At 37.2% G+C, this 72,089-nt stretch overlaps 2 protein-coding genes across 4 annotated transcripts; both read left to right on the forward strand.

Annotated features, from left to right (window-relative positions):
• The first annotated feature begins 5,121 nt into the window (after positions 1-5,121).
• WT1 (WT1 transcription factor) lies at positions 5,122-29,365 on the forward strand. Of its 3 annotated transcripts, none has more exons than XM_053449524.1 (9): positions 5,122-5,599; positions 11,168-11,290; positions 11,879-11,981; positions 21,668-21,745; positions 26,033-26,135; positions 27,573-27,723; positions 28,225-28,314; positions 28,549-28,641; positions 28,952-29,365. In XM_053449524.1, exons 1-9 carry the CDS (start codon positions 5,212-5,214, stop codon positions 29,071-29,073), a joined length of 1,251 nt encoding a protein of 416 aa, XP_053305499.1. In that variant the 5' UTR covers positions 5,122-5,211; the 3' UTR covers positions 29,074-29,365. The 3 variants fall into 3 exon arrangements, with proteins under 3 accessions (XP_053305499.1, XP_053305500.1, XP_053305502.1); XM_053449525.1 differs by having other exon boundaries at positions 28,549-28,632; XM_053449527.1 differs by lacking the exon at positions 21,668-21,745.
• Positions 29,366-35,170: 5,805 nt separating this feature from the next.
• LOC128467595 (acrosin-like) lies at positions 35,171-37,586 on the forward strand. The gene is made up of 4 exons (XM_053449268.1): positions 35,171-35,259; positions 36,511-36,776; positions 37,021-37,166; positions 37,332-37,586. Exons 1-4 carry the CDS (start codon positions 35,171-35,173, stop codon positions 37,584-37,586), a joined length of 756 nt encoding a protein of 251 aa, XP_053305243.1.
• The last annotated feature ends 34,503 nt before the right edge of the window (positions 37,587-72,089 follow it).

The following is a 72,089-nucleotide window of genomic DNA, read 5'->3' on the forward strand; positions in this document are numbered from 1 at the left end:
ATAAGAATTTCTACTTGAATAGGCAGACTTTCACCTTAGTTATTTAAGAAATTACCTCCTTCCAATGGATTTTCTGACATCCACAAGATGAAATAGAATAACATTTTGTACAACTTTGTAGTAGTGACTTTTTTTTGCTGTCCAACTTCCTTTTACATCTATGGGAAAGGATAGTCAGTAGACACTGTTTGTCATGTTTGTCATGTTTATATTCATGTTATATCTATAAAAAAGCAAAAATATAATTATATAGATTGATTATTTTGTGTATAATAAACATCATGTGTGATTTAGAGATGCCCCCTCAGATCTTGAGAAGAACCTCTTAGAACCTAATGGCTAGTGACGTGATGGCCAACATTGGTCTCTCGTGATCAGTTCTAGGATTTGCAGTGATTTGCTATGAATGTTCCTTCCAGAAGGCCAATAATGAAACTACACAATGTAGACTTCAAACCATATTGCTAATCAAACCCAATTATCAATGAGCTTGACTCCTGGAAGCATGTGTTCTGTGAGTTAAACCTGATTTTAACACTCATTAAAGTGAATAAACTCTTAAGATTTTCTATGCTTTCCAAAAGCATCTCAAAAATGTAATGTTGTGCTTCATTGCTTTTTTCAAAACACAATTATTTTATAAAATATACCCCAACAAGGTATTTAATTAAAAGAGCACCGTTTTTTAAAAACTTTGGCACTACCAAAGAATATTAATACTCATTGAATGGGGGCTTTCACACAAAATAGTGTAGATAGTTGTAGCGAATTAAAACCTACATCTCACAAATAAAGTAAGGCCTGAGAGGGGCCAAGCCCTGAAAGCTCATCCTGCTAGAAAGGTAAACATACCTGTCCAAATCTAAGGTTACATTTAGGAGATTATATTCGTCATCCCACTTTTTGTGATAACACAGTGGCATTGTGTATAAAGAGCTATTCTAATACATACTAGTGAGAGTGGGGCTGAAATATTCTATTCTTTATAACAAAATGTGGCAGAAAGTAATTTCTAGAGACAGCCTGATCATGTTCTTCCTATTAAAACAGTGTAATTTAAACAGAAAATGTAAAAAGGACATTATAGAACAGGGCATTAATACACCAAATTAATGCTTAAGATTCTGATCATACACCTGTTCAGAAAGTTACCAATATTCTTACTGAGAAACTGTCTGTACTTAGAGTGGGCTTAATATCCAGAGCTACGCTGTGGGACATCCAGACACCTAGGAGAGGAACCCTATTATGCAGATAAAGCAGAGAACGATTTTATTATTTAAATAAATAACCCAATATGGGGTATTAAGGATTATGGGGCTGTGCTTGGCAGGGAATTCTCATATGAAAACACAAATATAGCTACATTTAACCTAATTTACATCTGATCAATAGAGTTCAAAGAATGATATATGTGTTTCAATAAAGAGGCATTTACCTGCTAAATTGTGTGCCAGCAGTTATGGATAATTTCCAGATAAACATAAAGACCATCCAGGTGAGAAATATTACATTACATTTGGTTTGATCAAATATTTAACAGATACATAAAATATTTATATACCTTTACTTTTAAGGATATTTACCCAACTACTTTGTGTATATAAATGGTAATTACAAGCACAATGTGTCAAATTAAGTGGGACATTGTGTAAATGCAGAGCATTTATAATATTACCAATGTCCAGTAGATGTATTCTATAAACCTTCCTGTACTTCATAGGGTCAGATATATTACTCAGATCCCACAATCACCTCCAATCTATTGACTTGAAAGGAAACAGCCCCTGTGTTTTGACTTGCCAGTGTGAACAGATATTTCTTGCGCAGGGGTTATATGTGTGCTTAAGATTTATTTGTGGAATTTATCTTAAAAGTGTGCCACCAATTTTGAGAGGAAACAGAGTATCTAATGTGCTTCTTAACTGTAGTTAATATATTTATCAATTGTCTTAATTGAAAATTACTTATTTAAAAAATTCACATGTGGCTGACAAGGAGTTAATGGAATGGCTGAAATTCTGTACAGTATATTTTCTTAGTGGATCAGCAAGATTAGCAATTTATTTCAAGAATGATCCTGGTTAAAAATCTGACAAAATGAAGTTAAAACATTCTCACCTTATTTATAGAAAGAAAATATATAATTGACTAATTTTACATAATTTCCTTAGTAAATATGGAGCAATAGCTAATGACATTCAACATTGTGCATTCAGATTAACAGAAGGAGCCCCCCTAAACCTACAGATCTATTTTAAATGATCTCTTCCTTTTTAAGAAGGCCTGTTGGACTCTGACCTTGAATTGTGATTTTTTTGACGAAAAATAATACACACAATAAAAGTCATCTATTTTTGGTGCATGTAACCTTGTAGTGATGTTGAATGCTAGGAAATAGGTTTGAAGGTGTTTGCCAATTAACAAAGCCTTGCTAGATCCCCCTGATGGATATTAAATCAGTGGATGTTCTTGATAGTGGCAAGACATGGTTAATTGACCGGTAAATGGACTCCAACTGGAAGAATTTCACGCTGGATTCATTGATTACTAACCACAAGCCATTTATATATTACTGGGGGGTCTTTCCTTCTGGGATACACCGCAACATTGTGACAAAATGCCAATAAGCCTGTATAAGCACAAAAGGTACACAACCACACACACCTCTCCATTTCTCTTTCTCCTTTAAATATATTTTATTTGATTATTGCATCTATTTAAAATATGGATTTACACCCCAAAAAATGACTAAATATGGTAATATATATATATATTAATTGTATATTATAAATTTCGTTGTATATATCTCTGTATATATATATATATATATATATATATATATATAAATATGATAAATATAATGTATACTTTTATAACAATCTGCCTGAATTTATTCGTATAAACCATTCAAAGCATTCACGAATAATTAACTTTTTGGGTAATCAGGGTGTTTTTTAATCATGGATTTTCTGCTCTACAAAAAAATTGCAGGGATTCCAGGTGCTAAATCGTTAAAATTAATATTTGCGCAAAAAAGTCTCAATGAAACATAACTTGTTAATAATTCAGAGAGAAAAAATAATTTTTAATGATTTTTAAATTCGCATGAACGTGTTTTAAACGAGTGTATCCTAGATATAAAAAGCGTATTTTTAGCGCACGATTTAATCCATTTTAGAACCGTAAAAATACCCAACAAGCCGCTTATTCGCTATAAGGTTTAATTAACGGCACCTGCCATGGCGTGTAATATATTTTATTGTTAGGAAAAAATACTTTAATTTCACGTGTATATTTAACTGATCTGTCTCCATCTTACATTTTTTGGTTAGTGAACGAAAAAGTATAATAAAGAAAAAGTATAATAAATAAATATCCTTGTACGACGCAGATTCGCTTTCGTTCTAATCGAAACTATATTTTCTATAGCAAGAAAATTCTCTTCTTGGAAACTTTGAAACAAATCGTTACACTGTTTGTACGATTGGTTTTATTCGTTATATTTTCTTTGCATTTTAAAGAGGAAGAGATCAGTTTCTGTAATGATTTGTGTTTTTTTTTTCTTTTTTAATATTTCGATGTTTTATTTAATTTGGGAGAACAATGTGAGTTACAATTTGTATAAAATGTATGTATATCTTATATCTGGATTCTTGTTCGACTTAAATTATGTAGATTTTTCTATTAACTATCCAAAGCCATTCAGAATAATAAAATAAATTCAATTTAAGCATCAAGTTCCTTTTCATAAATGTCTATTTTTGAAAAAAATCCACTCTGCAAAATCGAATAAACCTACAAGACATGTAATTTTATTTATTTATTTTCACTTTTTATCCATAAGTTTCATTCAGGGCTCCATACAGAACATGAAAAAATAAGAGCTGATGAGAACAGGTATGGTAAAAGATCCTGAAAAAATGTGAGCTCATGAGCTTTTATCTAAAATAAATTTGATTTATTTACCCAATTCCCAATACTCCTCCTAATGATGATGGGGTCCGCACAGTATTTATTATCCGTGTTGTAATACGGAATGTGATTATATATCTGATTTCTGTGTTTAGATAATAAATGTATTTGTTATTCAAGGAAGAGGGTAAAAAAAGTGGGTTTTTGTGGTGTGGTGAGAGTGAAAGTGTTAAATCATTTGGATTTTTGCTGGGAATGCAAATAAAACCGAAAAAAAAAATCACTCATTTGTCTTCAAATTGTACTTACATTACGATTTTAATAAATTTTCAACACCGTGTGAAAATCTTTTAAAGGAAAAACAAGTCATATTAAGTGATAGGTAAGAGGTGAAAGTTCATTAGCGATTAATGTGGATTTAAGGGGTTGCCACTCTGGGTAATAAATGGCTTTCTGGTAACATGTGACAGATCGTTATCTGCTAAGGGGATCTGACAATCAATGTTTGTATAGGTTGATTTTAATTTGCATAAGAGGGTGCACTTTATCTAAGCCATTTATACCTGAACATGAACATTACATTATATATATATATATATATATATATAATTGTTTTACATATTTACATACAGTATTCTGAGCAAATATAATCGTACTTCTAATAATTTTTAATATATATATATATATATATATATATATATATATATATATATACACACACATGTATATATGAATATTTGAATATATATATATATATATATATATATATAAATAAATTAGGACAGCTGATATATTCAGTGACATATACAATGATTTTTCTGACAATACTTACTCATATTTAAGGAGTCCATATAATTTCTGGAGTGTCCTTGAGCCCAGTATGCAGATGAGTGGATATTATTTTTGCGTCACTGCTGGATTGGGGTCTGACTCAGTCCATAGAGCAGTGAGCTGTGTGTTTGGGGATAGGGACTGTGTATGAATGGAGCATCTGGGACTCCTCCCCACACACACAGCTCTATTAGAGCATTAGTAACCTGGGATGCAGAGGACACAAGGATTGGCAGCTCCCACACTCCAGAGCTCTGCCCCAGGACAAACTTGGACCTACTGAGCTGACATTCCTTATCGAAAAGTCTGATTTAGGGATCAGAGCAGATACTCCTGCTAAGGTTCCTGTAGGAGTTTGGATAGAGTTTGGTCCTTTTGGATCCTACTTGATCAGAGCAGCTTCATCTCCTCCCATTATAGGAATCCTGTAGGTTGGATCCCACCAGCAGCCTGTACTTTGATCCGATGGGGTCTGATGTTCGGGATATGAATACTTTGCTTCCTCCTGTCTCCTCCTTGTCCGGGAACAGTAGCTGTAACATGCCGGTGAGCAGTACAGGTCAGTGGGCTCCGGTACTGGACTTCCCTCCTGGGGCAACCTATAGCTCACTGGCCCCTCACTCCTTTATCAAGCAGGAGCCCAGCTGGAATCCGGATCCACACGAGGAGCAGTGTCTGAGCGCCTTTACGGTCCACTTCTCTGGTCAGTTCACAGGAACCGCCGGGGCTTGTAGGTATGGCCCCTTTGGGGCACCTCCACCAAGCCAGGCACCCACCAGCCAGGCAAGGATGTTCACCAATGCACCTTACCTGTCCAACTGCCTGGAGAACCAGCAAGGTATCAGAAACCAAGGTAGGTCATCAACCAGCAGCCTTTCCCACCACATGCCACAAACCCTCCGCAGAACTCATAAAGATACACATCCACCCACCTGATAACATTTACTTTTAACAGAACCTCCACCTCATTATCCAAAAGCCACAGATACTGTCTCACCCTGAGCACCTTAGTTGAGGCCACCTACCTAAACTCTGCCCCAAATACACATCCAGGGAACACTTACCTTCAATAGCTACAAAATATCACAGTATCCAATAAAGTTTCTAATTGGAACAAAAACTCTCAATAACACTCATTTTGTACCCACATTCATGCTACAGAAGTGTACCTGATCTCATGAAGTTTGCAAAGACAAGTTAGTGATCTGCATCTTCATAGTAAATATGTTAAAGATTGCAACCATGGATGGTTTAAGGAGACCACCAGAGTGACCAGCCATTAACATGTATTACTGTCACTTAGACTAGATATCTAGACTAGTTCCTAGACTAGATCACCCTATTTAATATTATATAAAACACACATTGCTCACATAATGCACTTTTTAACTAAAACAGACGCAGTTTAGTTCTTATGGCATTGTTAGAGAAAATATCTGTATGTAATGTGTAAAATGTAATCTTAGCTTTGTCACTTACTTGTTGTCCTACCTTGTGCCAGTTCCCATTTGCACCCATCAGATGTTCCCTGTCTTACTGTTAGTCTTTTTCTGGAGATGTTAGGGATACTGAGTGCATTCACAGTTCAAGTTCAGTATCAATGCCAGATCCCTAATTAACAGATTTGTGCAGAGCGCACTGAACAGGCCATAGGACACAATGGCAGATATTCATGGGTATAAACTGTATATTCTTATGGTATATTCAAAAGATCCTCTCCTCTGAGAACTCACTGCCTATCATCTGTCCCTTTATACTAAAATCTCCATTACGCACACAAACTCCCACATTCTGGGAGCCCAGTTTATTAATGTGATGGTCAGTAAAGCGATTTTTTATATTTGGAATCAAAAGGATTATGGTCCCAGAATTTTATTTAATACCTGAGCAAGACTTACAGTGTTAACTTATTATATATGTTGTAAAACGGAATATTACAGTATCTCTGTCTGTCTATCTAAATGTTAATACATGTTAATGTATTTTTCCGTATGTATGTACTATATATATATATATATATATATATATATATTTATATATATTTATATATTTACAGTATATATATCAATTATATATATATTAACATTAATATGTTTCGTTAAAAAGAACATGTATATTATATATCTTCATGTATTTTCTTGTGTATGTACAACACAAATAAATAATTAGATAGAGTTATACATGAATATTTTTCGTTATAAAGTGGAAAACTCGAAAAATATTTTAAGTGTTATATTATTATAATTATAATGAAATATTGTAATAAAATATTTTCAGGGTTTACTAAATCATTTCGTGCAATTAAAGCTCTAGATGAATTAAGGTAGATATATTCGTCATCTCTCTAGTTATGTGTGGGGAGGATTGATTCTATTTAAGAAAAAAAACGATTACTTCGTGGAGGGTGTAAAAAAAAAGTCAAATTTGTAACGGTTTTCGGATGGACCTGCTATATATGCTCTGATTTCAAATATAAAATATGTTTTTTTGTTTTTTTTAATAAATATATAACTAAATAGCTAAATAATCCACTATTCCAATTACATATGCTTTAATAATTTGAAAAATTAGATGTAATGAGTCAAAAACCATAATTAAATCATTTTTTCCCCCTTAATTAGGAGAAATCAAACATGATAAAAAAAAATAATTACAAACAAAAACGAAGACCTTTCCTGTGAGATGACTAAAAATAATGTGTTATATAAATATTAATTGTTATTGTTATATATTGTTATGACGAAGAAAATATCTGGAATCCCCATCTTCTTTAATTTTCCCAAATATTTTGCACTCCAGTAAACAAGGCATTTGCTAGGTTGAGAACATAATTACATTTTAATAATAATACATTGTTTTTTGCTGGAAGTCAAGGTTAAATGTAACTTTTTATTATTTTTTTTTATCGTGGGAAACATGTCACCTTGATCAAGCAATTTCTCTTTATTATGCCAAGTGCTGGAATTCATTATTTTATAAAATGTTTATACTTTTTCCAGGTCTCTCTACCCTATGTCCTGTCATCAAGACAATCCAGGGAATTCTTTTAGTGCCCAACAGATGTAGAACATTCACATTTTCAGCACTTTTTAATCTGCCCTGTTTGTGATAAGGTCCTAATTAAAGAGAACTTGGTATCAAAAGATTGGTTCACAGCAAAAGGCTCTTATCAAATTCCTGACGTTTTGGGTCAGGCAAGACCAGGAAATGTGGCCAAAACTTCACTGAGCTATTGAGCAGAATTTGTGAAGGTCACAAAAGACCCAGACAAACCTTACAAAAAAATATAATAAAAAAATATACAAAAAGGAAAATAAAAAAAGAAATTGCACCATGTTAAGCCAAACCGCAGATCCTTAAAATAAAGAAAATAACGGGAATTATTTAAAAGGATTATAATATTATATTTAAAATATAAACACTTTTTTTCATTTAAAATATAATATATACATTTGTATTTAATTTGCATTGAACAAATATATCATTTAAATATTTATTTATTTGGCCAGGACCAATATTACATGTTTAAAATGTGTTTTTGCAGTTTATTTTGCAAAAGCCAATAATATCCATAATAGTTTTTATCAGATAATAATAATTTGGGGTAGATGGATACTGTAAACAATATAAAATAATTACAATATTGTACAATATTACAATTACACCATTGTATGTAACAAGAGTAAGTGGTTGATCATAGAAATCCATGCAATATATATATGTGTGTGTGTGTATACACGGCACTGTGGAAACAGTAACAAAGTTTGGGATTAACATTATTATTATTTTTTTGGCTCAGTTTATATAGTAGATTAAAAATAGTGGTAAGTGGTGGCTATAGGGCTGGACAATCAGTATGGAGATGGGTTGGTTATTATTTGAAGACAGATTCAGAACAAAATTCAAGCTGTCTAATAAATAGAAGGGGGCAGAGTGAGAAACTGGGATTACACAGGATCTTTTACTGCAATATTCAAACACTTAATTCAAACACTTATTGGAGCTGTTGAACATATTCTGTTTGATACCTAGTCCAAGTACTTTGCAGTTAAGATATTATAAGACACACTGGGGTCAATGATAGTTTTTTTATGGCCCCTATGCAAAATATAAGGAGCTCCATACAAGTGATGGAAGAAATTGTTATTCATACAGTAATAGACACAATACTTATGATAATTTTAGGCATTGTTTACATAACTTTAGGAAGAATCAGCATAGTGTGAGGGGTCCTTTAGACCAATGGGGCAAAAATCTTGCCCACACTCCTATATATATACCAAATACCTATTCAGTACCCCGACTTATCTATGGGGCCCATCAGTAAATGCAGATGGGAGACCAATGAAAATGGGATTTATCATGTTATATTATGACAATGTCTGTAAAACAAACATATGTTTAAACATGTTTTAATGTTTATTTTAAATGTTTTTAAACAGATGATCTAAATTTTAAGTATCATGTTCCCTAATAGGTTAAATAAAAAAATGTTTTAGAACTTTCCCTTTTAAACAGATTTTACTAAAACTAACTGCAATTTTGGCTTCATAGTGTAGTGTAAAGAATTAACCCCTAGGCTAGCTGATGGGAATATTTTAGTGACTGTCAATTATTTACCTAAGAAAATTATTAATATTTGAAATATTTGAGATAAAATTGTATACTGCTATTTTTACATGTCTCATACAGTTCATGCCCGTTAAAGACTAATTTCTGTAAAAACAATAAAATCCTATTATTACATTCAATATTAACCTTTAATTATACACTAATAGTACATTGTATTATACATCAAATAACAATAGCATGACAAAGGGTACATTTGTACAAGCTGATAACACACAGGGCAGTTCTGCTCCTGCAGATGTATCATTTGTCTTACTCAGAAATTCACATAACTGAGAAATGCTGAGGCCATGAGCATAGGGGTAAAGAAAATACCACCTTATAATTACTTTTACTTTTAGCTGGGTTTGTTGAACTGGCTCCCATTAATTAGAGAAAGTGGGTGTCCCAGTGTTTGATTAATGAGATGGTGTCAATCCTGGGTCAGAACAACTGGCTGACTCAATTTGTTTGGCAAAAATATTGGAAGTTTATTTATTTTTTAGAAGTGACTTTCCATTCACTGGGTGTTACTATCTAAACCATTTTATATGAACATGACATGAGTGTGTGTGTGTGCGTGTGTGTCATATACATGTAAGTGTGTAAATTAGACATTATGTATAATGTCCAAGGAATCTTAGACACAATATAGAATCAAAAGAGAATCAGATATGGACGTGTTAATTAAATAGAAAAATGCATAAGTAAAAAAATAGTGTAAAAATTTGATTTTTTTTTTCCTTATTTATTTTTTATTTTTAAATATGTTTTATTAGCAAAAGGGAACTACTGTGGTGTTAAAATATTTGGAATTAAAAAAACATCTACAAAAATATTTTTGTCTTGTAACTTAAATTATTTTAAAAAATGTATACATTCCTTGAATTACATGTAATTTTCAGGGATTGCCTATAATGCAGGATTTTACACTGCCTGATAACTGATATAGTAATAACCTTTATAGAGCATGACAACTGTGGAAACTGAATAAGAGGATGTAATGGTAATACATGGAAGTAGATTTTTTGGCCAGTAAAGACATTAAAAAAACATGGAGATGCACATCAGTCAGTATTTATTATTTAACCCACATATATGCACATATATTTTTTTTATATATTATAACAGTAGACACATTGAATTTATCCAAGTAGGTTTCTTAAATAAAATAGGATTTTTGTTAATAGAAATCAGTTAATTTTTATACATTCACTCTTCCTGTAAATAATTTGTCATTCATAAGATCTTTTAAATATAACAGTAAAAAACAAATGTGAGAACTTTGGAAATAGAAGCCGTCTCTTTCTTGTCTCCCACTGTTCAATCTCAAAAAATCAACACAGGAAGTTGTCAGATGCTTTTCCCAGTCTCTATGGCAACAACCTATCAGTGCCTACTTGTGTCACATGACAAGTGTTCCCGGTACAAATTATGAATGATGCTAAATTTTACATGATTTTTAATGCTGCATTTAGTTAAATTCTGTAGAATAGGTGGAACATCAGCTTTATCTGAAAGAAAAATGACATTGTGAAAAAAATAGCATTTGGTAATATCACTAGCATTGCTCTGCATTGTGGAACATGTCATCAAGTTTGGAAATTATAAGTAATAATAATCATCATGGTGATTGATCAATTTATAATGTAAGGAATGAAAATTCACAATGGTTAATTAATGCAATTAATGAACATCATGAAATGATGTTATTTAGGGGTTAATAAATAAATAGTAATAGGTTGTTTCGAGATTGTTGTTGGAAAACATTAAAGCATTTGATGTAACACTGTAATATTTCTTCACTTTTAAGGTTATAGTGCTGTTGCTTTTGATGGGACCCCAAGTTATGGTCACACTCCTTCTCACCATACAGCCCAGTTTACAAACCACTCCTTCAAGCACGAGGACTCTATCAGCCAGCAGACATCTCTAGGTACCTCTTTATAAAATGTTTTGAACATAAAGCCTGTTTTATAACATAAAACATATAAAGGATGATGGTAAAGGATGATTTGGTACCACCAAGGGTGGACATGTCATGTGAAATAAGCTAAACATACAATATGCAATAAAATATATAAAGCTATTTATCAAACTGGTTAGCATAAACTTGCTAACTGATGCAATCTTGAAGACCGTCTGGGGTCCCTGAGAATACTGACATAGGCGGTGGGCACATTGCTTGCCACGAACCTGGGACCCCGTCCAAAATGAGTCCTGCACTTTTTTTCTGCCAAAAACCACCCTGACCTGAAGCCTGGGCACTGTGCATTAATGGTACTCAATTCTAAGTCAAAAAGCCTCTTAATTAATGCTGAACCATGGGTTAAAATCTAAACTCTCCCAACCTGAGCCAGTGACTCTGTATCTTAATGAATTCCAAGTAAACCTGTAAATGGTGGCTCCTAGGCTGTTAAACACACTACCCAGTAACCTCTAACTACCCTGAAACATTAGACTTACCCAGAAATGTAAGTGTAATGATTATACGGTTGGGTAACGGGATGCGATTTCTCCGCAGGAGATCAGCAGTATTCAGTACCTCCACCAGTGTATGGCTGTCACACCCCGACAGATAGCTGCACAGGGAGCCAGGCCCTTCTGCTAAGGAGTCCCTACAACAGGTAAGAAGTATTTGAAAGGCTGCCGTAGACTGTTTGGGCAATGATCCTTTTTGATCATAAAAATGGCTAATAATCACTATATTTTATACATGTTTGCCTTTTATCTCAACAGTCATGTGTTCAACTTGTCTATTAAAACATGAAATAATTAATGACCCTTCAAAGGGCATCTACAGGAAGGGACCACCCCCTGGAAATTTTAGTCAACGCCAACCTATTTGGTCTAGTCAGTGGACAGGGTTAATATTTTGCCCCCCATTAGAAACTTTTGTGGATTCCTATGCCCTCCTTCCCAAGCCTTCTAGCTTTCTGATAACTTCTCAAGATTGTCAGTGCTTCCTTCAAAAGGACTGAGTACTTTAGATGAGGAGGAATAATCATGTGGCTCCTGTGACAAGTGGTTAAGATGGCTGCTTACTTTCTTTTTAGTTTATATCAATATACTATAACTTGTTAATTAAACTTGTAACCATCAGTATGTTCCTTTGAATATCTATAATTATCAGTTTTCATCAATTTAGAGGGTTAGATGTAGCTACCCCTGGCTTGATTTGCTGTTATTCAACTAAAATGTACATTTTCTTTGATTAGAAGAAAAGTTGTAATATCTGAACACTGCGGGCTATTAAAAATGTTTAAGAAGCAGTTATATCATTTTGTTTATATGGCTGTTTCTGTATCCTAAATGTTGGGGCCCCTCCAAGCTCTTCATCTGTGTGAAACACTCTGCAGAGCAACTGGGCCCTACTTGATGGACAACGCATTAGCTTGTTCAACAGGTTAGCACACTGTTGGCATGGATGGATTCTGGCAGGGATCAAGACTACACCGCTAGGAAACAAGGCATTCAGAGTAAAATGTGCATTAGAAACAGGCAGGCCCGGACTGGCCATCCGGCACAGTGGGCAAATGCCTAGTGGGCTGCCACTCAACGTCACTCCATAATAATCTGAGCTGGAGCAGATCGAGAGCTGCAATATGGGGCAACCCCGACATCCTCAGTTTGGCTCTCAAAACAGAAGGCTGGTGGTAGCTGCTCGTAAAGTTGGGGCAACCTTTAAAAAATTGTCTTCTTTAATAGATATTATAGTATAAGATTAACTTTGATTACATGGCTTAATTACTCTACTTGATTGTGTACGGCCTTTTGCACAAGTATAGATGTGTTTTTGTGTAACACAAATTAAGCCGCAATTATACAGAAGGTGCTTTTTTGAAATTCCAGTATTTAGCAACAGCCAGGAAAAGAGTAGATTTAGCGCTAAGATGAGAACGTAGTCTCGTATTCCCTTTCATAATATTTTCAGCTGAAAAGAGGGAAATCATTTTCCAACTCTATGTGAACTTGGATACAATCCTATATCTGTCTGATAAGAGCTGTCTGGAGGCTGGTACAGGCTGCACCATACGCTGAAAAGGAAATCGTAAGTCATATTTCCAAAGAATGACATTATTCGAAAAAAATACCAATAAATTTTACCTTGGAATGAGGTCATTTCATAAACTTTTTCTGTTTAGTATGAATCTTGCTGGTCTCATAAAAAAACAGGAAAGAAGGACCTGGGGGCTGGAGAACAGAGATCTCTCTACTCCCCACCAGACACAGGTGTTGAAAAGGGTATAAAATGGATATGGGTCCAGGGACTATAAATCTACATATTTACCCCACAACCAGCCCAAAACTGGTCATCTGGCAAATGTTGGGTTGACCCGTGCCAGATGGACCTGGTCACTGACCTTTATTGGAACTCACGTGGCCGATTTGGGGTATCAGTTTGCTGCTGGCCGGATGCTCGGGGAGACGCGTTGCAAGTGTAAGAGCATTATGGGCACGCGCAACTCATTTATCGGCCGCTGGCCTTAAAGTGCCAGGCCCAATTTAAATTCCCAGTCCGGCCATGGCAACCCTGTTATCTACATATCATTACTTATATCCCATGTGTAATTGCCAGATGTGAAGCACTCCATTCAGCTGTTGCCTGGGCTCTGTGTTACTCTGTGAGAGTGCACAGGTTATCCTTGCAATATGAGTCACACTTCCAGAGTTTGCAGCAGGGTCTGCGGAGCGGGGGAGCTGCCTTGTAGATTAAAGGTCTATCCACTGTAGGGGTCAAGAACTAGTCATCCTTACTCCCCAGGCCAAAACAAACTCACAATGATCTACTACTACGTTCCTTTAAAGTTCCCTTTTCTTTTTCCTTTTATTTGACTCCAAAAGACATTAATCCCAAAAGAGAGAAATTTAGTTGTAATATTTTTTTTTTGTTACGACTGAATAGAAATTATTAACATACTAACTGAAAACTGAGAAAAGCAAAATAAAAAAACCAGGATTAAAAAAAGAACGTTTAATTTTATTCTAAATGTTCTTTAATATGACCATCCCTTCCTGACATACCTTTTTGACATTCAACATACTTAGTTAACGGTTATTGACCTTTCAAACATCCACTATATATATATATATATATATATATAGTCAATACAATCCACAAAATCCCCCGGTGTCCCAATGACCAAGTAGATGATTTTCAAGAAAGCTAGAGAACTCAAGGGACTTTTATAAAAATAATTATTTTATTCCAATGATTAAAAATGCCAAATATTAACTGTCTAATGATGGACATTTTTAATCATTGGAATAAAAAATGTATTTTATTTCTTAAAAATTGTATTTCTCGTAAAATTATACATATATATATATATCTAATTGGTATAAATAATATACACTATATATATATATATATATATATATATATATATATATATATGATGGGTTTAAAAATGTTGGTAAATCTATGAATTGGGTGGAAATCTACAAATTGGGTGGAATCCATTAATAGTACGTTTAATAACCTAATAACAAGCTGCTCAGGATAGAAAATCGAAATGTATTCGTCTGCTGGCTATTTTGGTATCTCTTAGTCAAAACATGTTTGTGAAATAATCGTCTCGAGCTGCCAGCTGCCCTCACTGTTTGTATTTGGAGATGACTTTTGTCAGATTGTAACTTCATCAGCTGTGAAACATGTTTGAAGAAAGCAGATTAGCGGAATCAATGCGTGGGTTTAGCTCTACGTGATAACCCCTTCCTTGCTATAGTGGGTTGCGCATAAAGGGTAATTCTGGTGCAATGTGGCACAATTGTGGTGTAATTGTCATAGCAACCCACTGAGTGTTCCTACTTCTTGCTCCATTAATACCAAAACAGATTTTTATACATAAACCCCACTAATATGCTGCTTGCAGGTGGTCTCACATTTACATCAGGTTAGATTTCTGGAAATAATGAAAAACTGAGATGATGTAAGTTAAGTCTAAAAAAGCAAGTTGTCTTATGCAATGTTTAAGCAGAACTGACACATATGACACTTGCCTGATACCCTATTACCCTGTCCACCCGCTGTTGAGACTGTTCAAACGATTGATGTATTACTGCAGCATGTGGCCACAAATGTCTGGCTAGGTACTTCTAAATCCAATGAAGATGTCCTCACACCTGTGATTTATGGGCATTGGAGCTAAAAGTCCAAGCCTGGTCCTAGTCATGGCGTTAAAACTCTGACCACAGTCAGGCAGCTTGAGACTGTCTATGGATGAAGGAATTTGTACTCTAACAAAGGCAAACTATGGAGATGCTATGATATCCTCAACCCGAGCAACCGCTTATTATGGCTCCTTGATCTTTGATCTATGCCGGGCAGGGGTGGATTGTGTCACCAGGTATCTGGTCATCTTCTGGAGGGTCTAGTGGACAGACCAGTCCATGTCACAGGGACATTAGATGATTCTCCATCTTGAAGATTAGCAGAGATGCAATCTAGTTCTGAGCTACCATGTGTTCTACTCTATGGACCTCTGAAATTCTCTGCACCATTAGGTTTCAGAGGACCATCTTGGGACACATTATGGTGATAGATTGGTAACAGACGATTACCTACCTATAACATATCCCTGCTTGACCCTATATTTGTTTACATGGCTGTATTACTTGAGGCATCCAGGTATATTTGTAGAATAAACAGGGTGTACTAGTAAATCAAAATGATACATGTATGTGAGAAGGCAAGGAGATTAAGATACGTTTGTTCGGATCAAGGGAACCCATTGATCAATAAACTAAAGAAGAAATCACTTCTGAGACCACTGGCTAGAACCAGCTAATGATTTCTGCAGATCGATCCTCTGTCAGCCTTTAAATTTGAACTTAACATTTTCCACACAGTCTTATTATTTTGCTGAAAACTGTTCCAAACCACCACAATCACACAAATTACTCCGTTTATTTCTTTCCCAATCTCATCCAAGATTGCCCCAGATATTTTCTAGCCTTAAAATAAGAATCCGAATCCTTAGCCTCTCACGTCCCTTAAAATCATATTATATATAGTAAAGCTGTCGTCACCTCTGTTATTCTGGATTATTTAACATTCCACAACATTAACTCTTCAATGTTCTATTTTATCCCAGAACACAAAATTCAGCATTTACCCAGTATCCTTTCTTAAAATCCCCATTTAATATGTATGAGGTTTTTTCTAGCTATCCAAGATTTGCACAAAAGGCACAAACATTGTGGATTTTGTCACACTATATGGCCACATACTGCTTAGCTCTCCGATACGTCAAAGTATCCCAAGTTTGGCGAGTCCTGTCTAAGTTTTCATGGCTATATTGCTTACCAATAAGCTGAATCAATGGGACTACACCGCATTTTAATATAACGGCACCTAGATATAGGAAAGGTGTTTGAAACATGAAGGTAGACTGACTCTACAAAACCATGACTGCTTTGAGTATTTAGATATTTCTTGAAGTCAGTGACCCAAGTAGACTGCAAACATTGTAGGATGTGGTTGTAATAATGGCTGTCCTTACTACTAATTGGGTGCAACCCTTGCACTCCCAATACACAAATTGCCTCTCTTCGCACCATCTTACCCCATCTGAACCCCATTCACAGAATTACTTTCTTCGTACTCTCTCCATCATAGTCCTCATTGTCCTCAGGCTGGCTGATGTGGGACCTTATGGAAAGGCTGGTCACAGGGCAGCTGCGTTTCTTGCCCTGCATTAAAGACAGTCTTGGGTGTCAATGTCGTATAGCTTATGTTGCTAAATTTTCACTGTAATTTAGCTTTTCAATTTACCCAATTTGCTGATTAGGCCAAATAAAAACAAAAAACCCCAAACTGAATGAGCAGGGTCATTTTCCAACTTAAAGGACAACAGTCCTTGGCTGAACTGGAATATTTTTGAGCACCTAATAGTTAACCACCAATTGTTTCAATGATATTGAAATATAATATTCAATCACAATAATTTCTGATTTTTTATATGATTCAAAAAAATAAATAAATAAATAAAATATATATATATACTGCCTTTGTGAATAAAAAAATAAAAACAAAACATTTTTGTTTTGCTTAGAAATTGTACAATTATATTATATCATTATTATTTATATACTTTTATTATATTTTTTTTATTATTTTCCACATATATGTATATATTTTTTTTCTTTTTTGTTAAGTGCAAAAATATTAATAAAAAACACAGTGTGAAGTGATATATTTAGATTAATGGTCTTTCTGGAAACAAAGATTAGTTGTTTAAAAAAAAAAAAAAAAGAGCCCAGGAAAGAAGAAAAAAAAAAACCCAGTTCAAGTTAAAAATGACGTGTCAACATGGCTCATGTTAAAAAGAAACTCCTGCTGTAAATTTTCAAAGTTGGTATTTCTAATACAAAAAATATACGGTCTTGAAGGTATTAATTACATCAACGTTACAGGAAGAATTTGTGGAATTGCTAAATGTAGTGGCACAGACCAGCACGGGATGATGGAGCTAGCTGCAGGAGAGCCTGCTCATTTTAAATTGATATGAACGATATTGTGTTAGAATCATGCCATTCCAGACATAGTAATGAATTCTACTGCCGTTATTTGGGGTGCCGTAGAAGGCAGATTTCATTAATGTTATTAAATTCCCTTAATTAGTCCTTATTCCGTGCCGGGCTAGCAGCTTTCAAAGACAGCAAGCTTTTAGCTTTGTTTAGGAAAGCCATTGACCATTAAGTAAATAATATAGTGAGTGTTGTGTGCATATGGGGGCTTCACAGAGACAACGATGAAAGAGGACCTGACGCCTTCATCTGTACATTATATACAGTATATCTATGTAATCATATTACCAGATTATAATAAGCGATATGCATTAAAGACATTATATGTTTAGCATGGGAGCAGTCTTGATAATTTCCTGTTTTGCATAATCTCCAATTACTTTTTCACCCCATTTTATTTATTTTTATTCTGCAGAAGGGACAGGGCTATCTCCATTATAAATGGACCCTGGAGGAGGCAGAGAACTCCATGATCAGCAATTGCTATGCGAGCTTTTTAACCTTTTTTTTTTTTTTTTTTAAAAGAAGAATTACCATATGTACTAACAATCTGGTTCCATTTTCTAACGTTACCCCATGCTCCATCATTTCTTTGGGAAACATAGTCTTCTATTTTGCTTGTCTTTATTGTTTATGACCCTGTATTGCCTGTACCCACCATTACTTTCATTCTTATGGCTTATGGATCTTATCTAAGCACCAGACATAGGTGACCATGGACCCCTGGACTGTATCTGGCTTTGTAATAGCCCCTCTATTCCTGGTACCGCACATATCACGCCCACTATTAGACGCCCTTACATTCCTCGTTATAGTGAGTTATGAGTCCACTGTGTAGTCCACTTGGAGAACACATTAGCAATTAGTTAGTATTTCCCACTGTTTAAAAGCAATAAATATTAGTTTTATTCCAGACCTAATCCATTTAAGCTTTATATGTCAACATATTTGTTTATTTAAGTTGATTTATAGAATATTTCATACTTTTTTTCCCGTCTATGTAGATGCTGAGATTTCCTGAAGTCATGAAAGTTTTCAACATAAAATATAAAATGTAATATATATATATATATATATATATATATATATATATATATATATATATATATATATATATATATATATATATATATATATATATATATATATAAAAGCAAATGGTCATATTTAAGAATTTGTGGAGATGTGGTATTTTATTATTATTATTATTATTATTATTTACAGCTCTTATAAACATTTGGAGGCAAATGTTGGTTCACGAGTCAGTTAAATATTTAATGATTAAAAACCATATCTAATGGAATGAATTAGCAAAGAAATGACTTGTAATCGAAAGTAAATGATCAACAGATGTTTATTCCATCTGGGCTACTGGGGTGGTTGCTTATGTTTTGACAATCACTTCCAGACTCGCAAGCTGTCAGTTTCACCCACAATTGATCTGTCTGGGGCAATAGTCTGTCATCATATTTATATCACTACAATTGGACGTGAAGCAAAGTTATCCGTCTTTCTGGCATTTGGCAGCTTGCTTATAATACTGAAAATAAATAGCTATCAGTCCATTTGGTTGCCATCCGTTTCAGCATTTGTCCAATCAGAAACTGGCCACACAACAACCACAATATGCTCCCATAAATGCTACATTTTACCGTAACCAAAAAAATCTATGCAATTGGGTTTACAGATAAACCATATGTACTAAAACCCATCATATGTGTATACTACATACCTCTCATCGTTTCCGGTAGCCAAAATGAGACATTTGGTGGGGATGAAGGTGGAGAAGGGTGAAGATGGAGTAGGAGAGGGGCAGGGTTGTAAGCCTACCTTACGTGAAGAGCTACATGGGATTGCCCATATCGATTTGATGGGCAATATGTAAAACTGTTATGTGTCCTGGAAAAACATGGCCAATGTGGTCACCCTAGTTTGGGCTGGTATGTGGAAGTCTGGAGATCTCCCCAACCAATCCATGATCCCAAGTTTGGCATGACTAAAAATCTTAAGTGTCCTTCGAAAAACAGGACAGTTGGCAGGCATGATACAATGAGGGCAGCCATCTTAACTTCCTGTTCACAGCATTTGCTCCATTATTCCTTTCTAATAAGTCATCTCTCCACTTTTCAAGGTGCTAATTGTTGATTGGTGAACAGCAGGACAGGAAACGCTTTAGATAATGCGGTGTATAATGCTGCCACATTGGGACTTGGGTCTCATCTTCCATGAGATGAACTAAATATCTCCAAAAAAAGTTACTCTGATTGACAGGCAAGAGGTAAAGGCTGTATGTGAAATGTAATCCCTTTGGTATTTAAAAAAGTCAAGCCCACAAAGATAAATGAGTAGAATAGTTTAGGAAGTAGTGAGTAAAAAAGTGAAGAAACAGAAGGGCAAAACCAAGTCAAAACCAATATGTATCAACATCCAATATTTAGACTATATTAACGGCATTGGATTTTCAGACTAAAATAACTACATAGAATCAGGAACTCAAAGGAAAGGAACTGGAAACTTAATTGATTTACTTTTTCTAGATCCTTTTGGCTTATAATTACATAGTTAATGGGATAAATCATTAGGTAATAAATATTAATCTCCCAATTTCCATACACAGTTTTTGTGTCAATATTTTGCCACTACCTGTTCATTGTTACATTTCCAGATCACTTCCCCCATTACACTTATCATGACAAGCCCCCAAAGATCTAACAGAAGACATCTGCAGTTGGCAATGAAGTATTTTTTGCAGAAGTACTATTCTAGAATCATTTTAACCATATTCTTGCAACTTAGTTTATGCAAACCCCAATAATGCTGATTTTGCTTAAGGTCAGATGCTTATGTGTTTGAGCACATCTGCTCTTCACTTTGTGTGTCTGCCAGGCCTTACATGGGTCCAGGTGGGTCCATGGGACCAAGGCCGCACTCTGACAGGGGAAGCAATTTGCCACCCCAAGGCATCCAGGCGGCTTCAGCAACTCGGAGCCCTCCCTTTTCGTAAAGCGGATAGGCTGTCCCACCAATATAGGTTGGGTGATCCCACTGATGTGGGTAGATGGTCATCCAGATGTTGCAGGTGTTCCTTCTGACATCAATGGGTGGTCCTGCTGCCATTGGAGGGGAAGTGGGCAGGGAGTGGGGCATGCCGCAAAGCTACTCCCGCAGCCCAGAGTTTTTCCGTGGCGAAAATTATTTTGTAATAGTGAGACCCCCCCTCAGAGGATTGCATCTTTTAAATAAAAAAAATATAATTGTATTATGATCTGCTGATCCTCATTGTCATGCAGAGTAAATCTACTATATATAGACCCACATAGAATGTTATTTTTTATAATCAAACAAATATTTTTAATGTAAACATTATTTACTTTTTTTTTATAAAAAATATCATTTTATATGGGTCTTTTATAGTGAGAAAACTGTTGATCTGTCATCTGTTTGATGTTATTGTTTTCTGTCAATGACAAACTTTTATTGAAAAAAACAATACAGGATTTTGCAGTTTGAAATTGAATATAATGGTATTCCATATAATCTTGAGGTGACGTTGCACGTTAATTCTCACTTCATGATAAGTTTTAATTATCATAATAATGATGTCATAATGGATGTGGGCGTGGTTTTGGTGTGGGAGGGGGCAGCATTTCATCCTTGGACCCAGGCAGCACAATGTCTTGGGCCGACCGTTCTTGGTAAGTGAATGAAGCCTTATATTGCTGCTACCGGTCTCTGTATACATTGTCCACTGCTAGTACTAACTGGGAATGTTTTATAACAGTGATAACCTCTACCAAATGACCTCCCAACTGGAATGTATGACATGGAATCAAATGAATTTGGGATCCTCACTTAAGAGGTAAAGTAATGCTTATTATATTGTGTTATATTATATTATATATATATCATACAAGCAGAGAAGACAGAAGTTGACGTTGAATAATAAGAAACAGAAATCAAGCATCGCATTAGTATAAAAACACACAGTCGGAAATCCCTGTTAACAGGTGGCAATGGTTATTTTGTGGATCTAACGGATCCATCATAATTAATGATAGTCACAAATCACACGTGTGTCCAAGTGGACCCCAACCCTGCCTGTTGGATGTTTCTCTGGAAGTGTTTTAGGAAGGGAGACATGGTCTTGTTATTGGTATTTGGTTGTTTTCTTAGTTAAGTATTATTTTCTTATCTAATGTAACATGTCTCACATGGGACTAAATCCCTAAATGTTACGTTGTTTTGAGCGGAACATACAGATAAATATTTTGGCTCAACCGGTATGAAAAGTGTGCAGTTTCGACGTCCTTTGACCAACAGATGACATCGCATTAAAAGATCAGCCTTTAGGTCATATTAAACTAGAAACCTCACTTAGCCGCTTCAGATAAATTCCTCTTTCTGATTTTTCATTATAAAAATCTCTCCAAAAGTTATTTCCTTAAATTAAATATAAAGGGTAAGATATCGAGAATACATCAGCCTTGATCAGGATCCAAATGCTGAATCTTAAGAATGAGCATATGAGGTTATCTGGAGGGAATAGGATGTAATAAAAGTATTAAAATGAAATAGATGCTATGTTATGTATCCAAAAGTTCTGTAAGCAACAAAGAGAATTTGACCTGAACACGGTTTCAGGAGAAAGAATGAATGTACACACAAAAAAAAAAGAAAAATTAAAAAAAAAAGAAGAAGAAGATGAAAGGTTTTGTGTGTATTTGCACAATCTGTGGAAAATCAACTCTAGACATAGCCTCATCTTTGAGACATAGAGCCAAAATATTTATCTGTCTTGCTTCATGAAGAGTTACAATGCACAGCTCAGTATTCCTGATAACAATAGTCAAAAAACATATGCTTCTCTTAAAAAAAAAATACTTCTGTAAAATATATGGACTGTTCCAAAACAAATTATATTTGAATATGGATGGATTTGGATTTTCAAGTGAACAGGAAAGAAATCTCATTTTTGTAAAGTAATTAATGCCTGTGTTATGCTCAGTTACAATGGAGTTCATTTGGGATAGAATTCAGGCTGGGGCAAAGTAACGCTAACCAAGTCAAGCCTCATATTTTTGGGCCTATGTAATAAAATATACCGGGCTATCTTCAGTGCTTTTGGGGAAAAAACTGTTTACATCCAAACTTTGCTCGGCCAGCTATGTCACATGTATCAACAATGTTTCAGAAGTAAATAGAGTCGTTGCGTGTCCTTTTCTGCACAGCATTCCCAAAATACAGAAAACGCAGTAATATGATAGAAAATATCATGTTTCGCTCAGCTCTAAAGCTTTATATGATAATAGAACTGTGGGAGCCAGCCAGTGGTGAGCTGGACTCTGGGCTTGGCTTGTCGAGCTGAACGTGCCTGCAACAGAAGTGGTGTCCAGACCAAAAACTAGAGGCAGCACCTCCACTTTTGTTGAGGTAGGCTAACCCGCCGATTGGGCTTTGCCTTGGCTCTAGCCAACGCTGGCTTGGTCAACTGCTCATAAAGGTTCCATCTCCTATAAGAAGACTGTGAAGTCTAATACAAATTCATACAAACTATCTTTTAGCTTATTAGGTCTGTAAAAACGAAATACAAAATTGTTGTGGATCTCACTCTGATGTTAAGTTAGTAGACGTTAAAGGCAGTAGAACTCAATGTAATGACATAATAGGCGGCGTTAGGATTAGGGGTCAGAAATTTAGTACATATCAAACAGGGTTGGGATTTGGTGGTGATGACTACCTTTTGGCTCGGTAGCTCGCTGTGGACTCTGCTTCACATGATGCTTGGACTGCCATCAGTGAGTTAGGTAAAAGCTGGAAATATTTGGGATGAGTTTGGCTTAAGAAGGATAAGGTTTTATCTGTCTTTTAAGTTTCGCAGTCACACACCATTATGTAACTCAAGGTAGACATTTATTTTGGAGATGCTCCAATAAATTTAGCCTCTGTTTTTCCGAGGCAGACTCAATGTCATTTTGTGATTTAGGAAATGTTACGAGGTGTGATTGCATGATACTTATTCACAAGATTTATCATGTATTTGTCTCCCTATATGCGATTAGAGGTCTTAACTCTAGAATATAGGGTAATCTGATACAGATTTTTCCAGTCTTTTCTTCCAAAATAAGGTTTTTCCAGAGATGCAACTTAATGAGTGGAAAAGGTCCAAGTAAGCTAGAAGGATGGTGATAGAAACAGATAACAGATGATAACCAAACGGTCCATCTACACTGCTAATCCCGTTTCTCAAAGTAGAATCATTATATTCTTATATAATGACTTATGTGTCTGTACACTGGATGCTATCATGTGGTTATTGCTCCTTTCTCTGCTGAACGATTGTTTCATCCACAACCCAAGATGAAGCAGTAGCCTTGGTCTGCACATACTAACAATGACTAAGTAGCCTGTGTAGAAATAATGGCCATCCAAAGGACACAGGGTGGATCCTGTCTGAATTGAAATATTATCTAGAGGAATAGCGTGTAAGGCAAGAAAGCTGCTTATTATGAGAGAGGCTCTTCAATCCCAGCAATCTAAAGAGCCACTAGCCTATATTTTCACACCTTCTTCTGTTACGAATATTGGGCAAGGCTGACCACTCCAGCGAAGTCTATATGCCATAATGGCTCTTGGCAGCTAAAAGATTGCCCATCAGTACAGTCTTATCTCCTGTGCTGCCCACTAACTCCCATTTTCCATAGTTATGTCAGTATTCACAAGATCTTTTAGTAATATGTGGCATAAACCACATCACAGCCAGCTATTTCTGTAGGTGTTATCATTCTTTGTACAGTCTTGGAACATCTGAGTCACAAGGTTCTTTTTGAAACACTTCTGTAGATAATGTGAATGATCTTCCCGTTGTTGGGAATCTAGTCATGGGTGTCCACAGAAATCCTTTGGTAAAACAGGGTGGCATTGTCAGGGGATTTAAGGGGGACCAAGTGCCCCTTCTGGCCCCCTATTGAGGGTACCAATGAATTTAGTATTAGCTTTGGTGAACCCTACTGATAACAGGAGATACCAGGGATATCGATCCACTTCTTCTTGATCATTATTTATCTGCCATATTAAGCAGCCTGATTCCCAGTTCAATGACAAGTGGGAAGATATTTCACATTATCATGTATTTACTGACAATAAAGGGATTGGCTGTTCTAATTCCCAAGATGTTCTGCAGCAGTGACAATGTCTTCACCAGCGTAGAATGTTGCAGACATATTATCATCTGTGTGTAAGTGAAATATTGAAATAACACCAGCTGTGAATCCTACTTATCCAAATTCTCAAGGCTTAAAATTCAAAATAGACGGCAAGATTTTGCTGGGAAATTTGAAAACACACATAGGATTTTATAACAAATTTAGTAAAGAATGTATTTTTTACAAATTATATTGAGAAATATGGGAAATTGGTGGAGAGACAGACAGACAGAGAGAGAGAGACAGACAGAGAGAGCGAGAGAGAGCAAGACAGAGAGAGCGAGAGAGAGCGAGACAGAGAGCGAGACAGAGAGAGAGAGAGAGAGACAGAGAGACAGACAGAGAGAGAGAGAGAGACAGTTATGACACTTTTAGGTTCTTTCTGTAGGTTTTTACCGGTGAATTATTAATGATAAACATTTTTTTCAATATTTTTGAATATTTTATTGTAGAGGATGTAATACCCTTACCTTAGAGGTGCATTTCAATGTCTGACCGTCTTTTGTGAATTTGTCGAAATTAAATGGAAAAAATATATGGAGAACTATAGACTCCAAGCACCTCTAAGAGCAAAGAGCACGCAAGTCCCATCAATCTCTCAGTGACAGCAGAGGCTATAAATGTATAAATGCATCTGATAGACATATGGCGCCTAAATCTTAAGACGAGACCAAGACGCATTTTACATGCGGCTAAATGGGCAGACTAGGTGGGCTGGATGAGTCTGATCTGCCATCATATTCTATGTTTCTATGTCATATCTGTATTTTCTTAAAACATAAAAAGCATATTATTCATAATGGAGTAACCTTGTTAACTCTTGTAGGGGTTAACAAATTTCTCGCTCACACCTTGCTCAAAAAATGTTGCTGTACACTTAAAACACTTAAAATTATGGTTTCCTCTTTGTAAAAACACTAATTGAGATATTTTTCTATTACCAGCCACGGAACAGCGTATGAAAGTGACAGTCACAGTACCCCAATGTTATACAGCTGTGGGGGCCAGTACAGAATACACACACACGGAGTGTTCAGAGGGATACAAGTAAGTTCGGCGTGATTGTTTCCTAGAGAATGCTCTTCTAAAATGTCTTACAGGTCTGATAAGTTGGCAGATACTTGATCTAGAAGTTGTATATTTTCAGAGTTTGGGGGTATGTTTTTTTTTTAATGAATTAGCCATTAGTCTTGTTAAAACTATCTTTCAATGGGAAATCTTGTAGGAATTTAACACCTAAGTTACCTTGAGTTCCAGTTGGAAAATTGATGATGCTCTTTATGGAGTTTCTATGAGTCTCAATACTTGATAAGTTATGTATTGTAATTCTTAGGAGTCATCACTAGATCAATACCATGAATTTGTGCTACATTATGGATGCTTTAAAAGATGTTCCATCACATTCACTAAACCCAAAGGGGGTAACGTAACTTAAACATGTAGGCAACTTGTGGGAAACTTCATCCTAAGAAACCTTAAATAAAATGGCGGGACTATTGAATTCCTTAACTAAATGTCCCAGGGACATATCAGTAGAATATTACTAAAATAAACTAATAGTGAGCTATAGTCCCTCACATCCCAGGGAAATGGTGAAAAAACGTAACAAAATACATTAATAGTTTTTTTTTTTTTTTTTTTTTTTAAATATACACAATTTTATACCTGTGTCCATCAGTGATTCTTGACATAACGGGTTTCTACAGATATACTTTTCAGCTTTTTTTGTTAGCCATTTACTAAGTAGGTTCCTTGCTCAATCTTTAAGCACGTAATCATTTTAAGCTAGCAGTTTAGGAAGTAGGAGTTTACAAATGAAAATTCTATGCCACTGTTCTCGAACTGAAATTTATATACTGAAACTGCAAAGCAAAAAAAGGTCAGTTATTCCACGGCGGGACGACTGCCGCCATCAATCACCTCTCGAGAAAACACGTGATTGTTCTTTTTGCACTAACTGGTGAACTATGGAGAAAATAAAAATCTGGCTGAGCAATGAATTAGGAGGTCAATGTCTGTTACATTGTAACTGTTTAGAATTTAGCAGCAAAACAAGGATATGAACTGAATAGAAACACAAATATTTTATTAGCTCTCTGCAGTGGAAAAAAATAGTAATTCAATTAATAATTTGAGATACCGCAGGCGTTACAGCTACTGGTTTCAAAGCTATCCCAGTTTCAAATGGATACATAAAACATATGGAGTTAAATGTTTTAAATGATACACGTTTAATCTGTATTGTGCAGGAGACGTGAGCTCACAATCACATATCTATCTACCTTTCTATCTACATATATATAATATAAAAATATTTTTTCATTATCTAAGGAAATCATTTATATCCTATTAGCATGAAGCCATCATTTTTTTACTTAGGTTATTACACTGTATTTTACCCATGTGGCAAAAACCTGTGTATATTCACCATACCATATAAAATATTAGACCGTTCAGGCAATGTTGATTTATTTTCTCTTTCAGGACGTGCGGCGAGTACCCGGGGTGACCCCAGCAATAGTCAGATCAGCAACAGAAACCAACGAAAAGAGACCTTTTATGTGCGCATACCCCGGATGCAACAAAAGATACTTTAAATTGTCTCATTTGCAGATGCACAGCCGGAAACACACAGGTAGTTATAGACATTTCTACACGGTAGATACCCGTCTTGTTCATTAACCATTGTTAAGATCAACATAAAAAGCTATTTGACCAACTGGAATACTGCATTGAGTTGGGGGGGGTTATAAACACCCTGTAAGTTACATACGTGATTTATGAAATTCAATTTTGAAAGAAACAAATATTTGAAGATCATTATTTGTCTCTGGAAAAAGGGCACTCGTCGTTAATCCAGAAGTTTCTTTAATGGGGTGATAAAGAATCTTTTATGAGAATGCCTGGATCAGAATGTTGATGACCCAGATTCTGTATATTGTCTCCAAACCTAACTTATTCTGAACAGTGCAGTTACCATAACCCTAAATGATCAAGTTGTTATAAACCGTATATATAAAATATCCCTTACTGTTAAATCTGAAATGAATTATCATTTGATGTAATAATTATCAATGTCCCATAAAGAAATAGTATTTATATGTAATAAAGCAATAATGGTCTCTTGAAACTTAAGGGGAAAAGCCTTACCAGTGTGATTTTAAAGACTGCGAAAGAAGATTCTCACGGTCCGATCAACTCAAGAGGCATCAACGGAGACACACAGGTTAGTTCAATTACAAAACTAATGTCTACGGTTGAAATGATTATGGACTTTATTTTTTTCATAACAAGTTAATTATGTTCTTTAAAAAGGTCTGATAAATTATATTATATTAATTATATTATTTTTGAAGACCAAATTCTTCCTAGTTGGTGATATATACATAAAACATAATGAAGGTTAAAAATAACAGAACAGTAACAGAACTTTAAAAATTGTGTTTTAATATTTTTTCAGGAGTGAAGCCGTTTCAGTGTAAAACCTGCCAGAGGAAATTTTCCCGATCTGATCACCTGAAGACCCACACCAGGACTCATACAGGTAAAACAAGTGCGTAAACCTTTCTTCACATTTATTTTTCCAACTATTGATATGTTAATCCTTTGAATGGGCAGGGCTGCATGGGGAACGGAATGCATAAAAACTCTATAATGCAGATTATTTGGGGGAATTATATTGTGTTTTTGTCAAGGATATTTGCAGATTTTAATATGAAACTGTTGCCAACACACTTAAACTTTTTTGACAAACTAGTATAAAACAGGTGGAATGGTTTAATCACTTTGTTCCTTGGCAAAGTTTGAACAAAAAAAGAAATACTCCGTTCTTCCATGATAACTCTATATTTTCCCGTTATCAGGTGAGAAGCCGTTCAGTTGCCGGTGGCCAAGTTGTCAGAAGAAATTTGCCAGGTCAGATGAGCTGGTTCGCCACCACAACATGCATCAGAGAAATATGTCGAAGCTCCAACTGGCTCTTTAAGTTCTCCCGAAAAGAAACTTAAAATCCTGCTGTACTATAATTTAAACCCCTTGCTCATTAACTGCAAGATGGGATTCTGTTCAGCTGTCATAATTTAGAAGTTCATGTCGTGAAATGCATCACCTTCGTCGGTAGAACAGATTTCGTATCAAGTGGCTGTTCAATGACTATTTATGTGATGTGCGTGTAAATTCTAGCAATTGGTGTTACACTGTCTGCAGCATGAAAAATACATTTTAATGAATGGTGGCAGCGGTCTAAATGTTGTTGTAACCGGTAATATGATTATCACAATTTCTTACATCACAAAACTATGTTTATGACCAAAACAGAAATGCCAATTTTTTTTTTTTAAATTCAGTTTTCATTGCTGGTTGTGTCAATCTACCGTGACTACCCATCCTTTTCGTTTTGCGGAAATAACGGACATGTATTAAATACTCTCCTAGAAACCTTGTTGCTTCAAGAAAGCAGTGTGTCTTAGGTTCCTGCATTGCGGGCTGTGTTGTGATCATTTCTGGAAATAAAATTCCCACCATTCTTTCAAGGCTAAATTATAATGTCAAAGTTGGCGTGATACAGGTTGCTGCTTTAACAATAGAACTTTCACATTCCATAAACATGCTCCGTCCATGGGAAAATCTTGTAGGCTTTCTTGTAGACCACACTTTTTTTTTGGCTAGAGCATTGCATCAGGGGATCCATTTTTAGGATTTTTTTTCATGAATTCCTGCTACAAGCATGAAAACGTCATAGAAAATATTGTATATCCATCCTTGGAACGGTTCATGGCATTATACAGGGAAGGCACTATCTTGGGCAGTTTTTAGATAGAAATAGACCACAAAAGTTATAGAGGCCTTCAAGGCAGAAGGACTGGAATCATTTTCTACAATGAATAATATAAAAGGTAATTTTTTTTTGTATTTTTGTAGATTTTAATTTATTATTCCGTTTCATTAGAGCACATCATTTTGCCAATAAACAAGCTTTTGGGACCCTACTTATTATCTGCTCTCTCCTGACTTCAAATGAGATTAGCAGGCATGGTAGGGAAGGTGGAATTCTGCCTTCTGGGCAGTTTTGGTCACAAAGGGGTGTCTGGGGTAACTTGCAACCTGGTCTCTAGACAGCATCTGTAACATAACTGGATCATTTCTGAGATCTTTCTGTGGGTTTTGAGTCACTTTGTAAATCTTGATGTCTTTTGAATTAATGCGGGAGGTATTTTGAATGGTAGATATTTCTTTTAGCTACTATACTGGGCTACATTGCTGGGCTAAGACAGAAAGTCCATGGCGGCTCATATAGTAGTTACCTAGAAGCTTCTACAACAGTGTCTTACTGGAAAGTGTCAACTTACTGTAAAGTATAGTATTTCATTTAAAAAATGCGTTCAAAACATGCGAAAGGTTTGAATGTTTTGAACAGTATCCTGGGCGCACTGGATTTGCGGCCTAAACTTGTAAATATGCTGCTTAAAAAGAAATAAAAGTGAATGAAAAAGTGCAGAACGGCTGGTCCATGATTCTCATTAGCATATTTCTCCTCATAAGGAAGTATATTGATGGGTATTTTTAATTAGCAATGCGTTTTTTTCCCCCCAGAGATGTAATTTGCTATTTTTCTTTCTTGTGTGTGTGTGTGTGTGGGGGTTGGGGGGGTTAAATGTATGTAAATGTATATATATGTCATTTTAAGTATTGCTGTTAGAAATCATTATGCCGTACTTAGTGTATGATATTAGACTGTTTTAATGTTTTATTTTAAAGCTAGACGGCATTAAAGACATCTCTAAATATAACCTGCATATTTCACCTGGCTTTTAATAAATTTGCTTTCTAAGAGAGACATGTGACATGTTTCTTGTGAAAAACAATGTGTAAGTTTGATTTTTTTTGTTGTGGCTGAAATGCAGGGCAGGAAAGATGGAGGACAGGGGTGTCTCTATCTTTGGTGCTACCTTAGGCCTAACCCAGGGCAGCACCACCAGCCACCCCTGTCCGCCCCATTGTCCTTACTGCTGTGCCCCAGGAGATAATGCCATATCCCTGCACTTGGCCTTTGAAGGACGCGGGGTGCCAGCTGGAAAGAAACCATGAGGGACTTAATAGTGTTAATGGGCCAGTTGGGGAGATCAATGAACTGAGTGATCTGAGTAGGATGAAGAGTAGAAATAAGTAGTAGTGCTACAAGGATCGCCCAACACGACAGAAGGGCTGCTTCCCTCCTAGACCTGCCGCTCTAGGTCTAGTCGGCCTGGGCCATAATACGTCATTGATGCAGGAACACAAATTAAGTAAAGTTCTCCCCGCTAGCTAAGCCCCTTTCTGAAAGGTTGGGAGGTATCTAAGTAGTAATGATGATAAAACATCGGGGAAACAATAGGTTAGAACCCAAGGATACAATGATCCAGCCTTTTTCTTTAGATCGCCATTGCCTGTCCGTATAATGCAGTCAGATTTTAATATCTTGTATTAAATGTTCTGTCAGCGCTATATTCTTCTTAGCTTAATAAAACTGGGAGGCAATTCACTAAAGTATCAGTAAGCCATTCATATTTTAACATGTTAACCAGTCCAATTAGTTCTACTAAAAACGTTATCATTACCGTTAGACCACTGGAATACGTTTTAAAAGTCTGCTGAAAGAGGCCAGTGTCTCTGGAGATGCTCAGGATAACCAAGACCAGAAAATATTTGTAGAATTTGTAGAATTCCCTTAAGAAGCTTCTTCTATTGCAAAGGTCAAGACTCACAGGGAATCGCACTGAATTTATTGCCTTATGTTGAATAAATAAAATAAAAGAAGGAGAGTTGGATTGTACATGCACTTTGATATAAATATGTGACTCCAATGACATCATTTCCGAACTTCAGGGATCAAAAGAGTTGAGACACCGCTTCCTGGTTATGTTACAACAAATTATCTCTAATATTCATTTAACATCCAGGGACATTATAACATAAAAACACATTTTTTTTGTACATACAACATTTACAAAAATAGCCTAGATATATATAATGTTCAGTACCTCAACAAAATATTTGAAAATACATGTGTTATTTCTCAAATGAATGGGGGAAGGGATTTTCATTCGCACTGGCTCGTCTGAGCATCTCTTCAGCAGGAGTCTGTTGAAAGAGACAACAGAAAGTAAAAAGGAATGAAATTATATATTTAATTCTAAATTAGGATCAGGCATAATGTTGGTATATTCTTCTAATTCACTAAAAACCTAGTTAATGCTATTACTATTTTCATTATTGTTGGAAAAACTTTTAACCCTGTTTACAATGCTAAAGCTAGCATTTGTATATACACTATAGGGCATATTAATACTAATTGCTCATGGGGAATATTTTGGTAATTTTCAGCTAATTTTATTGGAAATGAAGCTGGCTTCAACTCTAGAGGACTTATACAATGTATGCGAAAAGCTATCAATTTCAATCAGGGTGAGAATACAATAACATAGCTATAATGAGCACAAGGCAAGACCATATGAAGCCCAATTCTATTTTTCTAAGATTAAAATAATCAATGGTCTGCATTATATGAAATACCTTTTCTCGGGTCATATATATATGGTACATTGACCTTGATAGATCATAAACTTGAATGGCATGAATTCTATGCAAGTCGGAGAACTTAAACACACACATTTAAATAATTAGGGGACACGTTTCTCAAGGAACTGTCACGTCTTTCTTCTAGGCTATATATGTTAAGATCATTTAACCTGTCCTGGTAAGTTTTATCCTGTAATCCCTGGACCTTTTCAGTAGCCCTTCTCTGTACTTTCTCCAACACATCTATATCCTTCTGGAGATCCGGTCTCCAGTACTGTACACAATACTCCAATTCTGTAATTCCTTTTACCTTTCTGTCTTATTTCACATCATGTTCCATTGTATATATCTCTCTTTTAGCAGAAAACATTTGCCCACCATTGTTGGTATGTTAGTACCAGTGGTAACACTATTATATGACATTTTAGTAGAATAGGAGCATTCACAGTTAGACATCTTTTCACCCGACCTTAGTGTCCCCAGTGGTGTAGTGAGTCTCCTCAAAAGTGGAAGCATTTCCACGAATGTTAGATCAAACTAATGTATCTCTTAAAAAACTTGTGATTATAAATATTCAGTTCTTTATATGTATAATTTTTCTTTCATCATTTGTAGTAAAGATGCCCCTAAATCTTAAAGCCTTCACAAAAACTATATGTTTAGTATTAATATTTTTTTAGAATATATTTTATTATATTGGTAGTCTCAATGGAATATGACTACATTGTTATTTATTTCAATAAGTCCATCACAGAGGTTAGAGATAAGAAACTAGATTAATACAGTTTCAAGTTTCATAAGAAACCTCAGCCCAGAGATTCAGTGAAGCAAAATTCCAAACTGGGAGGATTTATTTTGGGTTTACTTACTCCCTTCATTTAATAACAGTGTGGTAAAAAAGGTCACAAACGAAGCAAGAAAGTTCTTTTTTCAGGCATTGCTTCTCTCTGCTCCTATCTTTGACTGAGTCCACAGACACCTGTTTTTGAAATACAAGGTTACACTCTTTCAGTTCATTTGGGAATTACTGAATGATACATTCATTAGGATCAAATGCATGTGCATATATGCATTTCATCACTTTATTATCATAGTATGCTTTGTGATAAACATTTAGGCAAGCATTTCCTTGGGCCCCGCTCCACGCTCGTTAACACACAATCACTCCCCCTGCTCCCATACCCCCCTTACCTTAGGGGAAGACTCAGAGTCTCACTCTCATTATTTATTTATTTCAATATTCTTTTCCTCACTATCTATCCCCTCTATCCCCTTCTCACTATCTACCCCTCCCCTTCTCACTATCTACCCCCTCCCCCTTCTCACTATCTACCTCCTCTCCCACGTTCTAACCATCTACCTCCTCTCCCACGTTCTAACCATCTACCCTATCTCCTCCCCTTCTCACTAGCTACCCGTCTCCCTCCTTCTCACTATTTACACTCTCTTCCTCTCCCCCTCTTTGTAGTTCACTTACCCTGCTGAAGTCCTGTGGCGGAAGCGCAAGGCCTCTGTCTCGCTGCGGCTTCACTGCTGAGCTCCAGTATATGACATCATATTCTGGAGCTCAGCATGAAGCGCCGGCACCGCGATCGAGATAGAGGTCTCACGCAGGAGACTGAGGGGCGCAAAGCGGTTGCTGAAAACTTATTCATGAGCGACCGCGTGATGCCCCTCTCTCTCCTCCACATCACTTTGTGCTCCCTCAAAAATACAGCTTTTCAATTGGGGGGTGCACATGGGGGCACAGCATGATGTGAGGGGAAGAATTATGGTGCACTGTTGTAAATATGGAGCAATTACCATGGAAACCAATAGATTTCATGTATTGATTTCACTGATAACTAAGTTTTTAGATACATTGTATAATATAAGCAGGGGTTTCATGGGTTTTTCTCATCTTGTACAGCTTTTAGCATAACTTAATGTATTTGTTAAAACTACATATAGCTTGAGCTTTAATGGGTTTGTATACATTTACTTTAAAAAGTAGCAAATATGTGATGTTAGGGCAGAAGGTGACAATGTATCTAATGAATTCCCTGTTCTAAAGTTCTCTCCCTTCTCCTCACCCTTATGAAGCTGCCTGAACTAATCAACAACAATCAGCAACTTAAGTATCAGGAGAGATAACTTTTAGATCTTGAGAAGATGTCATTAAGTTGGTGATTCTGTGTTATGCACATAACGGGGACTTCTGATAACATATATTATTTGATCTGCGTACACCATTAGGTTTATTTAGTATACCAAACTGTAAATTGTAATTGGATATGAGGAACCTGATGGGTCAGTTTTAATGTCAATACTAACTATTGTTTTTTAATATTTGTATCTTCTCTTTAGAAACCAGTAGGTAAAATACGACTTATATTAGGAATATCCTTTTATTTCTAAATCCAGTAAATCCAGTTTATTACATTGTAAAGTTATGTGTTACAATAGTTTTTTCTTCTTATACGATGGAACACGTTTCTTTTTGTTATTTTTTGTAAAGGATTGTTTTTGTTTGTTAAATGGGAATAATGATTTATAATTACAGTGTTAAGTCCGATTCTGGTGCAAAATTGAAAAACGTAGAGCTTTCTCCATTAACATTATATTGGTTTCCATGGTAATTGCACCACATTACAAAGTAGTTGCTCTTATTAAATATGGACAATTGAATTATGCATCTGCTTTTGATATTCACAATATTTGTGGACACATTCAGAAAAGTCGACAGTATATACATGCTACAGAAAAAAATATATATTTTAATTATAGTGGAACTCTTACCTTAACTAAAGAAAAGAGTTACACCAATCAATATTTAGTGTACAATATTGGTTTATTTTTAAAAGCTGTGACAGTCCACCTTTAAACTATTAATATAATCTCAATACATATTTATAATATGTAATGCATACTGTATAGTAAAGTATACATATTACTGGCCAGCAACATTATTTCTTAAGATGGTACTTCAAATAATGAACTTAGTATTTCATCAAGACTATGATTATCAAACACTGGATCGAAGAGATAAATATTTTTTTTTCTATTTGTGGAAATAATATCCCGAAAGAAAAAAAGAGGCTTTTGTAGGTAGGGGTACCGGGGTAGATGCAGCAGGAGGTGAGGTGTACCTGTGGGTTAACAGGGGGATTTACACTACCTGCGAGTGATTCCATGAGCATGAGAAGGGTTTGCAGAGCTTGTGCGAACTGATCCATCCCAAGATCCAGTCCTTGAATTCTTGGGACTGGAACAGCTGGTCCATTTCTGCAGGATCCATTCATGGCCCTTGTGTTACTGTAACATTTCGACAGAGAGGGGGTCCCGTCTGCAGACATGTGAGGAATAGCAAAAATAGAAATAGGATCAAAATAGGAACACGATGGTTTTCACCCTCTAGCTAGTCAATCCAGACAGCGATCAGACCTGCAGTACAGGAGGCTGGACTAGAGTGCCCCCAGGACCCCTGTAGCAACCCCCCCACCAGGGAGCACAGATGCTATGGTGGCAAAGGACGGTAAGGAGCGCGATTGCCGAGAGGGAAGCAGGAGAACAGCGATGGTGGGTATGTTCATCTATGCGGAGGTGTCGTCCTGAATCCTTTGTGGGTTCTGACAGCTGCCCATTGCTTTAAGGATCTCAACAAGTAAGTAATTTAATTGTTTCATGGCAGAAAATGCTTACAATGGTTTAGGAGACAGGGGCCAGTCTGTTTTCTCTTGACTATATGTTACAAAATAATTGAGTTAATGGGGGCTCATTCCTTTATGATTTAACAAAAAACAACAAACAGCATGTGTTCTGGTTAATATGGTATTTATTAATGCCAGAGAAAGTAAGATAACTAATAAAACTTTGATTTATGCAGTGAATATTTTTCATGGAGACTTGTATTTGACGCCAACCAACTATCACAGATCGGGACAAAGGCTCAGATCCGGACTATAAAAGAAAAGATTCAGCATAAGAAATACGATCCTGATACGGAGAGCAATGACATCGCCTTGCTTAAGCTGAACAAGCCCATCGTATTTGATGAATACACTCAGCCAGCGAGTCTCCCTCCCAAAAAAGCCATTCTGAGTAAAATGGACGACTGCTTCATCGCAGGCTGGGGTGTCCTCGAAGAAGAATGTAAGTACAACTTTATCTGCAGATTTTGTTTATATGCTTTCTCCTTGTCCCAGAGCTGTGTATCTTCCCCTGTGGCCCCTTTCCATAGATTGGGCCCTTAGCACCACCTTTCCAGATGTTGGTGTTCTCATTGTAAGGGTGGTGGGAGAAGCATGGGGTTGGACGGGGTAGGGGGCCCTGTCTTTAGGTTTGCAATGGGCCCCAAGAGTCTAGCCCTGCTTTTGATGACTCTTTTCCTCTTCAGCCACCGAATCGTTGGACGTCCTCCAGGAGGCTCCTGTGAATATGATTCCAGTAGAAAGCTGCAACCGCCAGACCTGGAATAACGGAGCTTTGGGTGACTACAACCTCTGTGCAGGACATGAACAGGAAGGTATCGATTCCTGCCAGGTAAGCCGATTTTTTGTCCTTTTTACTCAGTGATGATACATTATTAATGTTTTCAACATCCTGGACAGTACTTGTTTTATAAAACTGTGCCGAGGATCAGCTGAAGTAATGGCAATTATTGAAAGTCTTTATTAAGGAATCTTTTCTTTTCTTTGAATCACGCAGGGTGACAGTGGAGGGCCTCTGATGTGCAAAAGACACAAAGCCAAGTTTTATACTGTGGTCGGCATTACCAGCTGGGGCTCCGGCTGTGCCCGGAAGCAAAAACCTGGAGTTTACACCTCGACCCAGTTCTACCTCGAGTGGATCTCTGAACACATCAGCGAGGGCAAGAAACCTGCATCTAAATCTCTGAAGATGAAGGCCGTTAAAAAAATCTGCCCAAAACAAAAAAAAAATAATCTGGCCAATACTAGCTGAAAAACTCGCCAAAGCTGGCAAGAAGACCCATTAATTCTAGGGCGCTCCAGAAATCAAAGAATCCACCACATCTGGGCCATCTCCTTACGGGAGTGAAACATGTCAGCAATGTTTAGATTTGATTGTGTAGATTAATTAACCAATAAATAGTAAAGCATTGATAAGACGTGTACTTGTCATGAACTTGGAATGCTGTGGTGTGGATGCTTTACTTAAATGTGTATTGGGTAGACTGGCTAGTGATGATGTAAATGTGTATTTTGTGTGTATGATGCACTAGGGTATTAAACGCAAATTTTCATCAAAATGTTATATTTAAAATGTAATTCATATAAAATATATTGCAGTTTAGTTGATCTCGCCCTGCTGCTGCTGTAATTATAAACTATATTGCATTATAGTCTATTTTGTCTTTGATATTTAAGACTGCAACAGAATGAATAATCTACCAAATCAAGTGAGTTTAGTTTAGGTATATTTGCAGTTATTTTATTGCACAAATGTGTGAATAGCGTGTGCGTGTGTGCATTCGTGTGTAAATTGAAAAAAGAGAAGATGTCAAAATCAGAGGCATCTAATGTTCAGGTAGACAACCTCTGTCAGCAGCAAAACCTCTCAGAAGATGGAGAGTTCTGGGTATCGCACCCTGGAAGGTTCACAGTTGGACTCCGCACACACTTACTTTGCACTCACTCACTGCCCATGGGATTAGAAGCAGGGAGTCCAAACACCTTTTGTACTATCTACAAAACTCCCATGACTCCTGTATGTAAGTGTACAGGAGTAATTGTGAGTCAGGAGCAGGCATCATTTGTGAGTCAGGAACAAGCATCATATGTATGTGGTGGTGTATAGGTTAGGTGTACTGCTCACTATTTGCTGGGTCGCTGGTTTAAACTTCCATGACTCCCGTATGCAAGTGTATAGTGTGTGCATGGTGTAAGCAAATAGTGTTATAGTCACTGTGTGTGTAAGTCTTTTGTATAGTGTCTGAGTGACTGTGTATGGTGTTAAAGTGACCGTGGTAGTACGTCTAACCTTTATGCCACCAGGTGGCTGGATTCTATGCCTCCCCATGGATATATGCACAGCATTATTTCCACATAATTTCCATACCCTTCCCTTAGCTTGCCCCCCTTCATATTCATACAAACATTTCTCATCATCTGCCAATCAGCGCTATGGCACTCCATAATAGTAAAGATTCATCCACTCTTAGGGAATTTTCTTAAAATTTTATTTTAGCTACATTCTTGAATAATTCTTGAATATATTTGCTTTATTCACAAACTATAATAATTTGCGGAACTTGTCACACTACCATCGCTGTTGTGAATGTTTATTAAATAAGGCTTTAACCAGGCCCAGAGGGAAGATGTTTCAAAATTTTAATTTTCGAGACAAAAAAAAAAAAAGCCTCTGCAACATTGCAGAGTAGTCGGGCTGCCAAATTGCATTAATATCGGTGGATTTATCTGGGCTCCGGCGTGTTACAAGAATTCATTAGGACAATATGTGATACGGTGCTGAAACAGAAGGCTTGATGTCTCTGGCCCGTGATGAGGAAGCCTGGTCCCAGCTGAACTTTTATAACTGATAAAGGCAGTGTGTGCTGGCAACATTCATTTTTACCGGGCCATCTGCCTCCAGTCAAGGATAACTAGACTTTCTGGAAAGCCATCCATCAGTATCAACGCAGCACAACTTTCTCCCTAATGCCTAAGACAACACAAAAGAAACCAGCGTGGTTAACCGTCTCTTGTAGAGACAGAGGTCAAGACTGGTTTAGACAAACCAATGTCATAATAATATACAGAAGCATTGTGGTCTCTTGTATGTTTAGAAAGTTGGTGCCCTTTATATTGTTATCAGGATTTGCTATCAAGTATTTAGCCAGTTTGTAACATGACGATAAATCTTGAAATCAGTATTTTTTCCCCCACTTACTAATGTTGTCATAATGGATTTCCTTTAATTTTATCACCTGTTTATGTGATGTGCATTGGCCGAATGAAGTATGGCCACGGAACTTGTATGTTAGTGTTATTGTCTTATTTATACTGTGTCTAGACTCTTCTCTGGTAATGGAGGTTAAGGGTTAATGTCTATAGTTCTTCAAAGAAATAAGATATAGTTGGTATTTAAATCTGAAGGCTTGACTTTACTATCAACCGGACAGACTTGGATTATCGGTTTACAATAACTTAAAAAAAAATAAACTTATAAAACAAAAAATAGCATAGTAACAGTAATTTAGGTTGAAAAAAGACACCATCCAGTTTAACGCCACTGTTTTTTCCAGAAGGCAAAAAACACAGATTGAAGGGATTTTCAGTTGTGCCTCAAAAAATTATTTCGATAATGGTGTCTAATTTCTGATTGGATCTAATTCTGTTATAACCAGTAATACCACTGTATATTCTTCTGTGCTAAAAAATAATCTAGCCCATATTAAAAATATTTTTAGTATACATTTTTAATAGTTTTTTTGTAAAGTCTTTAAAAATCTAAAGATAAAAGTTGCCTTATCTACCCAGATATGAACATAAGGACTCAACTGCAATAGACTACCCAGAGATCCCATGTAGGGGTGCTGCTAGCTTCAGAGAGCCTTTAGTGCAAGGAAACTGGGGGGGGGGCAATGGAAGCAGTCGGGATTCGAGTGGAGAGTAAGTGGGATCAGACATCACTCCTCTGTCTGTAGAAAGAAATAACTGACTCAGAGACTCTGGGAAGCAGCACTTCATCTGGAGAAGTGTCAAACCTGGTGGGTTTCCACATATGTAACATAGTAACATAGTAACATAGTTCATAAGGTTGAAAAAAGACCAAAGTCCATCAAGTTCAACCTATATACATATTGTGTCCCTACCGTGTTGATCCAGAGGAAGGCAAAAAACCCTTATGAAGCAGATGCCAATTGCCCCATACCAGGGGGAAAATTCCTTCCCGACTCCAAATATGGCAATCAGAATAAATCCCTGGATCAACGTTCTGTCCCTATTAATCTACTATCCATAACTTGTGATATTATTGCTTTCAAGAAACACGTCCAGGCTCCTTTTAAACTCTTTTATTGAGTTTACCATTACCACTTCCTCTGGCAGAGAGTTCCATAGTCTCACCGCTCTTACTGTAAAGAACCCCCGTCTGTGCTGGTGTAGAAACCTTCTTTCCTCCAGCCGTAGAGGATGTCCCCTTGTTATAAATACAGTCCTGGGTATAAATAGGTCCTGGGAGTGATCTCTGTACTGCCCCCTTATATATTTATACATAGTTATTAAGTCCCCCCTAAGCCGTCTTTTCTCCAAACTAAATAACCCTAATTCTGATAATCTTTCTGGGTACTGCAGTCCTTCCATTCCCCTTATTACTCTGGTTGCCCGTCTTTGAACCCTCTCCAGTTCCACTATATCTTTCTTGTACACTGGTGCCCAGTACTGTACACAGTATTCCATGTGTGGTCTGACTAGTGACTTGTACAATGGTAGAATTATTTCCTTGTCATGGGCATCCATGCCCCTTTTGATGCACCCCATGATTTTATTTGCCTTAGCAGCAGCTGCCCGACACTGGTCGCTACAGTTAAATTTACTGTTAACTAAGACTCCTAAGTCCTTTTCCATGTCAGTCGTCCCCAGTGTTTTCCCATTTAATACATACTCCCAGCCTGGATTTTTCTTCCCCATGTGCATAACCTTACATTTATCCGTGTTGAACCTCATCTGCCACATCCCAGCCCAAGCCTCCAACCTATGCAGATCCATTTGTAATCGTGCACTGTCCTCTATTGTGTTAACCACGCTACAGAGCTTAGTATCGTCTGCAAAGATTGATACTTTACTATACAATCCCTCTACAAGGTCATTAATAAATATATTAAAAAGAATAGGACCCAAAACTGACCCCTGTGGTACCCCACTAGTAACAGTCACCCACTCAGAGTATGTACCATTAATAACCACCCTCTGTTTCCTATCACTGAGCCAGTTACTTACCCACATACACTTATTCTCCCCCAGCCCAAGCATTCTCATTTTATGTACCAGCCTTTTATGTGGCACCGTATCGAATGCTTTGGAAAAATCAAGATATACGACATCCAGCGATTCTCCCCGATCCAGTCTTGAGCTCACCTCCTCATAAAAGCTGATCAGGTTAGTTTGACAGGACCGATCCCTTGTAAACCCATGCTGATATGGAGTCATACATTTATTTTCATTGAGATTCTCCAAAATAGCATCTCTTAGGAAACCCTCAAACAGTTTACATACAACAGAAGTTAAACTAACAGGCCTATAATTCCCCGGGTCACTTTTGGTCCCCTTTTTGAATATTGGCACAACATTTGCAATGCGCCAGTCCTGGGGAACAGACCCTGTCACTATAGAGTCCTTGAATATTAGAAATAGGGGTCTGTCTATTACATTACTTAACTCCCTTAGAACGCGGGGGTGAATGCCATCTGTGAAAACATTACTTATGCTGATGGTACAATAAAGTTTGAAGACAGTGCAGGAAAAAGGGGATATGCACACAAAAAGTAAAAAATAAGAAAATGTGGTAAGCTACATTAGGATAGATATGTTGTTCCAGAAATCATGTCAATCACACATTATTATATACAAAATCCAATTTACTATCAATTAGCAAAAATAGGGTAATATTTCTATCACCTTGTACCATGACAAACACATTATTGGTCAAAAATGTACAACCTTTTTGATGAAGGCTAAACGTTTTGTTCCTGCATTTTTTAAAAAATATTTTTTTATTTCAATTTAAAGTAAGCCCATAGACATTTTAAAATATTCTTGGTTAATTTTAGTTTGTCGGTGAAAGACACACTTTATAGCAATGCGAGTCCATCCGTTTTCTGAATTTGGCTTTGCAAACATTAATTTCACAAATTAACTTGAAACAACACAGACGTCAGGACATTTTTAAAATAGTAATAACATTTCTGTAAAGAAGCATAGATAGATAGATATAAATATCTGAAGGGGGAAGGAAAATGCTCTTGTTCGATATGTAGTATATGCCAGGATTTTTTCCCACAATCTGCCTATTATGAAGTTTATATGCCTTTAAAAATCATCTGAATATCTTTAGATGTTTAAAAAAATGTTAAGAGGAAAAAAATTGCATCTTATTTGAAACTGTTTCTCATGCAACTAAACACAAACCAATCCCGTTCCCAGGATCAAAAATACCCTTATTATAACCCCACCCAAAAACATCACTTTTATTAATATGTTTGTTAAAAGGTATAACCATAAAAGATGTTTAAAAACACCAGTCCTACCATGAAAGGTATACGTCACTGTAACATGAGGGCATATGCCCACAGTCGTATAACACTAATAATATCAAATCATATATACTGTTGATGGCTGCAGTCCTAACAACAGGAATAATTGAATTATGACCAGTGACACAGGCTTATTAAAAACTCAGACAAATAGCCCCCCCCCAACATGCTTCGCTCATCAGAGATCTAGGCTAATGGCTTCCAAAATGGAGACTGTTTGGCCTTATATCTCCTTTGTTAATGACATCACGGATTAGGGGGGGGACAATCATATCCAATGGTTACCGATATATTAGATGTGTTGCCAAACCCAGCCAATTGATTTAAAGGTAACTGAGCATGACATCACCCACATAGTCCAATAGAATTCCATACACATGATGGGCAGGGGTTCTCTCCAATTCCCAAAGGTGAGCAGTCAAAGAAATTGACTGACAGTTATTCTCACCAATCATTGATGTTCCTTTCCGCTCAGAACCACTCCTATTACTAGATCTCCTACCTGTTGTACTGCTTATTATTCACATTACACCCGGTTCACCAATGCAAATTGCTGGGTGGCTCAGTGGCTTATACCGCTGCCCTGCAGCACCAGGGTCCAGGGTTCAAATCCCACCAAGGAAACCAAAATCCATCAAGGCGCCATATCCAAAAACACCAGTGCTAAAATGATGCAAATTTGCACCAGTGTTTTTGGATATGGTGCCTTGATGGATTTTGGTATCCTTGGTGGGATAATCAATATTACAAATCAAAGAGAGTCCTATTATTTTTAATTTACAAATAGGCTGAGAAGGAGAAACCTTCATTTAAACCTAGAGGACTCAGACTTTTGAGTCTATAGATCCACTTGGCTTCCTCTTTTAATAGTAAATCGATCCAGATTCCCTTTTCGTGGACCAAGTTTAAGTTGGGAGATACCCCAAAACCTCAGAGACTCTAGATCTCCACCATGGAAAAAATTAACATGACGGGCCAAATATGTTTCTTCTTTCCTCCTAATAGTGCCCAAATGTTGGGATATACGTCTACGGAACTCCTGGATGTTTTTTTTTTTTTAATTACAGCTACATTTAGCAGCATACGCAATTCCCTTACTTTTACAATTTATGAATTTTCTAACTTCATAATTCCTGCCATCCACGGGATTCCGAAATGTTTTTACAGTAGGTAGATATTTGCAAAAACTACAATTCCTACATGAATGTGAGCCAACCAGTTGGGATTTCAGCCACGTTCCTTTCTCTTTTTTATCAGTCATAAAATGACTATGTACAAGCATGTCTTTAAGATTAGGGCCACGTCTGTATGTAATCATTGGTCTATTTCCGATTACATCTTTTAGGTCTGGATCCATGATCAGTAATCTCCAGTGCCTCTTAAAAATTATTGACACCTCAGTAGAGTAGCAGTCATAAGTTCCAATGCACCGTATCACTTGTGGGGAACCATTGTCTACCTTGTCTTCATGGAGTGCCCGATCTCTGCTGGTATTCATTGCCCTTCTAAACGTTTGCTTTAAACAGTTGATGGGGTATCCCTTAGCCATGAATCTAGACTTTAAATTCTCACATTCCTTTTGGAAAGTGGATTCCTCAGAGCAGTTTCTCCGTGCTCTGAGGTATTGTCCTGCAGGTATTCCTCTTCGTAGTGGTTCTGGGTGATAACTGGTCCAATGGAGCAGATTATTAGTAGAAGTGGGTTTTCTATAGATGTCAGACCGTCATCTATATAAATAGTCCTGTCAAGGAAATCAAAAATACCCTTATTATTACCCCACCCTAAAACATCACTTTTATTAATATGTTTGTTAAAAGGTATAACCAAAAAAGATGTTTAAAAACACCAGTGTCACCAGTCCTTTTTCTCATGCAGTGTATAGGTTGCTACAACAAATGCTATCCCCCTATCATACATGTACTATGCAGGATACGGGGACACACAGATTAAGAACCACTTCAAGCTGGTACATAGGGTGTTGTGTGGGAGTTGGGTTTTGGTTTTTAGTACTAACTTGCCAAAGCCGTGGATTGAAGAACACCAAGTGGCAGGTCCAAGGTCTTAGGAAGCAGATGGGACAGGGTGGACAAATCCCTTCTATAACTTTTACATGGGAGAGAGGGACTGTAAGTGGCCTTGAAGATATACATATGCTCTCTCCATAATGAGGCACTGATAGGCTGTTGCCAAAGAAATGAAAAAGAAAAAGTTTTTATGTGTTTTCTATTTTTTGTGTGTTGCTTTTTTTTAAAAAAAAATTTTGATTCAACCTTCATGGGAAACAACAAAAAGTGCAATTAATGTTTTGCCTAAGCAAAACAGTGAATATAACATATTCTATATATTTTATCCTTCAAATCGCCTGGATTTTAGATCCCTTTCTGTTTTTAGGCGTTACTGCACCCAAAAATGTAAAACCACTTTCTCGTTTATATGTTTTTTTTTTTTTCACAGCTCAAATGTATTTCCTGCGCAGGACAGAAAACAAATCTGGAAAGTTACATTTGAGTGACTAAAATTCCCCTTTTGGTAAGCATTTTGCTGCTTTAGATGTCTTCCTAAACCTGATAAATCTATGAGTCAATAACAATTTCTTCTTAGACTCGCAGGAATCGGCCAAAAGATAAGATAGCTGAAGGAAAAAGTAATAGTGTGTAATTGAACAGAGTGTAACCGAGAGTGTTGCAGAATATTCAGGCATGCAATCAAATGGCATCACCGCACCATTAAAGGATTAGGACTTTCTGAAATAGAAACTGCCTGAGACAGAGGTTTAGTAAATCACTATAATAGTAGGTCGTAATCTTTGATGTATCCGGATAGACGTTTGACACGTGTAAACTCTGCCAAGCAAAATTTCCAAGGTTGTTGGCTGGAGCTGCGGCGTTTTTGCACCTGAAGAATTTAATTTTGGATAAATAAATGCGTGAGCAAGGAGACTGCTGTTCAAAGGGTTACCGTAAAGTGAATATGGAAATCTGTCTCTTATTACTAGCTATAGTTTGAAGGGTGCGTGTTGAATTACCCTCAAGCAGTCAAAAGTAAGGAATCTAGATTCAGAAAGATGGCACACACTCCAAAAGTTCTAATGACCAAATATGGACATTTTTGTTTTGGGGGTGTGGTTAGGGTGTGGCCAAAGGTGGGGTTTATGTGATTGTGTGGGTCACCAGTAAGGATATATATCCCTGGTTACTTCCCATAACTACCTCCAAGTTGGGCTCTGTCCCGTACTGTAAAAAAAACCATACAGATTTTTTTTACAGTAAAGGTGCTAACCAAAGGGGTTTTTTTTGTTAGGGACCTAAGTTTTACCTTCCCATTGGGTGTAGGGTACCAGACATTGACCAATTTTAAGACAACCTCTTTCTACAACCACAAGACAGGGTTCCATACCCATGGTCAACAGAGTGATATCATGTCCTAAATTGGCATATTTGTTACTAGTGAGATGTAAAAGATGATGGGAAATTATGCCTGGCACAGGATAGAATTCTAATTTTGCTACATGGAGCCTTTTTGTTCTTAAAAACCACCCAATGTTTGCTGAAAATATACCACCAGCAGCTGCAGGGGCCTCCTGGCGGGTTCCATGCTGGGTCTACCATAAGGATTTTGACAAATGTGGACATTAATAAATGCTAGTGGCCTGATGCTCTGATCTCATATAAGTTTCAGTAGTGCTACTTCCGGGAATGAAACCGTCCAAACATATTTTTTTCAGTTTCACTTCTTATCAGGACATTCTTGTCTGAGTAATCCATTGCTTTTTCTTGTATCTCCACGCACTGTATTCTCTTTGTTTCGGTTGCTGGAAAGGACAAACGTTCAAGTTAAGATAACATTCATACACAATGCTTATATTGTGCTTTAGCAGAAGAAGTACAGTTTTGACTTTCTCATGATGAAGCTTGAATGACGAAATATTACAAGAAACTTCCACTCATCTCACTACAGTGAAGGTGTTAAAGGGATATTCATGCATCCAAAACGGAGATTAGCAGTTTGAAGAGTTTTACTATGTAGTGCCAACGGCAGTGAAGGTTACCATGGGTTGTGAAGAAAAATTATTTTAATATAACTTTGACGGAAAACAATCATAAAACATGGGTGGGGGTTACATAGATTTTAGTTTGCTTTTAGCTCGTGGTTTCTTCTATATCTTTAAAGATGATCTGGCTCTGTGCATGTGCGCCATGCTGTTTGCTGGACATGGCCAATTCTGCATTTTAATTTGAAAAAACATAAGTTTTGAAGAAGGGGCATAAAAATGGGTTTTAGCCCCTCCTATGGCCATTTAAGCCATGGTCCTATGGGCATGTGCCCAATTGGAAAAGCAGCCATGGGCACGGCAGGCAAATACCCAATGGACTGCTGAGCTGTAATGCCTGTATGTAATGTCACATGACCTTGGTTAGATGGCAATGCATGGACAGGCTGATGACAAGGGCATGCCTTCTCTTGATTTCTATAACGGTTGGAGCATGGCTGAAGAAGGCAGGGTCAACAAACAAGATAGGGCCTGGATCTGGTTGCCCAGGGGGCCCTGTAACATGTGATTCCAAAAAGAAAGATGGAAAACATATGACGAAAACTTAATAAGCTATAGATAATGATAGAATAACTATTATCAATTAGACATAATTGTATCAAAATGTCATTTATTTAACATTCCATATAGCATATCCACCAGTATCACTTAAAGCTGTTGTTCCACCTACTCTGCTGAATGTAACACTTTTGTAACTAAATACAGCATTAGAAACATAATTACTGTTGAATGCCCAAACCCAGAAATAATTATATAATCTAAAATTGTCAGGTACCAGCATGTTGTGTTGTAGAAACTGAAAAAAAGTCTAGTTCAGGTTTCAGTGTTGCTTTTAAGTGATTAAAACTAGAAAAAAATAATAACATTACAAATCTGCTAAAGTGTATTGCTTAACATGATTTTGAGCGTCCAAATGCAACAACACCTTTAATTGATATTTAAACTTAACGTTTTGTAGCACAGTAAAGGTACAGCTACTGAGAGGTTTCATAGTTTGCTGCGGAATAAGATACGCAAAGTCGGACATTTGCGAAATTCTATTTTTAAGAAGGCAGTAGTAAGAAAAGAAAATATTCTGTATAATATAGAATAAATACTATCATATCACACCTTGTCTGGTAAATGTAACAGATAAAAGAGACGGGTTAGCTCCAGTGGAGACTGCATTGGATTTCTGTTGAAACTGGAGGTGAAAGGGTTACTCAGCACTGTATTAAATATAGCTATATTATTAGAGGGATTAGCGTAGACAAAAGATTTTCAGTTATGCACCAGCGTGTACCATGCAATTATTTCACCCTCTGACATGAAATAATAAAATGTTCTGCACAGTGACAAGATGCATCTGCTGTGCCAGATACCGATCCTGGCTCTGCACCTACAATAATCTTCAATTTTAGGCCAAATTCTTAAAGAAGCAATAATGTCCATCTTCTTCAGACAACGATGTTTGCCTCTCTTTATTCCTTTAAAAAAGCATTGTATCACTTAGAAACACCAATTGTTATGCTTAGTGGAAAACGCAGGACTGGCCATCTGGCACACAAATGCCTAGTGGGCCGGTGGCCTATAACCATACCTGGGAACTTCTGGGCTACCTGGAGCCTGTCCATGTGGAATGCAGCCAGGAATGCCTACTGATGTTGGTGGAGGGTCCCTCTGACGTCAGTGGGCGGTCCTGCCGATGTTGGTGGGCAGGCCGCTGATATAGGGGGCGTTCCCACTGATGTCAGGAGGCGTTTCCACTGACATGGCGGGAAACACTCCCATTCAAAGGGGAAATGGGTGGGGAGTGGGGGCCTGTCAAGACCCCGCTCATGCTCACTCACTATGCCACTCCAGCAGCACACTATGTGAATATCAATACAGGTATTGGCTGAACTAACGATATCAACATACTGGGGAAATTTGGGGCTCTGGCTACCCAAAGCCTACCTGGAGCTTATCCTCGCAGGACACGGCCAGGACTACTCCTTGACATCAGTGGGTGGTCCCACTGACATCATTTGGCAGTCTCGTTGACGTCATAGATTCGGTTGTCTCCCCAGAAGACCAAAGCTTTTTCTGGAGTCTGCAGGTGAAACCCGGAGAGTTCCCAGTTATGGATATCAGAAGTCCATCATAACCAATCCAGCCATGGGCAAATATGTCTGCCTTTTGGCAGACAACAGTGCTTGGTCTTCTGAACATGTGTAATTGGCATGCATTTTGGCACACCAGGGCTTTGTGCACATCCTTTCCAAGTAGTCATGTATAAAAATGACATCATTCTTCCATTAACTTACAACAAGAAATAAGTATGCATAATAGAGCTTTCTTCAGCATGGGGTTTAAAGTTAATTTTTGAATATTTTGTAAGCCAACCATTCAGATTGTGCCACTCCATTACTTAAAAAAAAAAAAATTGAAAAATGTATAATTACTAATTGCTATTGCATAGTTTCACAGTTTTTATGTCTGGAATACAGTATATTTCTATGGCAGATAGGAAATGCTATTTTTCTTCCATCCCTTCCAGTGGCTAACCATCATAACTGGTGACTAAATATGGGGCAAATTCAAGTGATTGGGTACTTGTTTCTTAATATCACCACAATAAATGAACAAGCCTAAATATGTAAATTAATGGTTCCAGATACTAATCAGGATTCATGATTACCTAGGTAAACCATTTAAATGGTGTTAAATTACACATAAACTCATAAACATTTTTTTCTCATAGTACAGTGATATGCTGCTGTAATTCAGGTATAACAGAAGTTATTCTTTGGATGAAAAACTTCAAATTCAAGTTTATTTTTAGGAAATTGTGATTTTTAACTCAAAACCAGATTAAGATGTGAACTGCCCTTTGGCATTCCCTAGCTCCTTGATATTATTATTATTATTATTATTAATCTTTTATTTCTATAGCAGCATCAATTCACACAGAGCATCTTACAGTCCACATATTCAAAGGGTATGAGAAAACTGGAAGTGATAGATTAAGACAAACCGATACATTAGGTAAAGAGGGCCCGGCTTGTAAATTTACAATAAGCCAGGCCTATGGTCCAATTTAGTCCAGGTTAGGCTTATGTTATGCCACCAGCTGACGCACCGTCCTCCTTGGACCACAAAATATCTCAGTTTATGACAAAATGTAACACTTAATAGTGCACATTATTAGCAGATTATCATCAGCAAACATTAAGTAAAAAACATTAAACAAAAACTAGGAAATTACACTAAGACTCACTGTTGACATCTAGGGATAAAGGTTCAAGAGTAGCGGTGACTGCAAGGTGTTCCTATAAACAGAATTAAAGTTGGGTTTAACATGTCCCTAAAGAGAAAATGCTGAAAAATAGGTTTTAGGCAACTTCAAAAGACACTGAAATCATCTCATTGATGGGTGTTATACATCTGTTTAGTGGATTGTTTCAGGAAAATCAATTTACATTTTATCTGTTTTGTTCTCCATTCTAAAACTATTAAAATTTGCAAATATTGCCTATGTAGTATATATCATTCACCTTATCTTCACTTCAATGCCTATTGACACAGAGCATAAAAAAGCATAATAAAAAACCAACATAGTTTTGCAGATGCTTTTTGGTTGGATTCTCAAAGATTTATTGGATATCTCATCTGTACAAAGGAATTCTATTAAATATGAGTTCTTCTTTCCATTTCTTTGCTAGATCTTTCCTGACAGTTATCCAAAAACAAATACTCAAAGACAAATTTAAAGAAAAATGTGTTGTGAAAAGTACATATAGTACCATACAGGTAAATATATATATATATATATATATATATATATATATATATATATATATTAAATAATAATAATATATATATTGATATATTAAATAATATATATATATATATATATATATATATTTATTTATTAAATATTTGACAATCTTCATTAAAGGGGTAAGCTGGCAAATTTCAACCTAGGGGCAAACATAACCTGCTTACTAATCATAAATTGAAATGTCAAAGTATGAACTTTTAAATAATCTACCACAATGGTGCTTCATGACTGTGTGATGAGAATTTGCCTATTCACCAAGAGACCCTAAGTCATACTGCCCAACACAAATTATTGCTCACCAAAATGAGCATTGTTGTATTGAGAAATTAAGGATGTTGGATCGAGAACCCACAAACTGAGCTACATTTTGTTCTAGATGTCTCAAGAGTTCCATCTACTCTTTCAAGTTAAGCAAAAAAAAGCCGATATCCCATTTCTTTGAATGCAATCACCCCACTGGAACACTGTTTCCTGACTCACTTGAAGTCCAATAGTATAATTTTTGGTATTTAGTAATAAAATATTGTATATACTGGTATTTATTTTATACTTTAGATTTATACTGGTTTGCATGATGGATACCATATAAAGCATTAATTACATATTGTAATGAATTATTGTATATAAAATGTATTAATTTTTACTTTGTAGTAGCTATATTGTTGTAAGTCTCAGTCCAGTATATCAGTTTTTGGGTTGCTAGTGAAAAAAATACATTAAATAAAAAAAACCCACACCTTTACCTTGTTGAGTCCTGAAATTAGTGCTTGGAGAGCGCTTGATTCTAATGGTTGAATTTCACAATTGTAGCTGTTGATTTGTCAAGGGTATTAGACATCATGTATGGAAACTAACACCATTTTGTTTTATTACTAGCCAAAGCAGTTGAGCCACTTATGTATCCCATTACCTTTGCATCTTTGCTATAGAAACATATATTAGCAACTTCAAAACTCCACCTACCACTTAGAGACGTATCAGAGCTGTTTTAGACAGAGGTTAAAGTGAAAGCTCTTAATTAATCCTGACAGATACATTGATCTATCACTTGGGGTCAGCAGTGTCCTGGGTAATAAACAATCTGAAGTTATTGAAGTAAGAATGGGAAAGTATCCCACCAAACGTAGCGCTACAGAGGCAAAATTAGGTGTGTGGCCTCAGCATTTCAGGGTAGAAGTAAATCACCATCCCGCCTTCTATAGGAACGTGGTATGAAATATCAAACGATGAGCCTACCCTACCATTACATTAACCATAAATGCTCAGTGCCTTCGCAAGCTTAGTACGGGGATTAACCTAACGATTCCCAACAATAAACTATTTTCCATATTTAGATATATTTGTGTGCAGTATGACCAGTTCAAGCCAGGTGGGAGACACAAGAAGAAGGCTACATACATAATGGGAGGTAAGGGTAATTTTATAGGCATGCAAGTAAAGTTATGGTGGGTAAAGATGATGGAAAACCCTTCCACTTTACTTTTTCTACTACCCCCCAATCTAAGGGGTAGTAGAAACATTATTAAACACTCATCTACAGACAGAGCCGGCCTTAGGTGTTCTGGCGCCCTGTGCGGACTACTCGTCTGGCGCCCCCCCCATCCCAAAAAAAGAAAGAAATCAAAACTTGTAACAAAACCCCAATCACTATATACTACGCCAAACATTGATGTGGTGTAGGCCTACCACTTCATTGTCTGGCTTAGTAGTAGGGATGCACCAAACTAATTCTGGACTGAAACCGAAAGTGCAGCATTTACCTGGCCAAAACCGAATATGACCCCCCCACACACCATAACAAAACAATTAAATAACAATATTTATATATATATATATGATTAACAGCAATCACATTCTTATCATGCCCGCAGATTCCAGGATGTACTCGTAGACTACTTGGCATGATAGGAGTATGATTGCCCTATGTACCCCGTCTCACTCCATTCTCCCTATCTACCCCCTCCTAACTATCTACCCTCTCCCTCTTTGAAGTTCACTTACCTTTCAGAAGTCCTGCGGTGAGGGTGCAAGGCCTCTGCCTCCCAGCTCTGCCACTGTATGGAACTGTATAGAGTGATGGGAGTTATGATGTACTTTAGAGCATAATTATATAATGAAAAATACATTGGAAATGGTACAGCATAACACCCATCACTCTCACACACATATACCAATCCACACACATATACCAATCCACACACATATACCAATGCACACATATACACCAATCCACACATATACACCAATCCACACATATACACCAATCCACACATATACACCAATCCACACATATATATACACCAATCCACACATATATACCAATCCACACACATACACCAATCCACTCCACACATATACACCAATCCACACACATACACCAATCCACACACACATACCAATCCACACACATACACCAATCCACACATATACCAATCCACACATATACACCAATCCACACATATACACCAATCCACACATATATACCAATCCACACATATATACCAATCCACACATATATACCAATCCACACATATACACTAATCCACACATATACACCAATCCACACATATACACCAATCCACACATATACACCAATCCACACATATACACCAATCCACACACATACACCAATCCACACATATACACCAATCCACACATATATACCAATCCACTCCACACATATACACCAATCCACTCCACACATATACACCAATCCACACACATACACCAATCCACACACATACACCAATCCACACACATACACCAATCCACACACATACACCAATCCACACATATACACCAATCCACACATATACACCAATCCACACATATACACCAATCCACTCCACACATTTACACCAATCCACACACATACACCAATCCACACATATACACCAATCCACACATATACACCAATCCACACATATACACCAATCCACACATATACACCAATCCACACACATACCAATCCACACACGTATACACCAATCCACACATATACACCAATCCACACATATATACTAATCCACACATACACCAATCCACACATATATACCAAACCACACATATATACCAATCCACACATATATACCAATCCACACATATATACCAATCCACACATATATACCAAACCACACATATATACTAATCCACACATACACCAATCCACACATATATACCAAACCACACATATATACCAAACCACACATATATACTAATCCACACATATACACCAATCCACTCTCACTGTCACTCTATGCTTTCCTACCTTTCCTCTTTCAGTTTCTTTGCCTCCTCTTCGCTCTTCTTCTTAGTTCTTCTGTCTTCTCTTCTTCCGGGTCAGAGGGCACGGAGACCGGTGGGCGTGGCTTCAGTGCTGTGCGCCGGGATCTGACAGCAAACCCCGGCGCACAACAGCTGTTGCCGCGGGGATCACAAGGGAGCGGTATCGGAGGTCTGTTAAAGACCTCCGTTACTGCTCCCTTGCGAGCCTGCTCCTCCAGCGGCGGACATTACTGTCCGTCTCTGGAGGGGTGCCGGGTGCCCCCATACTGGCGGCAGCGGACCCCGCGGCGGCAGGGGCGTCGGACCGCGCTGCGGCGGACCCCGCGGCGGCAGTGGCGTCGGACCGCGCTGCGGCGGCGGCGGACCGCGCTGCGGCGGCGGCGGACCCCGCGGCGGCGCCCCCTGGAGTGTGGCGCCCTGTGCGGTCGCACAGGTCGCACACCCCAAAGGCCGGCCCTGTCTACAGACACCAGACAAGCCAGAAGGCTTGTCTGTTCCCTCAGAAATCTCATGGTGCTGCCACAACCACAAGGGATTCTGGGTAGGCGCATGCAAAAAAGGTCAACAATTATCACCTTTTGCCTCTATATCCACTTTATACATGGATCCCTTGAAAGTAATTGCCCGCTGTACAAGACAGCCTTTAGACAAAATTCAGGAAGAGGTACAGTAGCCAAATCCCGATTTAGGTTGAAATGTGAGTCCCTGTGGAAAGAGCATATACTGAGTCCCTGATTGGATTGAAGTGGTGGGAGGTGGAAGAAACAGCACTATATGGGTTACTTATGAAGAAGATTTCTGGGGCAACAATTTAAAGGTGGTCTTATAACCATAGCAACCAACATAAAAGTTTTCTAATAAGCACCCACTTTCCATTCATTGCTATCATGATAAGATCACGTCAAAAAGGTTGGATTAGTAGACCTCTGTTATGCACCATAAATGATAGGTGGCACTATCACATTTGGAGTTTAAATTGTCCAAGGATAAGTGTCGTTTAACCGTTCATTGTGGAAAGAAGCATACCATCCATACATAACCTCTGCAGGTGTTGACCCTACTAATATAACAAAACAAAAAGAAAGTTTGGTTTTAGAAATAATAAGATTCTTTTTACACTGCAAGCTGAGCTTTATCCATGAAAATGATCCACTCAAAAGTGTTGTTTTACGAAGTCCTTAGGAGTTTGAACTGCTCAGTTACACTTTATCTGTCATTGTCAGGTTGTGATAGGGATTAATGACCTGGAAAAAAAAAGACACTTTGGATCATACCAAACCACATCTACTTTAAATTCAACATATGGCATGGAAGAAGTGTAAAAACCTCCTATGCTGGATGTTTTGGTTTTTTTTCTAAAAAAATTTTTTATAGGTATCTTGCTATTTACTTAAATCTGAAAAAAAGAAGCCTACAACTTTATGAATTATCTAAATGCTGACATGGTGAGAATGTGGAATTTAAAAAAAGGGGAAAATGGCAAATAAATAAACAAAAATACAATAAATTAAAAAACAATATCAGACAGCACTGTCCACGTGGATTCCGAATACACCATATAACAATAACAAATTGTTTTTTTTATGAATAAAAAATAAATTTTTTTAAAGTGCCTACTTTTTTTAGATTTGTATGTGTTACAGTGCACTTTGGATCTTTTGGATGTCTATGTATAGTTTATATGTATCTTTATTTGTAGTTTACTTAGATATTTTCATACCATTGTGCAAAATGTGCAAAATTAATTTAACAGTTAAAATGCCTATTTCAACAGTATTTTTCAAAGGCAGTTTCAGAGCTTCATTTAACTAAGTTGCCTTCCAACAGATATGCGTTCATATTGAAATGATCAGCATATTTCTTTTAGTATGACAAAAAATAGTTCATATTTTATTCCAGTTTATAGCACCCTCTAGTGGTACAACGGAGCATAACAAATTATGTCAAAGCTAATAAATACAGACTTTCAGATAAATAGCTTTGAACAAAAGAACTTGGCATATAATAGAATTTAAAACTTTTCACTATTTTAGTGCAATTTTATTTTGTATGAATGTTGTTTCCGTCTTCACCAGTGAATATTTCATTTTATTGTACTGTAAAAGTAAATTAGCCATTTGATCAGAATCTGCATTTCCTCTGGTCCATCTGGTGGATATTTTTATTTTTGTAAACTGGGCTTCCATCCATTTTGAGAAGAGAAGAATAAATTCCAAGGGTTTAATTACAATTACAATTACATCCAAAATGTATGTTTACCGTTTAAAAATGTTTGTTTATTGGCTGGCATTCCATGCAGGAACTGTAATTTTTATGAATTCTATTCACAAAAGCGTAATTTGCTTCTTGCTGGCAGTTTAGTTGTGTTGGTGGAACCAGGCAACTTGTCTACTCATTGCAAATATGACTGTCTACCGATGGACCGTTCATGTTAACTCAAGTCAACTTGTATATTCGCAGAAATTAAACTTGAGTTGATTTAGAGTTAAAAATTAGCCTAAAAGAAAAAATCTCAACTCAGGAAAAGGTGGGTTGATCCAGAGCTTCATTAAGCTCACTAGGCCACTCAACCTACTTAATTGGCTCTTCAACTGATGACACAAAGTACTTTATATAAAAATATGTGAACGTACATTTAATTTTGCGAATACGTGTAGAAAACCTTTTTATAATGTAGGACGAAATCTTAGCGGTCATCCACAGGTGTATCCATAGCAGTCCCTATTAACACCCCAAATTCAGGGTCCCGTTTAGGGTCATTGGTCTATCTTTGTTTGTGTGAGAATCAGATTTAAGTCTGAGAAAGGGTCTAAACACCTGTGAGTGCGGTGAGCTTATTTACATGCCGGGGTGATTCACTATCTGAACGCAGCCAGCATCTGTGTCCAATTACCAAGATATATGGAAGACAGCAGTCTGACACAGCCAGCGCTGAAAGAATTCACCTCATTTACACAGGGTGAAAAGGGGAAAAGGAATTAACAAAAGTATTAACTGTCTCTTTTCTAACAGTTTCAGCCCTAGTGTTGGTTTTATTGTCTTTTGGGCTGTGAACTATAACCTGACTTTGTATGATGGATACACAGGCACATGACTCTTTGTATGATGTGTCACGCATTTGAAAATGATAATAAAGTGCAATGCGTTTCTTTTTTTGTTAGATATTAAGGTTGCCTCATACACCGGCCTCATGATAAAAACGTATTTGTAAATACAAGGTCAACCAAATAACTTTCTGATTAAAGACAATGGAATCCCAAGCATTACTGGCTTGGAAACCTTAAGGAAGATCTGTTGCTTTTCCCAAAGTCCATACTTTAGCAAAATAAGCAATATATGCGTAACAAATGCAACTTGTATATAACATGGGAGCAGCCATTTTAGCTTCATGTGCTTAAGATCTGCGTGATTATTCCTTCCCATGAAGCTAAGATGGCTGCTCCCATGTTATTCACTCCCTTTTTGTTAATTAACTGATTGTTGTTGGTTGGCATTAGGTAACATTTGTATGGGTAAAACAAGAAGAAGAAAGATCAATTATGCATGGGAAATTAATGAGAAATACTACTTTGGTCACTTTACTCAGTGACATATTATCCATTAGGCACACTAGGCATGTGCCTAGGGGCCCTGAGCTCTGGGGACCTGTCTGCTAATAGATAATCTGCCAGTGCCACCACCTACACAGCAGTAGCCGCACTGTTTAGGCTACTGTAGGCAGGAGGCGAGCTACATATCCAAGCCTCCCCATGGTAACAGACAAGTACAAAAACAATGCGTACAAAATAAAAGTTTTGAGGGTAACAATTCATTTGAAAAAAATATTTTGGAGGGTTGTTACCTTTTTTCCCACAACATTTAAAAAACTTTAATTAAAATCGGAATTTCCACTTTCATATCTGCTGATTAAGATTCTATAAGCCAGTCCTTATTTAATAATATATCCAAACATACTTTTCCCAGTTCTATATAAAGCGAAGGGGCCAGCCGGGAAGACTGATGATTAAAGTTCAGACTCAGAAAGTGACAAAATGGTTTTAGGCGTTTTATTGATGACTCTGAGAAGGGTCAAGCATAATTTGGGATTTTCTTCCCGCTGGTCACCAGTCAGTGGTTCTATGGAATGTTTGCTTGGAGTTCAGGGAGATACTTGAATCAAGTCTTGGATTGATGATGTTAACCAGCAGACCTTGGAGTTTCTTTGCTCTCTCACAAGGCGCCTGTAACAGCTCACTTCCCCAGTAGGTCTAAGCTTAGACAGCACATCAGACAGATCCTTGGTTATTAATTGATGAGCCTGTCTTAGGAAGGTGATTGTAGAGGGACTCGTTTTCATCCTTTATTTCAGGGGAGCTAAGCTTCAAGCCTTAAATTTCAAATTTAAAACAATCGAGTACATCGCGGCTCTTGTAGGCCCTGGCTGAAATGTATCATTGTACCTGAACCCCCTGACCATGGTTTTTACTCTTCTGCTTATTTCTAGAACTCTAGAACACTTAAAAAAAACAATCATCTGACAAAAAATATAATTGGACTACATAAAAATGAAGATGAGCAATAAATGATACCCAAGCCAGACTGGTTCTTTTCTGAATTCCTGGATCAGCTATTTTACTAAATATTTAGCTGTTAATAATAATAACCTCTATACCTGTTGAATAATGATTCAGATAACTAATCATAAAGACGGAGTGCTGGGATATATCTTGGAAGAGACAAGAAGTGAAAGTAAAACCCTATCAATGCCGATATCTTTAAAACACCGATTTCAAGAGTTTAAAAAATGTACAACATTTAAAAAATAGTACAACATCCGAGCAGTATTTCTACTCGATTTCAAATATATTTTTCATGACAAAGTCACTATAACCTTCTGCTTTGTTTAATTATGTAATTTTTATATGTATAAACGTACAACGGTGGAATGTGTTGGAGATATTACAGATAGGCCTGCCTGACAAGCTGCTTAACAGAAGCAGACAAGGCATTTTGGCCAACCTGACCCTAGGTGCTAAGTTAAAGAAAAAATATTCATAATAAATAACTTTGTGTGTGGGCAAAGATAATAAAACGTGAAGAATTAGGGACTTCATAACTGACAAAACATACTAGTGGTGCCACCACCATCATCTTCAGAACTACAAGCTTCTCTGAACTATAGGTTACCTTGTGTTTACTATTTGTGCAGCTTTGGGCATTTTCCCCACTTTTAGTTGCAGATATTCTACAATTCACCACTGCAATTATACAGCATTTAAGGTTTGTTTACATTGTAAAAGTACCATGTCGTAAAGCTGCCCATTGCTTGATTGATCTTCTGTCTTGGGCTAAAGTTAACCAACCTACCCCATGGACTGGAAATGAATCAACCTGGATGGTTATATGATACATTTCTATATTTTCTATGCTCTAGTGGTTAATAATGTGCATAAGCTACCTTAATTGCAACATCGCTTCACCTAGCATGCAATATGACGGATAAAATAGTAGAAAGATTTATAACAAACATGCAGATAAGAGAAGTCAGGAGGAAGTTAAGTCTTTGTTGAGGATCTGAAGGCTCTGTTGATTGGCAGCTTAGATAACACTGACTATATATATCATGGACTGGTTGGAAAACTTGAAAGCATAGTCCAAGTTGTTAACTACCCAGAGATACAGGGATTCAGAAAGCAATCAATCACTAAAATGGGTTTGTTCAGTGTTGGATTTAACTCATTAAGAACCAAAAAACTAGCAATGTTCAATAAATAGTTTTTTAAGATAATCTGCTATATATTTTGTAGTCGTACACATAGTGTACATGATGTCCCGGTCTCATCATATGTCTCCAAACCTATTGCTTAGGGTGTTCTCACTTAAGCATGTTAAGTACCAGAACAATGATGGATAAAGTTCTACTGTGACCCATGGTTTCATGGCGTCCTTCACATCACAAGTAATGGTCAATAGGTTTTTTCTCATGCGGTCTGACGCAGGCATACACATAATTCAGGGTGTCAGTTTGTAATCTCCCAATTTATTGACAGGTTCTCAGAACCATTGGGTGGATTTCCCCCCAAATGTTTTTTATTCAAGTCCATACTCTGCTGGTATCTTTCACTTTGCTTGTCTTCTGCCTGCCTTGACACATTTGTTTCACGTTGACCATGATTCTGGAACTGCCCTAGATTTACTTTTATGCAACTATTGTAACATTTTGCTGCAGCAAGAACTAGAAACATGGAATAAGGCAAAGGATTTTCATTTGACTTTTAATATACAAACTACTATCCACAGCAGAACGAACAGGTTTACAGATTACTTAGAAGTCTTTTCAACTAAGAATTATAGTGATGAAAATTATCGGACTAAATTATAATGTATTATGAAGAGTTGGCCCTTGTGGGTTTCTCCCCTAAGAAGGGCTTACTTGTCCTTTGTAATACATGGTAAAATTGGAGGAATGTCTTCAAATTTAATGTACTACTGGGAGAAATGGTTTTGAACCCTAACCCAATGCTGGCTACAATTTCATGTTAACAAAATCCATCCAACCCCATTGTCTTTTGGAAGTTAATAAACACACATGAATTATACTTCCACAAAAGGATTCTTAAAAGTACAAGAAGTAAGGCTATGTATTTTTAGAACACTAGGTGTGCCATAAATATTTTACCAGATTCCAATTTTTTATTTATGAAGCCCGTGGTCCGTCAAATGGCACTTCCTACTGGGCCACGTATCAAAGCTTTTAACTGTTTTTATATTGTATATTTTGTATATTTGTTAAATTACCAATATTATAAATATTTTAATATGGAGAGAGAATACAAAAGAGAAAGCAACTTACCGATAAACCAAAACAAAATAGAATCTCAATGAATATAAAAAATTGCAGTTTTTGAAAAATACATAAGGAAAGTAAGTATGTTGGATGGTCATAGCAGTTCAATGTATAAATAAAAAAATAGTTATTGCATGCACTGTATTTGCATAAATGTAAACATGAGAAAACTTTTTATAATATACAGTTTTAAACCTATAATTAGGGGTAATTTTATTGCACTGTTTTTTAACGCCTTAATGACAAATGTGTTTAGGGACCGCCCATTGTCCTTAAGAGGTTAACTATGTACATACTAAATATTTACTTTTATCTGTCTGTTTTAATATATCTGTATTTAAATACTAAGCTTGTGGGCATAGCTGAATCACACTACCCACAATGTTCTGCTTATCAGTATATAAGTGTATATCATAAGTGGTTATTATTGATAGCTTTTTTCTATTTTGATTGATGAAAAAGTATTTTTAAAAACATTTCACTATCTTTGGTACTAAAAGTGCAGAATACATCCTTGTACAATGCTTACACGTCTTATAAACACTGGTTTATTTTTATTCCTATAGTTCCAACGGGTGTACTCAGTAACGTATTTACACGTCGCCCGCTCAGTCCCTCTTTTCTTACTTTTTTGTGTGTCAGGATATGATGGCATATCCCGTGACTTCAATTTTAAAGGAAACGTGATAGCGAAGAAAACTATGGCATACATGCCCCCCAACTGTCCCGATTTAGGCAGGACAGTCCCGATTTTTGGTCTCTGTCCCGTTGTCCCGCCTATCCCTTCCTATCCTAATCACTATTAGATATCAGGTCATCCCTGTGCTCTGCAGCAGTAGCCGGCGCGTAGTGACAGACCTCGCGCTCCCACCACAGGATGCAGGATACAGGACAGAGGCTGGAGGTAAGAGATGGGGAGAAAGGGGTGTAAGGGCAGTGTATGTGTTTGTAAGCTTGTTTATGTGTATGGGTGGTGTGTGTAAGAGAAGTATAGTTTTTTGTTAGCTGAAGTGTAAGGACAGTGTATATGTGTGTGTGTGTAAGGGCAGTGTACATGTATATATGTGTGTGTAAGGGCAGTGTACATGTATATGTGTGTAAGGGCAGTGTACGTGTATGTGTGTGTAAGGGCAGTGTTCGTGTATATGTGTGTGTGTGTAAGGGCAGTGTATGTGTACAGGTGTGTTTATGGGCAGGTGTGTGTAAGGGCAGTGTATATGTGTGTGTAAAGGCAGTGTATGTGTATGTGTGTGTGTAAAGGCAGTGTATGTGTATATGTGTGTTTATGGGCAGGTGTGTGTAAAGGCAGTGTGTAAGGGTCCTGGGAGGGAGGCTAACATCTGCTTCTGTGGACTAATCTCCCAATGATGCTCAGCTAGCATTATGGTGGACACCTGGCTGGCTGAGAATCATGGGAATTGTAGTTCACAGCTAGCATCTGCAGCTTTACTGTTGCTGCACTTCCCATGACGCTCAGCCAGCATCATGTAAGTAGTATGTCTGGCTGAGCCTCATGGGAATTCAATTCAATGTGTTGGTTATTTTTAATATGCTGACAAAAATTAAGTGTGTTTTAAGTGGCGATCCAAGCACGACATTGTAAAGTGCAATCACTTGTATCGGTGAGTTCCACGAGATTTAAAAAAAAAAAAAGTGTCCCTCTTTCACATTTTAAAATTTTGGGAGGTATGCTATGGAGGACTGAGCCAACTCAGCACAGCCCTCCATAGTGTTAATAGGTAGATTTGGGCAATCAGGAATCTCCCTTTTATCTGGCCCATTGAGTAGTGGCATTGTAAGGCACCTGAGGCATAATTTTACGCGGCAAAGGGTCTACCGTCCCCTGGGCTTGCCACCCTAGGCCTCGACTGGGTTTATTTAACTCTTCACTATTGATATCATTTTCAAGGGATGTATTTATGCATACTAAATAACAGGATGTCCCATATGGACAATATAATTGTGCCTCTTAGAGTCTGCAATAATCTCCGCTTTGTAATCTACATTCCACATTTAACAAAAATTACACTCTTTTCAGAATAACTTGTGGAGCACACCATGCATTTTTCACACTGTACACTAGGTGGCGCTTGATGATCAACGTTTTTGTTCATGGCACATTTGATAAACTTACCAAAAGTTTGTTGCACTTAATGTGTTAAGAAAAATTATCACCTTGGTCAAATCTTCTGCTGTTTTGATGGGTATTTCTCTTGTTAATTATACAAAATTAAATAGTGTTATTTTCAGAAGGTTTTATAATCCCTTTAATTGGTCTTGCGGGACCAATGTGCTTGGACATGTAGGTAACCTTATCCCTACTGTTGCTGCAGATCACAAATCACTTGTTGGCAATTGTACAAAATGCAAGAAACCTAGGAAAGTCTAATGAAGCTCAGTAATCATGATCATGTTTGATTAATGAAAAGGTCAGTAAAGCTGAATATATCAGTAAGAGAACCACAACTGTTCTTAGCTGCTTAGGAAACAGAAGACCTGTCCTTGGCTATTTGGTAAGACAAAATTAAGTAAAGTGCTAATAATGACAATGACCAACCATAAATATATCTTACAATAACATCTTACAATGCACATGATACACATTCTTACTCATGTTTTACGTTTTTTATATATCAAGGTCACACAGAGGAAGATGTGTTTTTAAAATAGTCTCTACCTATGGACCCTCTAGTAGTCCTCCCCAATTCAGGCTCCACGTACTCCTAGCCATCTCTTTCCAAATGTCAGCCCCATCAGTCTAAGCACCAAGTAACTCTCTCCTTATATCTCTGTACTCTTTTCCCGTCTCCTTCTCTTTTTTCTATCTCCTTGTCCTATGACAGAGTTCTCCCTAATTGTCTACATATCCATTATTTTTCTCCCAAAAACAGCAACAGGCCCATGATAATAGGTAGTGGTGCACTAAAAGGATTTTTTCTGGATGAAAACCTTACGATTTTATCCCTTTGAGAAATCTGTAAAAGCAGGGAGAAAGTACTATTTCCCTACCACTGATGTCAGGACGCTGTGTTTCCTGCAACGTTGAGAATAAATTACGGAGTATCAATGCACACCTCCATGAGGTGTCAAAAAAAAAAAAAGAAATAATAATAAATAAGGATAAATAAATACTTCCAGCGAGGTGCAGGAATAACGGGGTTCACCTGAATACCCCCTTCAAATGGCTTAACTTTCTTCAAAAGCCCATAAAGTAGCCAAAAGCCAGCTGCACGCTACGTGAGAATAAAAATTTATGGCCATGCATATCCATCCATTAGCCCCGCCTACATCACCAGGCGGCCGCTTGCCTTAAAGTGGCAGGGCCGCCTCATGATCCCCAATCCAGCCCTGTTTATTCTACAGCCCTTAATGTCACAATAAGTGTGTAGAAACAGCAGAAAATGTGTTTATAATAGAAGATGAGCAGATAACGTTCTTTTCATTGAGACAATTTTATGAATGGCTATCAATGGGTCACAAAAAGTTATCTAAAAGTCTTGGTGAAGCCTCATCCTCTAGCAATACCTCTAACCACATCTCCTCAAACAAAAGCGTCTTATTTTGGTCATTTTACGATGTGATTGTATATAAAATTGTATTTACTTTGCAAGCGTCCATGTGAACATCCAATCCATAATAAATATTGGCAAATGAAGTGGCTCAATCTATTCTAAAAAATAAAACAAATCGTGAAAGGCAGTACACATACAAGCCGAATGTCTCTTTGTTTTATATTATACTGGAAGGCAGCGCTCCAGTGTGCCAACAACTATAGCAAACACTGTCATTTACAACAGCGAGAGGCTGCAATGTCCCTGAAAGCTGCTTTTAAACTCCCCCTCGGTCAAATTATACCATTTTTCCATAGGCGATAATTTTACTCCCAAGTTAAATGTTTTGTAAAGTGTGATACTGATTGTGCTCCTTCTCTCCCCTGCTGCTGGGGTGGACGGCCTGGTAATGGCTTCTACATAGCTGGGTATTTTAGTTATGTCTTTCTATTACTAGGCAGGTCTGGAATAATAATTATATTGTGGTAGGGGAAGAACCAAAATAATTTTCTGTGTTTAACACATCTACTAGGAAAAGACCAGAGAAAACATAGACGGCGAGGAAATAACAAAGAAAAACACTCAAAAAGTGAGGGGCACAAAGTGCAGCCCATGGGGAGTCCAGATAAGAGGGCAAATAAAATAATGCTGTGAGTGAAATGTTGATACAAATATTAAGGTAGCATAGTCAATGCATATTGATCAGTCTTACCAGAGTTTCACATACAACCTTCATAAACATTTATATATCAGAAAATTGTTGACAAGTGGCCACAACTGCTACTGGGAAGCTCTGCTGGTGGGCGACATGCTTCAGTTTCCCTCTTGGACGATCAGGCCCCCTGGTGTCCTGCTGCTCAATGGGCTGGTTAGAAAGGAGATCTCTGATAAAATTAAATATTAAATAGCATGCCCCAATTTAGGCGGGACAGTCCCGATTTTGGGTCTCTGTCCCGCCGTCCTGCCTATCTCTTCCGCTGTCCTGCTTTGCAGGGGTAGAGGAAGGGTGAGGCCAGGGCCGGACTGGCCCACCGGGATACCGGGAAATTTCCTGGTGGTCCGGCAGGTCCGTGGGCTGGGCGGCCGGCAGACCAACATTCCAAACAGCCGCAAGTGGGATTGAAACACGCCTCTTCCGGCCGCCGCCGCACCATGCTGCCCAATGGCCATGCCTCAGCTCTTTGTCCCACCCCTTTTAAGACGTGGCACGAAGTGTTGAGGCACGGCCATTGGGTGGCACCATCCTCCATCCACTGCCCCCACCAGACACCAGGGAGTCAGAAGCAGTGCTAAGTCGGGGTGGGGGTATAAGGCATTTCTGGAGGCAGAGTGGCATATAGGGGGTTAAAAGACATCATGGGGCAGAGTGGCATATAGGAGGGTATAAGGCATATCAGGGAGGCAAAGTGGCATATAGGGGGTATAAGGCATTTCTGGGGGCAGAGTGGCAAGCCTGGGGGAAGGTGTGCATAACTGGGGGGTTGGCAAATAAAAGGAAATAAAAAACAAAAATTTCTCAATCATAGCTTTTATTAAATATGAAAAAATAGTCTACATGAATTAATAAAGAAATAAAAGTTTCTTACAAGAATATCGTGAAGAATAATGTGATCACTGTTTTATTCCACTGAATAAAATGGAACTTTTTCTTCTAAATATTTTTGCAGTAGCAAATGTTTTGATTCCAAAATCAAAGGTCAGTGTGCATGTATATGTGTGAGGGCAGTGTATGTGTATATGTGTTTATTGGCAGGTGTGTGTAAGGGCAGTGTACGTGTCTATATTTTTCTTTAAGGGCAGTGTACCTGTATATGTGTGCGTGTAAGGGCAGTGTACATGGATATGCGTGTGTGAGGGCAGTGTATGTGTATATGTGTGTATATGGGCAGGTGTGTGTAAAGGCAGTGTGTAGGGGTCCTGAGAGGGAGGCTAACATTAGCCTTTTTTAATAAAAAAAAAATCTCTGCTGCTGTGGACTACTCTTCCAATGATGCTCAGCCAGCATTATGGCTGGTTGAGAATCATGGAAATTTTAGTTCTCAGCTAGCATCTGCAGCTTTACTGTTGCTGCACTTCCCATGACGCTCAGCCAGCATCATGGAAGTAGTATGTCTGGCGGAGCCTTATGGGAATTCAATTCAATGTGTTGATTATTTTTAATATGCATGACTGTGCTGACAAAAATGAAGCATGTTTTAAGTGCAATTGCTTGAATTGGTTCTACGAGATTTAAAAATATGATGCTCCTTTATTATGTCATATCCCTGCGCTGGGCAGTGAAGATGGCTGGGGGCTACCTATGGTCAAGGTTAATAGATCACTCCTTGCAACTAGTTACTGATTACATCATGTCGAGCACTCATAGTAAAAAAAAAAAAAAATGAACCTAGCAAAACGTTTAAAAGAGCCATCTAGTGCGCATACCGAATAATCCATAAACGTTAACGGAACATGACAGGTGGAATGTATTTATACAAAAGCTACCAGTGTGTCTTGCGGTATAGCAACTGGGGAGATTAAATGGGGAAAAACATGGAAAAAGCCTAGCGGTGGTATCATTACTGACGTACGGGGTAATTGTTCCAAGGGTTTCACATTCCAGGGTTGCACCACTTTTGAATAGTGTTGTGGAAACTAGAAGCTTGTAGCTTTCCATTTGTGGAAACTATTAGCACGTCTAGGCAGATGCCTACCGGTCAATGGTGTAAATTATCACACAACATAAGTGCCTTATTATAGAACGTCAGCATATAGTGTGTTCTTATATTGCACTATAAACCTTAGGCCACTGTTAGAATTATTATAATTATTTGCCTATTTCTTATTTTTACTCGCAATAATAGATTAAAATGTTCCCTTATCAAGTACAATATAAGAATCCTATTAATGATATTACAATTGCATATGACTAAGGGTATTATCTTATTTTACTATGTCTAATAGGAGTTCATTCTGTAAATCTACTACCTTTCCTTAAACGAGTTCACCATATCCTTCCTTTATTATGTTGTAGCTGCCTCCGGTATGTTTCTGTACATTAGTGAGATGGTGCGATTAATATTCACAAATCAATGTAAGCATCTGACATTTAATACATATGTTTTCAAGCTTTGGAGGGTGTTGTTTTATGGCCTTTTCATGGAAACTCGCTCATTTCATAGCTATTGGTAAAGGAACGAGCAGCAGGCTCTATTTTGGGTACGATCCAGCGTAGAGTGGATATTAATTAAATTTATTAAACAAATAACAGAATGACACAAGATGCAGGGGTCCATCTGTCTGTTCCGCAGATAGATCTCTACAGAGACCAGAATGGAATCGTAGCTAATGCTGCTATGCAGAACTCAGCAGATGGAAGCAGGTCTCTAGTGGGGCCGATTTGGTGGAAATCCAGCAACTCTTTGCCTCCTTTCACTTTTTTTTGTCTTTCCTTGCAAATGTGATCGAAGTCTCCCCAATCTCTCTAGACCCCCCCCCCATTTATCTGTACTGGGATGTTTAAGTCCGAGTGATTTGTTTGGGAGGCAGGTCACGACCAACTTCATTTTGTGCATATGCGTCAAACTCTAAGCAGAAAATAATTAGGAGAACGCAGTCCCGTTGACTTAACACCTTGTTTGATTATGTTGCTACATCTCGGTCTGGGGCCTGCAGGGAACAAATGTTGTAGAAACTGTAAAGATGATCAGACGTTAACACTTTAAGTTCCCTTTTACAAACTTTCAACCCTCCTTGTCCTAAAATGACTTAATCAGGGTAACAAGACTTCATAGTTTTTGGTGATGTTCCCAAAGTGAGGCCAATATGTGCCTCTAGAAACACTTCAGTATTTCAACTTAATTTTATTAATTTATTTAATTATTTTATTTCAATGGGTGTAATATTCTTTTTGACCTTTGACAAAATCCAGTGAGTTTCCTACAAATATTTAGTCGGGCATAAACTGAAAAGACCGTATTATCTTTTTTTTCTTACAAATACCCATAAAGTATGCTACTTGGCAAATTTTGCGGTGCACATGTGTAACTATGTATCAGTACATCAATATATATATTTGTGGGAAAGACACTAATGCTTTGTGGGTGTTTTACTAAACTAACTCAGGTTCTCAGCGCAGCATGCCCATGGGGTGGCCATCCTCCTGTCTCAAAACTGGGCGACTGATCATCCTCCTCGGCGATCAGGCCCCGCGGAGTGCCCCTGCTCAATGGGCTCGTTTCAAGGGTGATCTCCCCAAATGGCCCGTTTACACTATGGAAGACTGTGCTGAGTCGGCACAGCCTCTATAGACTATAGACTAGGCAGAAGACGCAAAGCACTGGGTTATGACATTAAATCCTAGGGCGGCCACAGCGAGCTTATCCCTTAAGAAGGACAGAATGAAGACATCATTGTTTTAGTCACAATGGGCTTCATAACCCTCCAACTCTTAAAAAACTCAAGTCTCAATCTGGTCTCGTTAATATCAGATCCACCAAAACTTTTTTCATTGACTGTAGCTAGATCTGGCAAAAAGGTTATTTCTTTTTTTAGTGAAACACTCAAGGGGTTAAATCATTTTCAAACAGTTTATCGCTCATCAATTGTAATTAAATATGTTTATATTAAATTATGTACTGTAATTAATGTAAGAATCTTGTAGCTTCTACCGTTATTAGAAACAGATGCCGAAGAATCAACGTATTGCAACAGGACTGCTCTGCCTTCCCAGCTGTCTGATCGTAATTACTTTAATTTTAGCTTGTTATCCAATTATCACCTTTGTAAAGGGAAAAGTACTCTCTAATGTGTACTGATAGTTTCAGATGATGATGAAGAGTTGGAACTTGGAAGCAGCTATCAGGCAACTCAGGCCCATCTATCTACCCCCTTAAGTTTCTTGCATGGACTTCTTTGGGCTTGGCTCAACAGATAGGAGTTATTATCACCATGTGCCGCAATGGTTATTGGTGAGATGTTACCAAACTGGTATCTCGGTAAATGAGACGTGGTGTGAATAAATATTTCTTTCAGTGCAAGATCTGAAAGCTTCATGGGCAAACTGTGTTGGGACAAAAAATCATCAATCAAAGATCTGCCTTGACACTAGAGCTGACAATCACAGTCATTTTTGTATTGTAGTGTGAAATATTTAGCTATATGAGTGTGAAATCAGACATACCAGCAACATGTAAATAAATAATAATAATAATAATATAATTTATTAATGGAACCATTAAAAATAGACATGCTAGAAATGGTAAAACACTGAAAAACTATTTACATTATTAATAGAAAGATATTTAGAAATACAGTTGTGTCCTTTAATATGACAATATAGACCTATGTTGGTCTGTGATGCTCAGTGCCAGTTCTGCCAAAGGTATTCGTCAGAAGTCAAACAAATGGCCCACACAATGAGCATACATGGGAACGCTAAAGACTTGACCAAGGTGTTGGGATTTTTATCCCAGGTTTAAGAGTAAATGTGCAGATTCCCAGGGTCTCACAGACCTGACTCCTTCATATTCTCAATATTCTCTGATTTAATGTTAACTGAGCATCCCAGTTGATGCTATAACACGGTCCATGTGGAATACAGGTGACTTAATTCAATATATTCTTAATTCCTGAATAGGAGATAAGCATATATTGCATGAGTTATGGTTTCATATGAACTGTTATTCGAGCCATTGACTACCAATGGCTCAATTAATGAGCCACTATTATATAATCTATGTTGTGATCTCTTAAAATGTTAATATTTGAAGAGTTTATAAAAAAGTTCTCAGTTACAACTTTGGGTAGACAGCATAGCAGTAATAAAAGACTGGTTCCTAGAGCCCACCTACCACTTACTTACTCAGGGTACCCACATTGTCTTTTCATGACCCCTTTCGCAATCATAGTCACACTTGTGACAAATAGTTGTGATATGATGTCATATCCCAGTGCTCTGTGTCTTAAAGTCCTCCATCGTGTAATTGGGTCAGTTCGGGAGATTTCGCTTTTAACCAGCCCTTGACCAGTGTCACACTTTTAGGTATTCAGCCCCCTACTGGTTTTCCAGTAGTGCGACTTGGCTCTAGCCCAAGGCCTAGTCAGCCTAGGCCGGAATACATCCATGCCTAACCTAAATCCCCCCCCCCATCTTCAGTTTGAATCTCCTATTCCATTTGGATAACTCACGAAGCGTTATATAAGCTTTCTATGAGACTCACAGGATTTGGGGCGGTCAGTGACCCCGGCAGATTTCCCCGGCGAGAAGTTTGATTTGTTTGCACTGATTCTACAGCTATCTGTCAGAATTCCAATTCTTACATCTGTTGTGGTGTCATCTAACCGCAGTTACACGGAACCTCTATTTTAAATTGTCAAGTAAAATACTCGGTAAAGTACAATATGCCAAAATCCTTTATTTGACTTCAGTAACAGTTGGCAAAATTGACATTCAAATTGGTTATTTGTCAATTTTCTGAATGGATGTAAAACAAAGCTATTTCAGTTTACTGAAAAAAACGGTATTTTAAAAAAAAAAATGTCCTTGATGCCACAACGCACGTATCATTTATATCATAGGAATTAACTTCATTTTAAGGAATGTGTTTTTCTTTGTAACATAATGAATCTTTGGGTATTCTGGCCATTTTATGTCCCTATAACCTCACGCTGTTCATTATCTCCTCTTCTCGTTGACGTGTTCATGGTGCCTGTTTAACTAGTCAGGTAGCTGGTAACAGGGGATCATTTCACCAAAACCCAACCTGCTTCTGAGCAGCTACTTGCTGGGTGAAATTCACACTCACTCAATTACTAACTTTTATATCCGTTCAAGGGAACTTGGTTGCAAGTTGATAGGATCGTAAGACTTAAGACTACGCTGAGATGGACACCTGCTCTATGGATACATCAAAGGTTCTGTTGAGCACTGTAGAAGTTAGAAGCTAATATATTTACTTAGCATTTAAGTAAAAAAAAATCATTTTCAGTTACAACTTAGCAAACCGACAATTCAACAATATCCGCCAAGCCCTGCCCAGTTAGAAATAAGCTACGTTGCTTTAGATAGGTAATATCTAAAACTCAGGTATTGGTGATACATTCCATACTTTAACATATATATCTGATTTTTTACTTTCAGTAAATTATTATTTTGCCCCAGAATTGCTTAATTTTACCCAGTTTTCCCATAGGGACTTCTAAAACAAAATGTAACATATTTTGTAAAAGTTATGTCAAAGTTTTTATAGTTTTTTTTTATTTACTTGTAATGTTTTAATATGGTAATTTCTCACTTTTTATATATAATTTTCTTTTAAATGAGGAAGAAACAGGATTCCTAACGTTTTTCTTCTGGGCGTTAGTTAACTCCATTTGAGTTCTAAAAAAATACCGTTCTCTCTGATTGGCTAAAAATAGAATATTAAATAAAGTTTATACTGTCACCAAACCCAAATAGTAGAAAAATAAAAAAACAGATTCTTTTCAGCTGGGATCATTAAATAATTTAATAAAGCTTCAAGTTGGCAAATGGAACGTATTCCTTCACTTTACTTAGTGTTAGAAGTGTTTTCGGTTATTATCGGCAATCCTGGCATTCTGTTTGGAAAAATTACCCTCTTTGTCAAACAGATTCAACCTCTTATGTTGAAAAGCAAAATAGTCTTTTTCCTGGCGGTTAAAACAAACGCCAACAAA

The sequence above is a fragment of the Spea bombifrons genome, chromosome 10 (genome assembly GCF_027358695.1).
Source record: "Spea bombifrons isolate aSpeBom1 chromosome 10, aSpeBom1.2.pri, whole genome shotgun sequence".
Taxonomy (NCBI): domain Eukaryota; kingdom Metazoa; phylum Chordata; class Amphibia; order Anura; family Pelobatidae; genus Spea; species Spea bombifrons.

Bases quoted from the DNA above. Each gene is read 5' to 3' on its own strand.
- WT1 (XM_053449524.1), top strand. From the start codon at position 5,212: ATGGGGTCTGATGTTCGGGATATGAATACTTTGCTTCCTCCTGTCTCC. The intron at 11,291-11,878 runs GTACCTCTTTAT...ATTTCTCCGCAG, and splicing joins CAGCCAGCAGACATCTCTAG to GAGATCAGCAGTATTCAGTA. The intron at 26,136-27,572 runs GTAAGTTCGGCG...TTTCTCTTTCAG, and splicing joins GAGTGTTCAGAGGGATACAA to GACGTGCGGCGAGTACCCGG.
- LOC128467595 (XM_053449268.1), top strand. From the start codon at position 35,171: ATGATTTATAATTACAGTGTTAAGTCCGATTCTGGTGCAAAATTGAAA. The intron at 35,260-36,510 runs GTAATTGCACCA...TGATTTATGCAG, and splicing joins ACATTATATTGGTTTCCATG to TGAATATTTTTCATGGAGAC. The intron at 37,167-37,331 runs GTAAGCCGATTT...TGAATCACGCAG, and splicing joins AAGGTATCGATTCCTGCCAG to GGTGACAGTGGAGGGCCTCT.